We start from the raw sequence: 72089 nt of genomic DNA, 5'->3' as shown, positions 1-72089 counted from the left end.
TTTAAGAAAGTGAACAGATGCGACGGAGGTGAAGGAGCTGAGAGAATGGGATGGAATTCTTACAGGAAGAGGGGTGTGAGAAGCTGTAGTCGAGGTAGCTGTGGGAGTCGGTAGGCTTGTAATGGATATTGGTGGACCGTCTATCACCGGAAATTGAGACAGAGAGGTCAAGGAAGGGAAGGGAAGTGTCAGAGATGTACCATGTGAAAGTGATGGAGGGGTCGAAATTGGGAGCAAAATTAATACATTTTTCCAGGTCCAGACAAGAGCATGAAGCAACACCAAAACAGTCATCGAAGTACTGGAGAAAGTGTTGTGGAAGGGGGCCTGAGTAGGATTGGAAAAAGGAATGTTCCACATACCCCATAAAGAGACAGGCATAACTGGGGCCCATGCAGGTACCCATAGCCATTCCTTTTATTTGGAGGAAGTGAGACAAGTTTAAAGAGAAATTGTTCAGTGAGAGAATAAGTTCAGCTGGACAGAGGAGAGCGGTGGTGGTGGTGGATGGGGATTGTTCGGGCCTCTGTTCAAGGAAGAAGCGGAGAGCCCTCAGACCATCCCAGCGGGGGATGGAAGTGTAGAGGGATTGGATGTTCATAGTGAAGAGGAGGTGGTTAGCTCCAGGGAACTGGAAATTGTTGATATGATGTAGGGCATCAGAGGAGTTGCGGATGTAGGTGGGAAGAGACCGGACAAGGGGAGAGATAACGAGTCAAGATAAGAAGAAATGAGGTTCCGGGGGCAGGAACATGCTGACATGATTCGTTGACTGGGGCAGTCCTGTTTGTGGATTTTGGTTAGGAGGTAGAACCGGGCTGTCCAAGCTTGGGAGATTATGAGGTTGGAAGCTGTGGAGGGAAGTTCTCCAAAGGAGATTAGGTCAGTGACAGTCCTAGAAACAATGGCTTGATGTTTGGTGGTGGGGTCGTGGTCTACGTGTCTGCGAGTTGGCGCTCAGCCTCTGTGATGTAGAGGTCAGTACACCAGACAACAACAACACCACCCTTGTCAGCAGGTTTGATAACAAATTCTGGGTTGGACCTTAGAGAATGGAGTGTGGCAAGTTCAGAAGGAGACCGGTTATAGTGGGTGATTCCCATTCTAACCTGTCTCCTTCTGAAGTGGGAGAGTGGCAGAGTGGCATCATTCCTCTGATGCCCACTGACTCCCACAGTTACCTTGGCTACAACTCCTCACACCCTGCTTCCCATTCTCTCAGTTCCTTTCCCTCCGTTGCATCTGTTCCACTGATGCCACTTTCTTAAACAATGCTTCTGACATGTCTTCCTTCTCCCTTAATCGAGGTTTCCCACCCACGGTGGTTGACAGGGCCCTCAACCGTGTCCGACCCATCCCCTGTGCCTCTGCCCTTGTACCTTCCACTCCCTCCCAGAACCATGATAGGGCCCCCCTCGTCCTCACTTTTCACCCCACCAGCCTCCTTATTCAAAGGATCATCCTCCGCCATTACCGCCAACTCCAGCATTATGCCATCACCAAACACATATTCGCTTCACCTCTCCTGTTGGCATTCCATAGGGAGCATTCCCTCTGGGACACCCCGGTCCACTCCTCCATCACCCACTATACCTCAACCCCCTCTCACGGCACCTTCACATGCAACCACAGAAGGTGCAACACCTGCTCCTTTGCTTCCCCCCCCCTTCACTGTCCAAGGGCCCAAACACTCCTTTCAAGTGAAGCAGCATTTCACTTGCATTTCCTTCAATTTAGTCTACTGCATTCATTGCTCCCAATGTGGTTTCCTCTACATTGGAAAGACCAAACGCAGACTCGGTGACTACTTTGCGGAACACTTTCGATCTGTCCACAAGCATTACCCAGACCTCCCTGTTGCTTGCCATTTCAACACTCCATCCTGCTCTCATGCCCACATGTCCACTCTTAGCTTGCTGCAATATTCCAGTGAAGCTCAACGTAAACTGGAGGAACAGCACCTCATCTCCCGATTAGGCACTTTAAGCCTTCTGTACTTAACAATAAGTTCAACAACTTCAGATCATGAACTCTCTCCTCCATCCTCACCCCTTTTTGATTCACTTTTTTCAAATATTTATTTTTAAATTTTTATATATATATTTTTTTCCTCACCTATTTCTATTATTAACTTTAAAATTGATTTCCATTCATTATTTTACCCCCACCTTTTAGCCTATTTTGATCCTTGCTCCCACACTGTCCCCTCTCCCCACAAACCCCCACTGGCTCATCCTGCTTTCTACACTTAATGTCACTATTAGCACCTCCTTTAGCCAGAATTGCCACCATCAACACCCCTTTGACCTTTTGTTTATGACATCTTTTGCAATCTCTCCTTTGCTTCCACCTATCACTGGCCCTCTATCCAGCTTCACCTGTCCCAACCCTCCTTACACGGTATATATTTCACCACATTTCTACTTCTCTTTAGTTCTGAAGAAGAGTCATCTGAACTCGAAACATTAACTCTTTCTCTCCACAGATGGTGTCAGACCTGCTGAGCTTTTCCAGCAATTTTTCATCTTGTATGTCGACCTGAGGTTGGGTGGGGTGAGGGGGGTGATAGTAGGTGGTAAGTGTGGTGGAGTTTTGGATGTGGAGTCTGGGTTTCCGGTGTTTTTAAACTTCATAGCATGTACCTTTTGGCTCTGGGAGGTTTTCTTCTTGGTCATCGGCCTAATTGACAGGCTTGCCCTCCTTTTAGCCAGGGAGTACTCCTGGTCCACAAGCAGTGCTTTGAAGCTTACTTACATTCTCTCCGAAGTGCCCTCATCTAACTTCAGCTGGCCTGCCAAGGCCTGACAAACTCAGCCATCCACCTGTAAAACTTGCAAAGCAGTTTAAATCAGAGACTGTCAACCTCATTAAAATACTTAAATTGTCAACCCATCTCTTGAGAGTAGGCTGGCTGTCTGTCCTTTATCCTGCCTCTGTAAAACCCAAAAGTAGGGAACTTAGAGGTGAATTGAGGTGGGGCTACAGATCTTTAAAATTTTAACATCTGATTCAAATACAATCCCTCAGGTGTGCTAAATTCAGCACACATTGTCAAAAACCATTTTTAAAATAACATCAGGCATTTTATTTCCAAGATGTCACTGCTAGGGAAGGGATTACTTTTGCCATCCAATGTCAGCATCAAGCACTTCCAATTCAAGTATAGTGCAGCTTGATATGAAGTCAGGTTTCTGTAAACAATAAGTTATCATTCACAATCAAAGAACACTTCTTGTGACCCTTTCATAATCTCACAGCAGTGTCCCAGTTTGTCACTTATTGGCAGTTTTGTACTATGGGATCATCCTTGATAAGAAATGGCTGGAAACTTCCCAAATGCAGCCAATGCAGGACTTTTCCAAGTAACTCCAGAATCTGGGCTGGAATCGTGCACGGTGCATAATTTACTGTACCAACTGCTTTCTTTACAACCAGAAACATTTATCAGAAGTTCACTCTCTCAATGATTTGTAACTACAACTGCATGCAGCCTACATAATATGATTGTTATAAAATAAAATGTATTTAATAATGTAGCTGAGGTTAATAATTAGAAGTAAACTGTTCGATCTTAACAGTAATATATTGAATGTCTCAGCTTGCCCTCTGGGCTGTTTTACTAACATGAAATTGTTTAAAATTAAGAGAAAAAAACAAATGGCGTTCTCAGGGTGATACAGAAATCTCCATATGAGGCTCAGGCAATGTTTCAGTAAATGGGTTTTGTGAATGGTTAAACCAAACTGAACTGGTGGTTCAGGTCAGCTGACATCAGTAGCTGGGAAGGGATGCTACAGGGGTCACTGCCCCTTCCCTAGCCCAGTGGTACTATTATAGCAAAATAGGTACAGGAGTAGGCTGTTTAACCCTTTGAGATGTTCTGCTATTCAATGAGGTCATAGCTGATCTGCACCCTAACCTCATATGCCCACACCTTTGCCCCATATTCCTTAATCTATCTATCCCAGATTTAAAATCAACAACTGATATTGCATCAATTGGCTTTTGTGGAAGAGATTTCTAAATTTCTAACACCCTTTTGTATTGTTTTGACCACTGAACTTTGCAAGGTGGTTATGTTTTAAAATGTTTAATTTAATTCATGGTAAATTGGAATAGTTTAAAGAGAGGGTTGTGACCACCAACAAGCCCATGTGACCTTGATGCCATGGGGTCAGAAGCCCAGGTCAAAACTTCTTGAAAGTAAGGTGCAATTTTTAACAGGAAGCAGCTGGTCTTGCTGAGCACAGACTCAGGGGGACAGAATTTTTCCCTTGATGGGCGGGCAGGCCCCACCGGCTCGACAGCAGGCAGCCAATTGCCGCCGCTGAAACGAGCCCCACCGGCGAAACGGGCCCTGCCGCCCTTTTGAGTGGGTGGGACAAGCTGATGGGAAGCGCAATGTGCTTCCTGTGCGGGGGGAGAGGGGTGGGGTGGGAGGGATTCCCCAACTGTCAGAATGCGCTCTTTTGCGCAGGCGTGTGAAAGAGCACACTGCTCCCTGAGGCAAAGTCCTGTCTCAGGGAGAGCACTGAAAGTTTTAGAAACTTCAAAAACAGAAAAGTTAAAAAATTATTAACATGTCCCCCTCATCTGACAATGTCACATGAGATGGGACATGTTAATAAATATCACATAAACTTTATTAAAGTTTTTTAAAACAGACATGAAACCTCATCCCACCGGTGGATGAGGTTTCATGTTTTTTCAGAAGCCCACTTGGGCTCCTGGCCTGCTCGCCAGCCTTAAGGTTGGACAGGCAGAGCCTTAAATTGGCTTAATTATCCTGTCAGTGGCCTCAATTGGCCATTGACAGGTCGGCGGGCGGACAGCTGACCCTGCTGTCCGCCCGCCTTCCTGAATATTTAAATTGGGCAGGATGACATTGGTTCATCCCGCATCATTTTTGTGTCGGCGAGCAGGCCCTGCCCCCAGCTCACCAACGGAAAAATTCTGCCCAGAAGGTGGAATTTCACTGCCCCACCCGTTGGCTGGATTTTCTGGCTCTGCTGAAGTCAATGGACTTTTGCATAGCTCACTGCATTTTCCGTCCCTGTCCCCCCCCCCCAAAAATGGGGCTTTAAAATTCCGCTGAGAGATTCTTAGTCAGTCAGACAGAGAGATTTGGGGAAGAACACCAAAAACAGGTGCTACTATGCCAAGCAGAGGAAAATGACTGTTTTTGTGTTAACCACTAAGCAGTGTGTTCATGAGAATGGATATTCCCAGTTTGGAGAGATTTAAAGACACAGGTGTCACTAGGGGAAGTCCATTTGATTATGCTGAATGAAGGGATGTTGTTTAAAAGGACACTGAAAGATTCACTCTGGAGGGGCAGGGAGAAGAGATCCTGTTCAAGTCAGGAGGAGTTTGGAATTTTATATACAAGCCAACATCTCTGCTGAAAGTGTGGCGTAATGTATAGATGTATTAGCCTGGTTAGGAAATTGGCTGGGTGGCAGAAGACAGAGATTAGCAACAGTGGGCTGGTCCTGTCAATGACAATATGTGACTAGTGTTGTCCTGGTAGGATCTGTGTTGGGGCCTCAACTATTCATCATATTTAGAAATGATTTAGATGATAGAATAGAAAACCACATATCCAAATTTGCCAATACTGTAAAGATAGACAACATTGTAAGTAGTGTAGATACGGTTGTACCATTACAAAGAGGTATAGATAGATTAAATGAATGGACAAAATTGTGGCAATAGGTTTCAATGGAAACAAACATGAGATCATCCACTTTGGGCCTAAAAAGGATAGAACAGTGTTTTCTAAATAAGGTAAAGCTAGAAACAGTGGAAGTCCAAAGACACTTTTGGAGTCCAGGCACAAAGGTCATTAAAACTGCATCAACAGGTGCAGAAAATAATCATAAAGGCTAATGAAATGTTGGCCTTGATATCAACAGGCCTAAGAACTCATACTTCAGCTATGCAAAGTCCTGGCTAGACCACAGCTTAGGATTGATATACTGGCCTTGGAGGGGGTGCAAAGTTGATTTACCAGAATGATACCTGGACTCCAAGGGTTAAATTAAAAAGGGAGATTACACAAATTAAGGTTGTATTTCCTCGACTTTAGAAGGTTAAGTGGTGGTTTGATTAAAGTTTTCAAGATTTTAAGGGGAATGGAGAGGAGATGGAGAGAACACTTTCCATTGGTTGGGGAGTCTAAAAATAGAGGCAGAGCCTAAAAATTAGATCCAAACCTTTCAGGAGTGAAATTAGGAAACACTTTTAAACATCATTATGACCCCCATAGAGACTGATAACTTTTAAAGAGATATGAATGCCCCAGTGACTGCGCAAATAATCCTGTAAGATCTCTCATTTTAAGACTTTTACTGTAAAAAGCAAACTCAATTAGCCAGGTCAATTATTTACCTTCTATTCCAGGAACTTCAACTGTAGCTAATCTGAAGCTTTATCAAATGCCTTCTGGGAGTCCATATAAAGAACGACCATGGACATTTCCCTGTCTGCTACTTTATTTGACTCTTCAAAAAATTCCATCAGGTTTATCAGGCATGACCTACCCTCTACAAATCCATGCTGCTCTCTCTGATCAGCTGAAAATTTTCAAGGTGTTCAGTCACCCTACGCTTAAATATAGACTCTAACAATTTTCTGACAAATAATATTAAGCTAGCTGGCCTACAATTCCTTGACTTCCCTTTCTCACTTTTCTTAAATAGCAGAGTGACATGTACAATTTTCTAATCCAAATGAACAGTCCCTGAGTTGAGGGAATTTGGGAAGATTATAATTTGGACATCTGCAAAATTATCACATACTTCATTCAGATCCTGGGACATATCCACCTGGTCCTTGGGATTTGTCACACTTTAGTGCAATTAGTTTCTTCCTTACTGTTATATTAGTTATGTTAATTTTGGTGAGTCCCTGTCACTGATCCAATGATAGCTCCATGGGACATCCAACATGCTGATCTCCTCCTCTACTATAAATACTTACGCAAAGTAATTATTCAACATGCCCACCGTTTCCTTAATTTCATTGACAAATCAGCATGATCAATTTTCAAGGAGTCCACATTGTTCCCAACCACCCCTTTTCCCTTAATTTGATTGTAAAGAAAAATGTAGATTTTGAAATCTCTTGCAATTCCTTTTCATAATCCCGATTTATAAGTCTTTCAATCTGTTTTGTCACCTTTGGCTGTTCATAATATCTTTCCCGTTTGCTTGGAGCTATGCTTTATTTTTAGAACATATTTGTATATATTTTCTTTTAGTTTTAAGTTTCCCTTTTCCTCACCAATTGTCCATGGCTGTCTTTTTTTGGCTAGTAAAGCTCTTGCCTCATGGGGAATAAACTGGTTCTGTATCATATTATGTTTTTTAAAACACCCACCCCCACTGACTGATCTTCTGTCATTTTACCCATTGACAAATTTGTCAATTACTGAGCACAGTCTCTGTATCATTCCATTAAAGTCGGCCTTAACTAAATCTGGAATCTTAGTAGCTTAGGCATCCAGATGCCAATCCATAAAGTAATCAATTTAGTGAACAAGGAAGAGTTATCTTGCATTATTGTGCCTCTGGTCAATGACTACCAACACCACATTGTTCAAGTCAATGCCAGCTCTCAAGAAAGAAAACCTAATGTTTTCATTTTGTAACAATTAATTTTGCCAGATTCATTTAAAGTTAAATGAAAAGACCAAAAAAGGGGGTTACTGGGAAATCCATATTTACTCTCTTCAGCTTAACTTAATGACAGTGTTATAGCAACCATGGACAAAACCTGGATATAAATACAATAGAGCATGCAAGCACAGCATCGTTGTTGATCATGCCTTTGGCTTCTTGAATCATTATGGAACATGTCTGGACAGATTGGTCGGCACATGACCAAATAATTATAATCCTCCATAACCTTGCTGTTATGGAGGAGGAGAATGCTGATCTGGAAACAATGCCAGAATAGATGGAAGACTTTGATCATGACAATTTGTGAATCAAAATTGCAACCAATAGAGGAAACGGTGTCACTCTGTTTTGCACCAATTCTTCCAGTACAATGTGAATACAAACTTAACCTCTATTCTTGAGTTTCCCATGAATGAATCTTCCTCTCCAATGTAAAAAATGGTGTGTTTTACACTATACAATTACAAAGGCATCCTCAGCACAAAGTACAAGTCGAGTATAATTAATTAATTTCCTTCCCAATGTAGAGTTTTTATTTTGTTCATTCTCAGGTACTGGCAAGGCAGACATTATTAGCTATCATCAGAACATGGTGATGGGTTGCATTCTTGAACTACTGCAGCCTATGTGGTAAAAATACTCCCACAATGCTGGCCAAACCAGGTAGGATGGCAGGTTTCCTTCCTTAATCATCTGATAGTTTTTAGCTGATAAAATCTTTTTATTTCTCAATATATTTATTTTTATAATGAAACTTCAAAGTCTCAAACTGCCATGGTGTATTTGTATTTTGGCCTCTGGGTTACTAGTTACACAATCAAAAAGAAAAGAATGATGAAGTATAGGAGCAACTGAATCCAAATTAGCTGCCACTGAAACCCTACAACCATTCAGCACAATTACCCCTTTGAAAAGGGAATAAGTTAGAAAAAGTGCAGCCTAACCATGCTTTGCCACAATTCTGATGGTTTGTATGCAACAGCTAACCTGTATTCCATTGTTTTTTTCCCAAGTACTTAACTTGCAAACCTCCTGACTAATGCTCATTCTGAATAAATCTTTTCTTCCTCTCTCCCATTTTCTCTGCACAGCCCAACAACAAATGCCAACCAGCTGTTTGGCTCTGGAGGGTGTCAGAGCCAAGCCTGATCTCATCCACAACCACATCCATACATATACATTTTCCAGCAAAGCTCAAAGAATAATAATTAAGGGCAGACATTCTAATTTATCTTTTCTCCCCTCCTTCACTCAGAGCATCAAGGCCAAATTAACACCCAGCTGATACCCTGGCTTGAGACCATGCAAGACCAAGAGTAGCATGCAACTTCTGCCCTGACTTAGACTATCTAATTCAGCAAAGGATTGGTACAGAACCTGATACTTCCAGGTCTCTACAGTTTACCTTTAAAGCCACGGTAGAGGCTTTTTCAGCCTCTCTTTAAATCTCCGAACTATGTACCACTGGAGCTGGAGGTACAATAATGTAATTATCTTGCAACTGGAATAGTAAGCCTGGGGCATAACGTCAAATCTTAGTGCAACAATTTGTGAAGTTGAAGCAAATAAATTTGATCATCTGTGGGCCAGCAACAGTAAAGAAAATGACTGAAGAAAGGTGTCAGAGAAATCCAACTATTTTACAAGTAAACTCCTCCAAAAAAGGGATCCGCTACCCTGAGCCTTGCTGGTCTACATGTGACTCAATTTCCACATTACATGGTTGAATTTTAGACTTCTCTGAAATTGCCTAGCAAGCATTTAGTCTGTCAGGGTAAAAAGAAAGGGTAATAATTGTGACTTGCCAGTGTTGCCCACATCATGAGAGCAAATTAAAGAGAAATCAATCGAAGCTGTCAGAATCAATCATATCTGTTGCAGAGGAGGACTGGAACATGTCAGAACCAATCATTCAGACACTACTTTTTACCACTGTTGGCTGCACATGAGCTTGAGGAAGAAGTGTTTTCAAATAAACTGATGGTTGCCAGGAATCAGGATTACAGGTACAATCCCACAGAAATTATAAATAGTAAGTAAGCTGCTAAAATGTAGCTTTTAAAACTTCTAGCGTATGCCAAATTATTGCCTTATATCTTATTTCTTCAAAACTAGTTGCAGTCACTTGTGTGAGTTGATTTTTACTGGACTAATCTGAGATATTGGGTAGATTTTATTTTCACCACCTGGACAGTAACCTACTGGAGCAGATCAACCTTCTCTTTATAGAACGCACCTGAATTCATTTTATTGATTCAATAGAATGAGAGTCAGCTGGATTCTATTAATGCCATGCAATCTGCCCCACCAAATTATTACCCAGCAGTGAAGTCAACATTCTACCCCATGGACTTGTGAAATTAGCAGAGTTAGACGTAAAATGGAGAGTGCAATTGCAGTGTGATGAATTTCAGTTAATTAAAAAAAAATTGAGATGACCATATTTAGTATTTTGCTGCAGTATAGTATTGTAATCTGTGATATGGATCACTGGCCATTACAATGCCTAGTCATGTTCTATGACTTTGAAAGCATTTCCAGTTTGTTTAGCTCATGGTAGCAGTTCTTCTATTTGGCAAAGGCCACACTCTCCACAATATATCGGTCAAAATCCACAGGCAAATAGGAAGAGTGCGTTAAAATCCATACTGGTCTAGCCTGCCTGTGGGAAAACAAAATTCAGCTTCCTTTTGCCTTTTCCTGCAGAATATATTTTGTGTATTTCATTTTAACAATTACAGAGTAATGTTATGTGTTTCCATAACAAGAAAAAAATAGCTTCAGATGGTTAAAAGAGCTAAATATAATTCACTTATGGTTTAGTACATCTGTTTAAAGAACAGAAAGAGGAATATCACGTAAACATGCCAAGTGTGCATCTGCCATTAATTGCCAACAATCAATTCCAGCCTTGAGTTTAATGTTTTTAAAAAAAGAAAATGCACAACAGGTCAATCAGCATCTAAAGGACACAAAGCAGGTTTAAGTAAGACTCCACCAGAACTTGGTTCTAAATTCTGGCTTCAGTGGTACTGGCTCACCCTTATCTATCCTTTAATTAAAAATAAAACAATCGAATTAAAATAGTTAAATCAGCACTCTCTGAGACAGCTTGTAGTGTAGATTAATAAGGGTTGATTTTAACCTTGGGAATGGGGATGGCAAGTAGTTATAATGGTGATGGACACTTCCCATTTGTTTCCAAAACTTTTGCACACTGCCATTTTCAATATTGTCAAGACCATCACCCACAGGCAGGTGAGGGGCTCATTCAGAGTTGGTCTGATTATATTTTTAAGATCCCAACAAAATTTTAACTGCCTGTAGCAACAGTGTTGCAGAGTGCTGGATACAGCAGGATCTTACCCAGAAGAGACCCAGGTAATTTTAAAGTTTTCATAAAGAGATATAAGGTAAAGCCCCTGGTCTGGATGGATTGCTTCCATGTATTTTAGAATAATCGAGGGAAGAGATGACAGAACTATTACTATACATATTTAAAAATTCATTAGAAAATTGTAGTTACAGAGGACTGGTGATGGCGAATGTCATTCCTATATGTAAGAAGAGGGCCGAAAATGTCCAGGGAATTATAGAGCAGTGAACTTAACATTGGTGGTAGGAAAAATAATGGAATCCTTACTAAAGGAGAGAATAGAAGAACATCTAGGAATGAAAAATATAACAATGAATAGTCAGAATGGATTTCAAAAGGGAAAATGCTGCCAGACCAACCTTATTGAAGTAACAGAGGTAACAGAGAAAGTAGACAATGCTAATGCAGTAACTATAATTTATCTGGATTTTCAAAAGGCCTTTGATAAGGTGCCCCATAATAGATTAATGAATAAAGTGAGAGAATGTGGAGTCAGGGGAAAAGTGACAGAATTGATTACTAGCTGGCTTCAAAGCAGAACACGGAGGGCTGAATCGTCTGGTCCCGTTGGCATCGGGTGTTGGGGGGGTGGGTGGTAGGAAATTTGGCATGAGGGGCAGAAATTGGTTTCATACTGACATGAAAACACAGCGGTATCCGCCATGGCGGAATGCGAGTCTCACTGGAGGCTGACGTGAATCCGATCTGCATCCCAGCAATGGAATGCAAAGTAAGGCCCAACCAGAATCGTTCCACCACGCTTGATTTACCATTACGCTGATGGGAAAACACACTGGCCCAGAATGCATCTGGACAAATGTGATGTGCAGAAATCAGAACTTACCATTAACGCCTTGCTCAGATCGCAGATATCCAAGGAGTAGAAGATGCTGGAGCCCTACAGCTACTGGACCCTGGAGGAACATGTGCATTGCATGTTGGGAGGAGCTCTTGGAAGGTGGGAGGTCTCTGTTAATGTCTCAGGTCTGCTTCGGAACATCAAGGTCTTGGCCATGGGCTGCTATGGATGATCGATGAGGGAGGGGGAGAGAAGGCCTATCTGTGAGTGGGAGAGGAACGTGTACTGGGGAGGTGAGGTTGGAAGGGGGGTACACGATGGTGAGGTTCAGAAGGGTGGATGCAGGTGTTGGGGGGGTGAGGTTGTGGGCGAGGAGGGAGTATTGGGGGGAGGAGGGTGTAACAGAGGACAATGCAGCAAGTGGGAAGGTAGGTGTAAAGCGGAGGGAGGTCTTTGGGGGATGGAGTTCGGAGAGGGGAAGGAGTTCACAGTGGGTAAAGTATATGGGGGGAGGAGGGAGTAAGGCGGGCGTGGGGTAGGAAGTCCGGGTGAATGTGCAAGGGAGGCTTCTATGTAGTCAATGACTGCCTCCCAAGGAGCAAACTGATGGTGGGAATCGTAGGAGGAAATAGTGAGTATGAGAGGAGGCGGGGGAGCCGGTAAGGTGGGAGGGTGAGGGTGCGTTGGTAGTAGTAGAAGGGATGGTGAGGGTGGTTGATGGGGACTTGGAGGCAGACACGGACCCTGGGGTAGGAAGGAGGTGGTCAGAGAGATCAGTGTGGATGGGGGTGAGATTCTCAGGAAGGTAAGGAACCTATACTCTCACATGGACATCCTGGAAAGACAATGGTTCAAGTCTGCAGCCATGATATGCCAATGGTGATCGGAATGAATGTTTAAGCTGTTGCCAGTTAAGTGGGTGCTTTGTCCTTGATGGCATGGAGTTTCTTGAATGTTGTCAGAACTGCATTCATCCAAACAAGTGGGGAATGTTCCCTCACATACCTTAGTTAAGCTTTGTAGATGATAGACAGGCTTTGGGGAGATGGTAGGTAAGTTATTTGCAGTAGATTTCCCAGCCTCTGACCTGCTCTTGTAGCCACAGTATTTATTTGCCTGGTCCATTCAGTTTCAGTCAATGGTGACTCCCCAGGATGTTGATGGTGGGGGTTCAGTGATGGTAATGCCATTGAATTTCAGGGGAAGGTGGTTAGACCCTCTCTTGCTGGAGATGGTCATTGTTTGGTGTTGTTACTTGTGAGTTTTACTTGGAACCTATCAGCCCAAGCTTGAATATTGTTTAGGGCTTGCTGTATGTGGATATGGACAGCTGCATCATCTGAGGAGTTGCAAATGGGACTGAACGCTGTGTAATCAGAGAACATCCCCACTTTAGACCTCAGGATGGAGGCAAGCTAAAGATGGTTGGGCCTAGGACATCAACATGAAGAACTCCTGCAGAGATGTCCTGTGGTTGAGGTGATTGATCTCTAACAACCACAACAAACTTCCTTTATGCTAGGTAGGACTCCAACCAGTGGAGGGTTTTCCCATTGCTTCCCAATTACTTCAATTTTACTTGTGCTCCTTAATTCCAAAGTTAGTTGATGTCAAGGAATGTCATTTACAAGTCATATCTGGGGTTCAGCTGTTTTACCAATTTTTGGACTAAGGCTGTAATGAATCTGGAGCCAAGTGGTCCAAGTGAGAAGTTTACTGGCGAGTGTGTGGAGGTGTATAGAAATGTTAACCACACCTTACATCACTTTGCTGATGGAGAGGAGATTGATGGGATTGTAGTTGGCCAGTCTGAATTTGTCCTGTTTTTTTGTGGACAGGTCGGATAGATATCAGTATTATAGCTGTACTAGAACAGCTTGGCTAGGAGTGTGGCTAGTTCTGGAGCCCAAGTCTTCAGCATTACAGCTGGGATGTTGTCCGGATCCATAGCCTTTGCTGCTTCCTGTGCTTTCAGCTGTTTCTCGAGATCACATGGAGTGAATTGAATTGGCTGAAAACTGACACCTGTGAAGCTGCGGGCCTCAGGAAGAGGCTGAGATGGATCATCCACTAGGTATTGACCGAAGAAATTGTCCAAAGCCAGGGATCTAATGGAGGAGCTAACAGGATAGGGGGATTGAAGTTAGAGCTAGGCCATGTAAGAGTGAAATCAAGTGAATCAGGAGGAATTGGAATTTTCCCTTAAAAGACTATGGTTTGAGTTTCAATGCTGAAATGAATATATTTTTCTTGATAGGATATCAAAAGATAAATGAGGGTAAATCGAGTTGAGATGCAGGTCAACCATGACCTAATTGAATAGCAGAACAGGACCAAATGACTGAATGGCCTATCCCTGTTTACAATTTTCACCTTTCACTGTTTTTTTTATTAATTTATGGTTTGTGGGATTCGCTGGCTGGGCCAGCATTTATTGCCCATCTCTTGCTGCCCTTGAGAAGGTGGTGGTGAGCTGCCTTCTTGAACCGCTGTAGTCCATGTGGTGTAGGTACACTACAAGGCTGTTAGGGTGGGAGTTCCAGGATTTTGACAGTGAAGGAATGGAGATTTATTTCTAAGTCAGCATGGAGAATGGCTTGGAGGGGAACTTCCAGGTGGTGCTGTTCCCATGTATCTATTGCCCTTGACCTTCTAGATGGTAGTGGTCATGGATTTGGAAGATGCTGCCTAAGGAGCCATGGTGAGATTCTGCAGTGCATCTTGTAGATGGTACACACTTCTATCACTGTTCGACGGTGCTGTAGGGAGTGAATGTTTGTGGATGTGGTGCTAAATAAGCAGGTTGCATTTTCCTGGATGGTGTCAAGCTCCTTGAGTGTTGTTGGAGCTGTACGCATCCAGACAAGTGGAGAGTGCTCCATCACACTCCTGACTTGTGCCTTGTAGATGGTGGACAGGTTTTGGGAAATCAGGAGGCGAGTTAATCACTGCAGGATTCCTAGCCTCTCACCTGCTCTTGTAGCCACAATATTTATATGGCTAATCCAGTTCAGTTCTGGTCAATGGTAAACCCCAGGATGTTGATAGGGGATTCAGTTATGGTAATGCTATTGAATTTCAAGGGGCAATGATAAGATCCTCTCTTGTTGGAGATGGTCATTGCCTGACACTTGTGTGGCTTGAATATTATTTGCCACTTGTCAGCCCAAGCTTGGATATTGTCCAGTTCTTGCTGCATTTGGACATGGACTGCTTCAGTATCTGAGGAGTCATAAATGGTGCTGAACATTGTGCAATCATCAACAAACTGCCCCACTTCTGAACTTAAGATGGAAGGAAGGTCATTGATAAAGCAGCCGAACATGGTTGGGCCGAGGACACTACCCTAAGAAACTCCTGCAGTAATGTCTTGGAACTGAGATGATTGACCTCCGACACCCAAAATCATCTTCTTTTGTGCTAGGTATGACTCCAACCAGTGGAGAGTTTTACCCCTGATACCAATTGGTTCCATTTTGCTGTGGTGCCTATTATGGGAAATATATTTTATGACATATTCCTGTTGTTTGTACCTCCTTAGAGCACATCCATCATGGCTTGTTGATAGCACTCTGAATCAGATGGTTGTCACTTCAAGCCCAATTCCAAGGCTTCAGCACAAAATCTGGGCTGACATTCCAGCGAAGTAGAAACATAGAACCATTGAAAAGTTACAGCACAGAAGGAGGTCATTCAGCCCATCTCGTCCATGCCAGCCCAAGGATACCCAGGTGCCCTTTCTAATCTCACCTTCCTGCAACTGGCCCATAGCCCTGCAGCTTACAGCACCTTAGGTGCAGATCCAGGTACTTTTTAAAAGAGTTTAAAGTTTCTGCCTCTACCACCAACTTGGGCAGCAAATTCCAGACACCCACTACCCTCTGCGTAAAAAAGTTCTTCCTCATGTCCCCCCTACACCTTCTGCCACTTACCTTGAATCTATGTCCCCTGGTTCCAGAATTCTCCATCAAGGGAAACAATTTTATCCTGTCAACTCTATCTATTTCCCTCATAATTTTGTGCACCTCAATCAAGTCACCTCTCAGCCTTCTTTGTTCTAAGGAAAATAACCCCAACCTATCAAATCTCTCCTTGTAGCTACACTTTTCTAACCCTGGCAACATTCTTGTAAACCTCCTCTGCACTCTCTCCAGAGCTATTACGTCCTTCCTGTAATGTGGTGACCAGAACTACACACAATACTCCAGTTGTAGCCTCACCAGTGTTTTATACAATTCCAACATTATATCCTTACCTTTATATTCTATACCATTGCCAATGAAGGAGAGCATTCCATATGCCTTCTTTACAACCTTGTCTACTTGAACTGCTGCCTTCAGGGACCTGTGTATTTGTATGCCAAGATCTCTTACTTCATCTATCCATTTATTTTGTAATCCCTGTAATGGTTTGACCTCCCTAAATGTATGACCTCACACTTTTCTATGATAAAATCCACTGCCACTTTACCGCCTACTCCACCAAGCCATCTATATCGTTTTGGAGATTATGGCTATCCTCCACCCTATCCACTACTCAGCCAATTTTTGTGTCATCTGCAAATTTCCCAATTTTGTCCCCGACATTCACGTCCAAATTGTTAATATATAACACAAACAGCAAAGGTCCCAACACCGAGCCCTATGGAACACCACCTGGGACAACTTTCCACTTGCAAGGGCATCCATTGACCATTACCCTTTGTTTCCTGTTACAAAGCCAGCCTTTTATCCAGTTTGCCACATTGTCCTGAATCCCATGGGCTTTTACTTTCCTGACCAATCTGCCATGTGGGACCTTTTCAAATGCCTTGCTAAAATCCATGTACACAACAACCACTGCACTATCTTCATCAACGCTTCTTGTCACTTGCTCAAAGAATTCAATCAAATTTGTGAGGCAAGACCTTCCTTTAACAAATCCATGCTAACCATCCCTGACTAGTCCATGCCTTTTCACATGACAGTTAATTCTATCTCTCAGGATTGATTCTACTAATTTGCTCACCACCGATGTAAGACTAACTGGCCTATAATTGTTTGGCATTTCCTTTGATGCCTTTTTAAACAATGGAACTACATTTGCATTTCTCCAGTCCTCCAATACCTCCCCTGTATCTAGTGAAGATTGGAAAATTATCCTCAGAGCATCTGCTATCTCCTCCCTGACTTCCGTCAGCAGCCTCGGAAACAATCCATCTGGCCTTGGTGACTTATCAACTTTCAAGGATTTCAACCCTTTGAGTACTTCCTCTCTCTTTATGACTATCCCGTCCAATATCTCACAGTGTTCCTCTTGGACTACTATATCTACATCTTCCCTTTCCTTTGTAAACATGGAGACAAAATATTCATTCAAAACCCTTCCCAAGCCTCTGCATCTACACACAAGTTTCCATCTTCATCTCTAATAGGTCCCACTTTTTCCTTAACTAACCTTTGAGCATTAATGCATTGGTAAAACATCTTTGGGTTATCTTTAACTTCACTTGCTAATCTTTCTTCATGCCCTCTCTTTGATTTCCTTATTTCCTTTCGATTTCCTTATTTCCTTTTTTACTTCCTCCCTGCACTTCCTATATTCATCTAGGCTATCTGCAGTGCTTAATTCTTTGTGCCTATCGTACACTTTCTTTTTCTGTTTGATCTTCCCCTGTATTCCTCTAGACAACCGGGGAGGTCTAGATTTGTCAGTACCACTCTTATTTTTGAAGGGAACATGTCTACTTTGTACAATTAGGATCTTGCTTTTTAGTGCTTCCCACAGGTTTTCCATTCTTTTACCCTCCAAGTATTGAAACCTCATTTGCCCTCTCAGAGGCGGACATAAAAAAATCAAATTGCAATATTTTGAAAAAGAGCAAAGAGTGTGCTTCCCAGTGTTCTGGCCAATTTTTATCCCTCAAGCAACATAAATAAATTGGATGATCTGGTACTTTATCATGTTGCTGTTTGTGAAATCTTTCTGTGCACAAATTGGCCACTGCATTTCCTGCTTTATAACACTGCCAACATCTTAATCGTACTCCATTGACTGTAAAGTGCTTTGGGATGCCTTGAGGTTTGGTAAGATGCTAAATAAGTGCAAGTCTTTGTTTCCCTCTGTTTCTGGGCAGGCATATTGGATGGCGGCCATCACTTGCAGCAGGAATTCTGGTGCCAGTGGGTGTTGGGAGCAGACAACATGGTTCCTTACATAATTTTTTCCCCCCAATGCTTGAGTTGCACAAGAAAGCTGGCACCATTTCTGAGGAAAATCAATTTATTTAGTGTTCATTTTACAGCATCTCCAAACAGACAAAGGTTTGGAATCTAGTCTGCTTACACTGTGGTTAAGATTTTAGAGCATCAGCCAGCTTAGACAAAAAAAATGCATCTTTAATTTTTAAGTGCTGAATTTTTCTTGTGGTAAAATTATATCACTAATTTATACAGATTGATTGAGCACTCAGACTGTGATGGCCAGATAAAATGCAAGACAGTGCTAGAGGCGACAACTTTAATATTTGCAACCTGCATCATTGTTGTCTCAGAGCTGCTGAATCTTGGATGGAGCAGCAATACTTTAATTACCTTATGGCACTGCTGCTGAAATCAAAACTGTTATCGGTGCTAGTGTTGTGATGTCAGGGGTAAAACAGTAATCGTTTTAGCCAGTGAGTTTGACTTCTATTCACCAGACTCCCAGGAATCTATGTTCAGTTACATGTACATGTATGTATCCAAGAAAGTCTTCATGAATATCAACCAGATTGAGTTTAAAATTTCTGAACTGATCCACAGATTAAAAATTACTCTTGTGTCTACCCAATCAAGGGGTAACTTTTAACTTCTGTTGAAGTCATTGGAAAGACAAATGGAGTGCGGTGTATAACAAGTGGATGTCTATGGACAGTTATCCACATGACACTGAATGCTAAACTCTACACCCAAGAATCTGTACATTAATATTTAATCAATGTCAGAGAAGCAAGACATTAGGTGCAAAATCAATTTTAACAAAATGCCATTTTTGAAAATGCAAACTTTATATGAAAGGATTTACAGATCAGAACCCTCAAACTGTGAATAGGTTTGTGATTAAACTTTGCATTCTATTTATGAAACAATTACAGCACACAAAACAGGAACCAAAATCAAATTTGGATGCTTAAGGGAAGATTTTTGTGGAATTAAAGGATGTAACAAGGGACATTTTTTAAAGGAATTTATTTCTCTTCAAATATAAGCATTATATAGCACTATAGCTTTAACATAATCCACCTGTATCTTTGACATTTTTACCACAAATGCCTTAGAATAACTTCATCAAGATAAGTGTGCATTACATTTAACTACGTACTTAGCTACATGCAGTGATATTGGAGATATAGGAACAAGAGGGAGAGAAAGCAACTATTTTTAAAAGCAAAATGAAAAAAAAACTTAACTGACACAAGAAATGCTGTGGAATGCTTTAGTAGGTTTTCTGCTTAGAAGGAGATTTATATTTGTAGCCTTGCAATACCTCTGTGTTCCAGATGAATGACTGCTTGTAAAATGGTATAACCAGATGCTGACTTCATTAAAGAGCAGTCAAGAACAGTGATTCATTTTTAATCTCACACTATAATTCAGTGGGAAGAATCCATGAGCTTGGAAAGGCACATTAAAATTGCAGTATGTATTAAATGTTAAAAGAACGAGAAATGCATCCAGTTGCCTGCTCTCCCAATTAATGAAATGGTACAAATGGTGGGGTTCAGAGTTAAGGTGTTAACAAAGAGCACAGTGCCAAAATATTCTTCTGTTCTAGTTGACTGGCTAATGGCAAAAAGTGATTACTAATCCCACTTTCCCTCTAGGTTTTTGAGTGCCTAGTGAAGCTGTTTTATTTTCAATGCTCTGCTCTAAAGAGAACTGATCCGGATGAGCTGCTGCTTTGAACTATAAATCCATTAATAGGTAAGGAAAAAAGGTGAAAGAACAACTCGAAAATGCAGAAAGAATATTCTAGAAAATTAATCCTGTAGATTCCTTGAGACACATATCTTGCTTAAATTTGAAGCATAAACTCAAATTTATTAATGAGAAGGCAAGTATTATTGAAGACAAGTATATTAGCAGATATTTTTGAAATAGCTGCCAAAAAACTTATTTTCATGAAAAATGTAGGCATCATTTAATTGCTATTCAAGCTATTAATTATTTTTACATATATTAAAATTACTCCATCTTTGGCTTCCAAGGTTGACCTTCACTTTAGTAATGAGTTTGTGCTCAGCTGTGACTCAAAATTAGAGGAATTTACTATAAACATTCATTAATGCTGCTGCAGTGCGTACCTTTTACAAGATGTGCCACAACAAAATGCCAAGGCTTTTTCAACAGTGTTGTAATATACCTTCAAGGGATATCAGCATGACATCACTAGAAGGGAAGTATGTCATGTGATTATCTTAGTTTCACTTTTGCTTTGAGTGAAGCACAGACACAGCTCTGAAACCTTCAAGCTTTATATGTACGTATAACTATTCTCAAGCGTCTAGTCTAAATAAATGAAGCCAGAACATGATTACTCAATCCCCTATGAGGGATTGGTGACTTGTGTCTTGTACAATAAATAAGCACAGGGATTATGTCATTATAATAACACAACAGACAGCACCTCCCAAACCCGCAACCTCTATCGCCTAAAAGGACAGGGGAAGCAAGCACACGGGAACTTGCAAGTTCTTCTCCAATTCACACACCAACCTGATTTGGAAATATATTAGCCCAGATCTTCCGAGGAGCAGTAACCATCATCGAATTGCTGCGCTGCTCAAATTTTCCCTGCCTTGATGCTGCTCCACAATTCTTGACGGGTCTTCTGAGCTTGGCTTTATCAGAAATGCGGAGCACAGTTCCCTCTGAGAGCTCAATCGCTGGAGAGTCAGGGAAAAGGCAGGACACACCCCCTTTTTACAGTGGTAGGCCGTAAGTTTAAAGGTCCAATGCAAATGTTCGTGAATAGGTGAATGGATGAACCAGTGAATGGATAGGATGGGAGGGTGTGTGAGGCTGGTGAGGTAAGTGAGTAGGGTGGATGAGATGGTAGGTGGGAGGGGTGGTAAGTGGGTGAGATGGCAGGTGGAGATGGTAGGTGGGTAGGGTAGCAGGTGGGTGAGGTGGTAGGTGGGTAGATGAGTGAGTTGGTTAGGTGGGCGAGTGGGTAGGTAGTTCGGGAGTAATTGGGTCAGGAAGGGTAGTCAGGCTGAGGGCTAGTTAGGTCAGGTTGGAGGGTAGTCGGGTGATGGGCGCAGTCAGGTCTGGTTTGGGGGGGCATTAGTCGGGTGGTTGTGGGGGCTAGCATGGTCAGGAAGCGTGTTCCTGTTGGATAGTTGTAGTCTAGGGGTCAGGGGGTTAGTTGTTTGGGACCTAGTCAGGTCATGCCAGGGGGTGGTAGGGAAAGGTGGTTGGGGGTCAGTGGGGATAGTCAGGGGGCCAAGGGGGGAATCAGGTGGTGGTCAGGGAGCTCAGTGTGAGTGATGGGGGTGGGGTATTGGAGGTGGGTCATTTGTGTAGTTACCCAGGAGTCCGACTAGGTTTTTCCTGACTAACGTTTCCTGGGTAACTATCCAGGTCAGTAATGTGGAACTGTCTGAAGCCTCCAATACAAACTCAGAGTCGTAGACATTCACAGAGAGTCCCAGGAGCAGAGGAATTATCCTTTGGAAGTTAAAACTCCCAGGGCAATTCCCATGTAGGTCAGCACATCAGAACTTCCATGGGGTCCTGATACACATTTTGGGTTGTATGTCTGGTCTCCAACGATCTGGAGACTGGAAGATTTGGGCCATTGCTGTTCCTTCATCCTGACTGGGTCAAGATCCTAAAATGTCTTATATAAAAGTACTGTGGGTATATCCACACCACATGGACTGCAGTGGGTCAAGAAGGCAGCTTACCAACACCTCCTCAAGGGCAATTAGGGATTGGTAACAAATTTTGGCCTTGCTAGTGATGCCTACAGCTGTGAACAAATTAAGGGAAGTGTCCTATGGTCATTTCAAGACCTTCTCAATATCACAGTGTTTTTGAAAGCGGCTAACAAGACATAAATACCGTTAAAAGAATATATAGGGAAACTGGTATTCATACAATCATGTGCCAATAATTCTCAACATATTCTTTGCTTAAATAATATTTGTGGCTAAGAAATTTGATAACCATTGAGAACCAATACAAAATTGGCATCCTGCACAAAATGTGTGTCCATTGACATGTAATGATGTGTGCAAGATACGTGCAAAAGTAGAGTAATAGAATACATACCTTGTTTTAATAATCTTGGCAAGCTTCCAGTGTAAAGTTGGTTTCTGCTGGTGGCTACATATACTCCACTGGCTAATTGCATTGTCAACCGAATGTCAAAACACAGGGAGTATCCAAGATTTTTGGTTTTTAGGCTGCTTCAATGCATACAATAGTGCTAGAAGGCCATGATTAAAGTTTAACTTGATGTTCCTATTAATCTGTACATATGTCAAGTGTTGGATAGTAACAAGTTTGAAGTGAGTATTTGTCCAGTAAATGAGACAACAATGTTAAAGATGTCTACCCTCTCTAAATCCCCAGACCCATAAGCAGGCAAAACAAATCAACGAGTGAGAAATGTAAGCACAAATAGAACTCAGTTGGCTGGCTTCATTAGCCAGATTGCCAAGGTTTTTGACTGTTCACAATTGAGACAGTGTTGTAGTTGACAATACCCCGACAGCGTTGTGCATCATGGAAAAATACATTGCTCTTGAATTCTCCATTCTCTGCATAAATTTCGTAGCTCCTCAGCTAAGGTAATGGCTGATTTACTCATGTGTGAACTGAATATATTTCATTGAGCTTTTTTTGTTTTAGTAGAGAAAGGACAAGAAACTGCAATTCAGTTATCTGCATAGAAGCTGTATTTGTGTGAGCAAGGAGCTAGACAAGGCACCGGAGCTGTTGTCCTTCACTTTCAATAGCAATCTCATCATGCTTCAGCTTTACAAAAAGTTAGGTATAATAAGGGATTAAAAACAAGTAATCACGCCTGTCTGGAAGACAGACAATCATTAGAATATATCATAGCAATGGCCTGCCAATGACATCACGTGCAGGGAGAATGCACCAATAGAAACAAAAGTAATCTTGACCCTTAGGACTGTATTTTCGTCTTCAAGGCGGGTACCAATAGTTGGAAATTTTGCCAATCCTGTGATCTCGTCTCCATTATGGAGGTGCCTGCCTGCCTATTTTCCAGCTGGGGAGGCGGATTCATGGTGGAGACGGGCCCCTGACTCTGAAAGCCGCAGAGTTGGCAATGAGCCCAGATGCAGAGGTGGGCAAATTACATTGTGGCCCCAATATAATGGCTGGTCTCCGACAGCATTGCTGTGAGCTGACGAGGAGACAGCTGATCCAGTGCTGTGAAGTCGTCTCTGATTCTTGTTATGGCCAAACAGGTTTTTAACTGTGGTAAAGTTGGCCCAGCTTAAGCTTACCCTATGCAATTTGCAAATCCCTTGCTGCTGCCTCCATTTCTCATGAGACTGCCACACACACAACGTTGACCCCATGCTGGCGATTCTCCCTGTTGTCTTATCAAGTGCCTGCATTCTGCAGCAATTGTGATCAGAAGTGCAGTTTAGGGCTTGCTCTCTGCACACAGCTTTTAATGATAAGCTCTCTAATCCTAGCTACTCTCTGAAAACATAAAACAAATGTGCTAAGTCCTGGCACACCAAACTACCTGGCACCTCACACAGTTGTTACATTCCTGCGCACGTTATGATCCAATGGGCCCCTGGGTCATGGCTGCTCATTATTTGATCTTGCTATGTTGACATGCTGACAGCTGTGGTTATGCCACCCACTGGCACACATAGCCAGCACCATTTGTCAGCACCTCACTCGTTAGTGATGTCTCATTATCCAACTGGTCCATTGTGACTTTTCACATGAGGTGAGCATGCATAATAACCCATTATGACCCATAAGCTGTGTGGACATGAGACAATTGGAAGGGAGGCCACTCGTTGTAAAATGTGTTTGACCACTATCAGTTCAAGCCACATTGATGTGCAGCATATGTCCATGCTGGAGTACAATGTGTTTCACAATGAGGGTGCACAATGGCAGGTAGATGGGCCAAACTGGTGGTGGAACCTAGCAGCTGAGGCCATTGCAGGCCATGGAGAAGAGGGCCAAGTAGTTGGCATGTGTGCCCTGTCACCAGAGCATCAGAGCCGAAAATATTCCCATTCCATGTCATGGAATGCCCGCATTCTCCACTTTGATTTTTGGAGGGAAAGCATCTGAGAAGGAGCTGAACTCCTCAAATCTCATCGCCAAGGGCTAGCTGAAGCCAAGCATCGACAGCAAAAGGGGCGCATGGTGACCCGGGCACCTCACCCCCCAGTTCCCCTTGCCACCATCTGCCCCACCTGTGACAGAGACTGTAGGTCACACATGGGCTTCTTCAGTCACTTGAGAACTCATTTTTAGTGTGGAAGCAAGCTATCCTCGACCCCAAAGGACTGCCTAAGAAAAAGACAAAGAAGAAGAAGATGTCATGGACAAAGCATACAACAGCATGTTTACATTGATGGGGATGATGGTGTGAAGTGCTGGGGGAGAGGTGGGATATACTAAGGGATAATAGTGACAAGGGGAGGAATTGGATTAGGAGCAAGTGGAAGGGAGGGGTATGCAAGTATTGCTGTATCACTAAATGCCAAGATCTGGGTGGTGTGGATGGTGACTTGTTTGTATAGCCATTAGGATGTCAAAGGTGAGCTTGCACTACACCTCTTGAGTCTCACACGGGTCCCAGCAGTGTGCGGCCACCCCCAAGAGCTGGGTCATCCCTCAGGATCAGGAGGGGGAAGAGATGTCTAGGGTTGCAGCATCACATCAGGTGAGAACACCATTCGCCACCGCAGGTACTTGCACATCACTGGGTTCTCACATGAGGCTAGAGCCATGATCAGCAGGTGAAGCACACAGTACCAGTGCAGGAGGAGGTGTCAGAGGAATTCATAGGCAGCTTCCTTTGGAGAAGGGAGGGCAGTCACAAAGACATTCCAGCACACTGTGAGGAAGGGCTTGAGGAATCACTGTCTGGGGCTCAGTATTTGGAACAGCGACAGCAGATTTGCAGATATCCAGCAGAGTTCCTGGAGGCAATGCCAGATATGCTCTGTGAGTGGAGAGAGTCATGACACAGGTGTGCTCACTCATGCCTTGGGGGCTCAAGCGCATGAGCTTTTCCCAGGAGAGATTGGCCAATCTCATGGAGAGCTACAAGTACCTAGAGTGCATGCATGAGCTGAGTGAGATTCTGTACAGGGTGTGAGGCATACTCCATAGCCTGATCAGTCCATTCATAACATGAGCACTGATCTTCATGGAGTATGCGAGGAGCTGAAGGCCCAAAACAGGACACTTGTACTGGTGGCACAACAGTGGCTGAAGGTCTCGGCAGCTACGCCCCAGCAGCTGACTCCCTCCAGGCTGCTTGAAAGCCTACCCAGGGCTGAGGAGGTCGAGGAGGATGGGGCTCCCGAGCAGCTTTCTCTACTCTCATCTTCCATGGTTTCATTGGCACCTCTGTCAGAGCTAGTATCTCTGGTATGGGTCCCAGTAACCATGGCTGCCCCTGTAGAGATGCATGGAGTGTAGCTGCAGGTGGGACCCCGACAGGTCCCTGCACATTGAAGTCAGCCACCGTTTTCCTCACAGTCACACAGCCAGAGAGGTGGGTAGCCTGCCTCCATGTCCTCGGAGGCAACAAGGGGGGCACAGCAAAGGAATGTGCACATTCGCAAGGAGCCTCAACATCATGAGCAATAATTGGGTCACCATGGTGTTAGATAGATTTTCATTGTAATTACAATTGTAATTTCAGATAGACATTGTAAATACATGCACTAATGGTTTCCAACATTTGTTCATTTAGCAGGGTGGGTTAATGGTAAATCTTCAAAGAGTAAGTAACGTTCTTTCCAGTTCCAACTGAGATGATAGACTGTTGTCCATCTCTTGTAATGGTGGGAATGCGAAGGATGGTGGATGTCCTCCACTTGAAGGCTCAGGTTTGATTCCTTGCTATGCACTTGCTGTGCTGTGAGCTCCTCATTGTCACTCAGGTGAATTGCCACTATATTGGGAGGTCCCTGGTGACAATGGCATCTTGCATGGAACCCATCAACAGCTTCCAGGCATGCTGACCGTCAATCCTTCCCTTGACACCCTCTGCTTCTGATGGCTCACCCTCTGAATCCCCTAGCCATTCTTCTCTTTCTCTTTCTCCTCCTCTTCCTCCGATGACATGAGCCCTTACTCAGCATTTGCCACCTCAAGATGCACCCCTCCTAATCTGTGCCATATTCTGCAGGATGCAGCAGACAACCATTATCCTGGAGACCCTACCAGATGAATATTGCAGGGTGCTTTGGAGTGGCCAAGGCATCAAAAGTATATCTTCAACAGCCCAATTGCCTGTTTCATGATGGCTTACACCTGAATAAGTTTCACATTATAATGCTATCCGGCCTCAATCTATGGCATTCTCAGGGGATTGATTAACCTTCTTAAAGGGTAGCCCTTGTTGCCAAGTAGTCAGCCATGCACCTGGGGAATGGGGTGGAATAGTTGAGGCAGATATGACTCCCATGCAGAATGAAGGCATTGTGACAATTGTCTGGGAGTCGAGCACATGCATGAAGGAATATCCTCTTGAACTATGATAGAAAGGAACGCCTTCCAACTTCTGAATCTCTCAAGCCTGTTGGTGGCTGCCCTCATACTCACAATTACTCCTTGCACCTGGGGAGGTCAGCAATCCAAAGCCCATTCCCCTTCGAATCTGGGAGCCCACATCTATGGGAAAGGTGATGAAATCTGTCACCCACTCAAACAAGACATCCTTAACTATGGTTTTGCTGCAATGGGCTGCAGCTTGTGAAATGCCACACAGGCCTGCAGCAGAGTCCTGGAATGAGTGGACACAAAAAAGGTTAGGGCCACCATAACTTTGACTGCTATGAGCAACGCTTGTCAGCTGTTGGTTTGAGGAACCAGTTCGTCCTTCACGATGGCACAGATGTCAGTGAACACCTGTTTGGACATTCTCAGCCTTCTCCTACATGGGCACTCCAACATATCCAAATAGCTATGCCTAATATGATGCACACTGTGCTCAGGGTAATGGCATGTCCTTCCTCTTGGTTCTTGGTTCTTCTTCTTGAGGCTCTGCCTCCTGGTGCCACTGTCCTGCCTCAATGGCCTGGATGTGTGAGGGAGCTGCACCCATTTTGTAATTGAAACTTTCTTCAGAGAGATACAATTTCTGTGATAGTCTGGCTGGGCTTGTTGCCCACTTTGCTGCCAGGTTTTGTTGAAGCACCTGTGGTAACCGAGCTCTATTCTCTCCCTCTTTCCCCCTCCTGGATGTAAGGCTGGATCTTTGAACAGTGATGTCCAGGTGATCTTAACAAATTAATAATAGTTTTGGATACCCTTGAATAAAGTTTCCCCACCTTCAAACTGCCCTCCAACAGCATTCAGGACTCCTTGCTGAGGACATGTTTCTGAAGTCCTTCACTGTAGCGTGGGGAAAAAGAAAACGGTGTTTGAAAACTTTTCCCACTACAGGTACTGGCTCCTCCGAATTCTCGCCCACCTCTAAGGTAAAACACGCTCCACCCTTTTCCTCACTCAGAAGAAAATACACAAGGCCAGAGGTGGGGGCAGGACTTGCGCATCCGGGTTCTGTCTGCCATTTGTTTTTCTCAGCCTATCTCAACACAGACAGAGGCGTGAAAATCCAGGCCTTAGTGAATATGTCATAATGACCTTTTTTGACTAATGCTCATTAAGCTCTTGTGTAGGCTTAGTATCATGGTATTACGTAGTACAAAAGGCAACTATTCAGCCCATTAGGCCCAACTTAAACTCTGTGCAAATTAATGAGTTTTGAGTGAGCTAAAATCCTTCCCGATAGCCCTGTAAATATTTTAATTTCAAATATTTATCCAATTCCCTTTTGAAAGCTATATTGAATACGCTTTCACCAAACCATCAGGCAGTACATTCCAGATCATAACAACTGACTGTATAAAAAGATGTTTCTGCACATCAGCTCTGCTTCATTTGCCAATCACCTTAAAGCTGTGTCCACTGGTTACCAACCCTTCTACTACTGGAAACAATTTCCCCTTATTGATCCTATCAAAACTGTTCATGATTTTGCAAACCTCTATTAAATTTCCTGTTAATCTTCTCTGCTGTAAGGAGCACAATTACATCTTCTCCCTACATAACTGAAGCCCCTCATCCCTCATACCATTCTAGTAAATCTCTCTAAGGACTTGACAGCATTCCTAAAATGTGATGCCCAGAATTGAAAACAAAACTCCAGCTGAGGCCTGGCCAATGTTTGATAAAGGTTTAGCATAACTTCCTTGCTTTTGTACCCTATGCCTCTGTTAACAAAGCCGAGGATCCTATGTGCTTTATTAACTATCTTCTCAACTTGTCCAGCCACCTTTCGAAGATTTATGGGTCATACAACCCCAGTTCTCTCTGTTCCTGCACCCACTTTAAAATTCTACCTGATAGTTTTTAATTGCCTCTCCTTATTCTTCCTACATCCCTGCAAAATTTTATCTCCTATTTCATTAGCCTGTTTACCCTCCTGACGTCTATTATAGGTACTATCGTCCACATTGTTTACTACTTCTTGAGTTTTGTACTTTCTGAAAACTTTGAAATTATATGCATATATTTCCACCTCGGGCACAATCACTGATCCAAACACAAACTGTGGCCAGAAGTGCTCAGGTTTTGAGAAATTCTTTTTAAGTATTCTTTCAACCTAATATTGTGAAATGATACCACTGCCATGAACTAGCACAAACATTTAGAACATAACTTAGAAAAAAATTTTGCTTTAAGACTTTTGCCTTGATATTTTTAAGGGTTAACCTAATGTAGTTTTATTAAAATAGCTGAACATGGATTTATCATGAAAAATAAACACTTTAATTAGTCTGTCATCCACCATCTGTGAGTAACCCGATCCTCAATAACTGAAAATGACTTAAGAAAATTATATAGAATCATTTGCTAATTATATTGGTGTACAGTGATCAGTTTTGTAGTAAATTGAAAAAAAAGTAGGTACAATAGCTTTGAAAACCTATTAGTGTCTTTACACCTAAAAAAGAAGCTTAATTTTTAGAGCCTTCTAGAATACATGACAATGAGCACAATTAGCAGAAATCTGAAATGGTAATTTGATCTGGGGCATATGGCCCATTTTTTGGGCATGACCTGCTTCTAGCACAAGTGTGTTTTAAACTAGCACTAAAGATCACAGAAACTCGAATTGCACTGGCTCTAATTGGCACTTAAAATTTCCACAACCTTTTCTGCTGTTTTGACCAATTTCAGGCAAATTGCACCAAAAAAAAAAGTGACCCTCGCTGGAAACTAAAAGCTGTAATGTCCAAGCATTAGGGACGGAATGTGGAATTTTCTGTGGGTAAAAGTACAATACGGTGATTGTAACAGCCAAAGATATGTATAAATCAATATTTATAAAGACAAACATGACAACTGGCTCACCTCTTTTAACAGTCTCTGCGATGGTTTCCATCTACAGCAGACAACATAGCCGTCCTCAAGAAAGAATGAAAGTCAACAGCTGTAGACTGGTGTCCCTTATGTCAAAACTTGCAGATACTATAATGAATGAGAAATCCTTTCACCTTCTTAATCACAATTTTGGCTTCAAAGATAAGTAGTACAACTTGCTATACTCTCAGTCACACGGTCTAAGATAAAGTGGCTCTTTTGATTCTCAGCATGATGTCAAGGAATAACCAGACATGAATTGATTAGCTGGATTCATACCAATTGGAAAATGCCCAAACACAACAGCAGCAGTGAAGCTTCTCACACCACTTCTCCTGTCTGTGGAATTCTTTCTCAGAGAAGGTCATCATATGGAACTCTTTTCTTGGAGAAAGAAAAGTTAGCTTACTGAGCCAAAGTGAGTAGGATCATAAATTGAACAATGGGGAAATGACTGCATGTGTCCTTTTCTTCCCAGCTCAACTTCAATTAAGTTCTCATTGAAAAGTAATTTCATGAGATAACTGTCCCTGTTGCAATTGTATCCAGCTCCATCGTGTGGCTATTGCCACCGAAGACAAAACAACAACAACTTGTATTTATATTGCACAAACATCCCAAGGTATTTCTCAGAAGTGTTATGAAACAAAATATTACACTGCAAAGTCACCTAAGGTGACATTAGGGCAGATGGCCAAAAGCTTGATCAAAGAGGTAGGTTTTAAGGAGTGTCTTAAAGGAAGAATGTAAGATAGAGAAGCAGAGAGGTTTAAGGAGGGAATTCCATAGATTAGGGCCTAGGCAGCTAAAACCCTGGTCACCATTGGTGGAACAATTAAATTTAGGGATGTTCAAAAGTTCAGAATTAGAGAAGTATCGATATGTTGGAGGTTAGTGGGACGGGGAGTTTACAGAGATGGGGCCAGTATTTTCAGAGGCTGATGTGGGTAGGAGCTGAGACCTGGGTGTGCTGGATTTTCTGCACCATCCCGCAGTAAGTCATTTTCAGGAAGGTCAAGCCGGGTGAAGAACAGCTCCCTGCTAACAAGAGGCGAGCAGCTTGTTCAGTTAATTAAGAGGCTAAATAAGGCCAATGCTCAGAGTCCACCTAGAATTTTCTAGTCAGCCTGTGCCCGCGTTCCCCACACCCTCCACGGCACTGTTGGGAACACGGCAGATGCTGGAGGTGGCCTCCCAGTGTTGGACTCGTGGGTCGTAACATTCTGGGATCAATCTGAAGCCTCCTTACTCACTTATTTGGCTATTGCTGCAGCTGCAAGCCACCCTCTGAAGGATTTCCCTTCCACAATGGGGGTTCAGCAGCTGTGACCATTTTTATTCCAAATGTTTGAAAAGTGCTGAGAGGGTGGCTCCCTCTCTCTCCCTTACCTGCAATGGTGGGGTGCTAACTTTGAGAACACGCCTGCCATCCCTCATTGGACAATCGTGTACTCTGGCCAATAAATGGCTGGTGCAGCCAAAATCGAAGTCAGGTGGCTGCTCCTAGATATGGTGCAGGGTCAGGATTTGACCCAGAGATGGGGTCTTGATCCGAAATGAAAAATCTTGCCCAGGAGGGGTGAAGTCACAGAGGGATTTGAAATCAAAGTTGAGAATTTTAAGATCGAGGCTTTGCTTAATGGAGAGCCAATATCGGTCAGTGCGCACATGAGTAATTGTTGAATGGTATTTGGAGCAAATTGGGATACAGGCAGCAGAATTTAGGGTGACTTCAAATTTAAGGAGGGTAGAATGTCTTAAGAGAAGGTTCACTAAACTGATACCTGGGATGGGGAGGGGTATCTTATGAGGGAATGTTGGACCGGCTGGGCCTTTATCGGTTGGGGTTTACAAGAGTGAGAGGTGATCTTAGTGAATCAAGATCCTGAGGGGACATGGCATGGTGGGTGCGGAAAGGATGTTTCCACTTGTGGAAGAGACTAGAACTAGCGGACACAGATTAAAAATAAGGGGTCTCCCATTTAAGTTTGAAGTGAAGAGAATTTCTTTCTCTCAGAGTCTCATGAGCCTTTGGAACTCTTTTTCCCACAGAATGGTGGAGGCAGGGTCATTGAATATTTTTAAGGTAGAGGTAAATAGGTTCATGACTAACAAGGGTGTCAAAAGTTATCAGGGTCAGGCAGGATTGTGGTGTTGAGGCTATAATCAGATCAGCCATGCTCTTATTGAATGGCGGAGCAGGTTTGAGGTGCTGAATGACCTATACCTGCTCCTAATTCATATGTTTGTATGTGGGGCGTGACCAGGAATGCATTAGAATAGTCAAGTCAATGTAAAAAAGTTGTGGTATTAGCAGCAGAATAGCTGAGGCAGGAGCGCTGTCAGGTGTTTTTGCGGAGGTGAAAGTAGGCAGTCTTGGGGTATGTAGTTAACAGTTCATCTTGCAGTCAAATATGACACCAAGTTTGCCAAATTTCTGCTCCAGCCTCAGACAGTTGACAGAGAGACGAATGGATTTGGTGGCAAGGGCGCGGAGTTTATGGTGGGGACAGAAGATAATGGCTTCAGTATTCCTAATATTTAATTGGAGGAAATTTCTGCCCACCCAGTACTTGGGAGAGAAGTTTCTCCCGGTCAGACGGGCCAGTCAGGAGTGGGTGCGGGCAGGCGCGGAGACGATCACCACTCGCGATCGGCTACGTGCTGCTATTTTATGTGGGTGGGCCAATTAAGGTCTGCCCAGCATGATACATACCTGGTAGCGTTCAGCGCTACCTGTGTGGTCAGGGGGGAGAGGGAGAGTCAGAGCCTGGGCTCTTTTGCACATGTGAGCGAAAGAGCACAGAAATTCCCTGAGGCTCCGCGGAGTTGCCTCAGGGAGATCAAGTTGAATTTGAAACTTCACAATAAAAAAAGTTGAAAATCAGCGTCACCCGAACTGGGACATGTTTATCAAATGTTTAATAAATATTTATTAATTTAATAAACCCTTTATGAAACCTCATCCTACCCGTGGATGAGGGTTCATGAAAAATGCAAAGGCCGCCTGGGTTCTTTGCCTGCCCACCAACCTTAAGGTTGGACAGGCAGTCCTGTCAAATTGCTTAATTAGTTTATTATTGGCCTGAACAGGCCTTTGGCAGCTCGGCGGGTGCGCAGCCGACTCCGGTGCACGCCTCCCGAGCAAAAGATCGGAATGACGTGGGGTGAAGTCGGGACACATGCCCGACATCACTGCGTGTCAATTTACGCGTCGGTGTGCGGGTCCGCCCCCATACTCTGAACAGAAAATCCTGATCTTGATGTCAGACAAGTAGTCTGGTAATTTAGACACAGTGGAGGGGTTGAGACAGACAGGAGTATGTGAAGCTGGGTGTCGTTTGCATATGTGTAGAATGATGTTGCTGAGAGTTAGCACATAGATGAGAAATAGGAGGGGGCCAAGGCTAGATCCTTTGGGGGGCACCACAGGTAACTGTGCAGGAATGGGAAAGTAATCATTGACAGCGATTCTCTGCCTTTGATTAGATAGATAAGAATTAAACCAGGCATGTGCAGTCCCACTCTGATGAGGTGATGAGAGAGAACCAATCATAATGTCAACGGTTTAGTAGGAATAGGGTTGAAGAGGGCGTGGGGGGCGATGGGAGGGAAATTAGAGAAAGATAAAAGTTCAGTATTAGAACAGACGGGAACCTTGGAGCAAGTTCAGCCCATCGGGCTAGGGGAAGGGAGGGAAGTGGTGGAGGTAGCTGATCGGATGTCCTCAATCGTGGTGACAAAGAGATCAATGGGCTCCTCACACTTACCGATGATGCCAAACGTGGAGGAGTAGCAAACCATGAGGATGACATTAATCACCTGCAACCGGGTTATAGATAAGTTAGCAAAATGGGCAGACAAGTGGCCAATGGAATTTTATACAGTGAAGTGTGAGATAATGAATTTTGGCTAAAGGATAGGAAGAGACAATGTAGACTTAATGACAATTCTAAAGTTCGTATGGGAACAAATGGACTTTGAAGTGCATGTGCATGAATCTTTGAAGCTGGCAGTACATATTGAGAGAGAGGTTAGCAAAGCCTGGGTTGGGTTGGGCTTCATAAATAGAGGTATTGAGTACAAAAGCAGGGAAATTATGCTGAACTTTTATAAAGCTTTGGTTATGTCAGAACGAGAGTATTGCATCTAATTCTGGTCACCACACTTTAAGAAAGATGTGAAGGTCGTTGAGAGGGTGCAGAGGAGATTTAGCAGAATGGTTCCAGGGATTGGGGTGTTTTAGTTACAAGGTTAGGTTGGAAAGGTTGGGTTGTGTTTCCTTGGAGCAAAGGAGACTGAGGGGAGATTTGATAGAGGTAGACAAGATATGACAGGGTTAGATAAGGTAGATAAGAAAAAATCCTTCCCATTAGCTGGTGGGTAGAAGGATGAGGGGATACAGATTTAAGGTTTTGAGCAAAAGGTTTAGGGCGAATGTGAGGAAAAACTTTTTTACGCAGTGAGTGGTAACAATCTGGAACTCACTGCTCGAGAGGATGGTGGAAGTGGAAACAATCAATGATTTCAAAAGGAAATTGGATGAGCACTTGAAGGAAATAAATTTGCAGGGCTATGGGGATCGAGTGGGGGAGCTGGACTCACTGGGTTGCCTTGTGGGGAGCTAACATGGACTTTATGGATTGGATGGCCTCATTCTCTGCCCTAAATGACTCCATGTCTTCACTTTTCCCTCTCTATCCACTAATATAATGCAAAATACCATTCTCAATTAACAGTTCATCATAATCAACCTATAATTGTCCACTCCATATTTAGAGTCCCACTTCAGTTAAAACTCCACTATCTAATGGCCTTAGGCTGTGAACAATGCTATTGCACATTAACGCAATAGTATTTAAAATAATAACTAATTACTGTAGTCGAGGAGCTATATTGTTGAAATAATTCTCTAGTTTTATTACTCATACAACTGTAAAAAATTCAATCTTGTAGCTTGACCTACAAATATAATAAGGAGTCTTGTCACACAGCACTGGGAATAGGATAAGACCAACTTTCAAAACCTAACAAGTTCTGCAGATGTTTAAGCTGTGATGACCTGTCATAGCTAGATAAAAATATGTTTGTGAATATTTATTTTCTGAACATTGCAGTCAAAATAGTCAAAGTGGTGCAAAAAAAATGAAGTGTAAAGAGAATTTTAAATTTGAACATAGCCATAGGATGAGAAATTGCCTTGCATAGCATGACAGGGGGTGCTTGCATATCTCTCCCACTCTACCAGCCACTGCATGGCCTTCTGCGAGGATAAGTATACACACACTACACTGGAAACTTTTGATTCAATGCTATGCCGAATTCACACAATCCATCGAGCTTATGTGACACCAAGACCTCAAACTGGAAAATGCATATCCAGGAAGTGTCTTTGTTCTTTCCTCAAGATAAAACAAGCATGAAGCTGCACAATACACAGTGCATCATGTTACTTAAAGGGCCAGGCATCATTATTGCAGCTAAGGTCATATTTTAGAATTTTTTCTATTGATATGAGTCTGGAAGTACTCCAGAGTGTTTCTGGAGGTGTTTTGGTGAGTTCCTGCATTTGCCAGAGAGTGTTGCTGCATCTTCACTGAGCAGGGTAGGTGGGGGAGGCAGTACAGAGGAGTATGTGACCTGTCTACACTAAGTCTGTAACAGGTTTTGGGGTAGCAGCAGTGTCTTTGGGTCTACGTATGACATGGAAATGGAGCAAAGACTGTAGAAAGGACAACCACTGCTCAATGCCCTCTGCCAAGCTGGAATCCGACTCCTCCTTACTCCCTGACAGTGACAGGAGGCTGTCTGACAGGCTGGCCAATGCACCCAGCATCTTGGGCCACATGCAAATCATCTCTCTACTATCTGGTATCCTATCAAGGTTCTCGTCTGAGTTTCACAGCAGAACTCGTCTGTAACCTCGCTCTTCAACAAGCTGGCAAACAAACCATCCTCTTCCCTGGTCTGGCTGCGGCCCAATCATGCCTGGATGACTCACCATATGCAGAGTTTAATTCTATACTAGCCTTTAAGGTAAGTGTTGGGCCAGTATCCGAGCTGGTGGCTATGTCAGATCAAATGATGGGACCTCTGCATCAGTGCTGTGCTTGTTGCTCTCTGTCTTCTCCCTGGGGCTCCTGTGATTGGGCAGGTGCCAATATTTGAGTGTCTGAAGGCTGAAAATAAGAAAGGGAAGGTTGGGATGAGGGAAGGGGTATGGGATCCATGGTCACACCACGTGCAACTTCCTCAGCTCATCAGATAGCAAGATAAGAGTGAGCTGGGAGTTGAGAAGAGGCATAAGGCAGGACCATACCATTATTCTCAAAATTTGAAGCATCATCAATTGCCATTGGTCCTGTCGCAGCTGGCCCTGTAATGTTGAGAACCAACTCTTCTGTAGAACTCAGGAGATGTAGGCATCCTTGTCTCCTGCCAGTGCACTCTGCTCACTTCTCTTATGTACCACCTTATTTTGTAAGATAGAGGGCAGCATGTCAGTGACTGTGCAGCACTGTTTTTGGGTGATGTGCCTGCCATAGTTGAATAGCTGAAGGTATGTGGAGGCAGCAAGATATGGGTGTGAGGTTGGCAGCATTGGTAGGTGAGTGAGTTGGAGTGTCTGGATGTTAGGCGTGAGTCCTCGGTGCCAGGGATTGTCACTGGCTGAGTGGTGAGTGTGTCATGGTGCGTTGAGCAGCATGAGATGCTGGTGGTGGGGCGAATAAGAAATGCATGAGAGGATGCATTCACTGACCTTTTGACCACTTGTGTGTGGTAGACCTCTTACGGCACTACTGCCAGGTCAGCTCCAGGGTCCAGGAATTGACCTCTCTGGCCACTTGCTCCCACTCCCTTCTGAGGGTGTTCTCGGGCCTCCTGAATGCACTGCAAGATCATAGCATCTCTCCTCCTGCCCACCTGCGCTACTAATTCCTCCAGTGGCACATCCATCACTATGGATTCTTCTGTATGCCCTGGTGTTCACATTGCAATTGCAGCAAAAGTGTTGAGTGCAATTTCCCTTCAAGGTACAGCCTGCCTTTACAAGGAACAGGCAGACTGCATCACGTGGTCTGAAAACAATGATGGTGGGCTGTGCACAGAGGCCACAGGCAATATGAAGGAGCAAATAGGAATGCAGGAGGCTATTGGGTCAACAGCACAGTCAATCATTCAGATAAAGTGGGCTCACGAAGTTTGAGTATTACCCACCTCGATCTGAACAGATTTGGGATGGTCACAAATCACGACACCTGCATCCAAAATACAGGGCAACATAGTTTCTAGCCCCCAGAGCCAGACAAATGCTAAAGAGAATGCATGGCAGCTGGGCTGAGGCAGGGAGGTGGTGGCAAGCATTTTGTGAGGACCAGTTACAGCTCAGGGGCAGACTAAGTAAAGAAAGACTTTGATAGCGAGCGCTTCTTTCATAACCAGCAATTATTTGAAGTTATATAGCAAGTCTGCTGCTAGTAATGATGTCATCATACTTCCATACAAATGATTTGCTTTATACTTTGCTTGCGTTCTTCATTTGATAACTAGCACAATTGATAACAGACTTCTGTTCACCCTGTGAACAATGAATCCTGTCTGTATTGGAAACAAATATCCCCAGTCTTCGATATACATGATTTTTTTTATTCTCTGTGCTGAATTTTCTTTCATCTGCTCCTCGTCTTGTGACACTTTGCAGCCACATGACTCCGTAGGCAGTATCTACAACCTGATACCCATCCAAGTAACCATCATTCATGTTTAAACTCAGGATCAAATGTGACACCAAGGTTGCAAACTGACTGGGTTAATCTCAGACTGTTCCCAGGGAGCAGGGTTTGGAGCAGATATTGAAAACAATGGCTTCAGTCTTCCGAATATTTAATTGGAGGAAATTCCTGCTCACCCAGTATTGGCTGTTAGATAAGTAGGCTGGTAATTTAGCAACTGTGGAGGAGTCGAGAGAGGCGGTGAGGTAGAGCTGGTTGTCGTAAGGGCACATGTGGAAACTAATGCTGTGCCTTCGAATGATGTTGCCAAAGACCAGCACATAGATCAGAAATAGGAATGGGGCAAGGAGAGATCCTTGGAGAACATCAGAGGTACTGGTGTGGAAACAGGAAAAAAAAAACTGCTGCAAGTGTTCTCTGGCTACTATTAGATAGATAAGAATGGAACCACTTGAGAGCAGTCTCCAAAGCTGGATGACAGTGGAGAGGCATTGGAGGAGGATGATGTTGTCAATCATATCAAAGGCTGCAGGCAGGTTGAGAAGGAGGAGCGGGGAAAGTTTACCTTTGTCACAGTCATAATTGTAACATTGATAAGAAATGTTTTGGCAGGGGTGGAAATCTGATTGGAGGGATCCAAACATAGAGTTCCAGGAAAGATGGGAACAGATTTGGGAAGCAACAACATGTTCAAGAACTTTGGACAAGAAAGGGAGGTTGGAGACGGGATGGTAGTTTGCAAGGATGGAGGAGGTCAAGTGTTGGTTTTCTTTGAGGAGGGGGTGGTTGACAGCAGATTTAAAGGAGAGAGGAATAACACCAGAAGAGAGATAACAGTTTATAATAGTGGCTAACATGGGCCCCAGGGAATAGTTGGATAATCAGTGGTTTAGTAGGAATAGGATCAAGGGCATGGCAGATGGCTCTCATGGGCAAGATGAGTTCTGACAGTGCATGAGGGGAGATAGGAGAGAAACTAAAGATGTGAGTTCAAGGCTCAGGCAAGGAAGACAATTAAAGGAAATTTGGCTGGGCGGGCTCGTGGAAGGGAAGGAGTTGGCAAAGGGAGCTGACCGAACTATCTCAACATTCATGACAAATAAGTCCATGAGCTCCTCGCACTTGTTGTTGGAGCCGAGGGTGAGGAGACAGACAAGAGAGGTTTAAGAAGATGGTCTACATTTGAGAAAAGCTGGGGGTTATCTTTGCATTCCAGGATGATCCTGGAAGAGTGAGCAGTTTTAACAGATGAGAGTTGGATCTGGCAGTGTTCTAGGTGGTCTAGCCAGATCTGACGGTGGATGGCTAAGCCAGTTATGCACCATATCCTTTCAAGCTTGCAGCTCTTGGACTTAAGTGAACAGAGATGAAGACTGGCTATACCAGGGGAATGGCCAGGTTGAGAGAGACTAATGGTTTTATCAAAAGTCGAGTAAACCAGTAGCTGCAGAAATGTTGTGGTGAACAGAGAGCCAAAGACTAGAGAATTGGGATTGTGGAAGTGTAGATATAAGTGAATCGGGACAGATATGGAGGGAGGTAGGGTTGGAGTGTGGAAGGCAGATGTAGGTGATGAGCAACACAAGCAAGTGACCAGAGATGACATTTTCTGTGATTGGACCTATGGGAGTAGCAAGACCACATGAGATGGCAAGTTTAAAGGGATGATGTAACTATGGGTCGGGAGTTCACAAGGAGGGAGAGGTTTCAAGAGGATCAGAAACTGGGATTGTTCTCCTTAAAGCAGAGGAGGGTTAAGGGAAGATTTAATAGAAGTGTTCAAAATTATGAGGGTTTATGAAAGAGTCAGTAAGGAGAAATTGCTTCTGCTGGTGGGAGGCCAAATAATGTTATTTTAAGGTCCTACTGGAGACACTTCAAAACCACAGATGGTAATCTATCTACTCACCTTTGATTGTGTTTTTCTCCTAAATGTTTGAGGCCTTAAGAAGGTCTCAATTAGAATAAGTTCCACTCAGGTGTTTCCAGGGGTACAGGGATGCGTTCCCAGCCATGCATGTAAACCTCACCCGCAAAGCACTCCCAATGGCTGGAGGAATGGTGGTAGAACATCTGCCCACAGTGAAACAAACAAATTTAAAGATCCACCCTAAATGGGGTGGAATCCCAACAGGGCAAGGTTCTGGCTTTTATTCTCAGAATTACCTTGCCTAAAAAGGATACTTGCATATCTCAATAACAACAGCACCTTGCATTTATATTGCACCTTTTATGTGGTAAAACAAACAGAACTTTGATACCGAGCCACATAAGGAGAAATTAGGACAGATAACCAAAATCTTGGTCAAAGAGGTAGGTTTTAAGGAGAACCTAAAGCACGAGAGAGAAGTGGAGGTCAGGAAGTTAGGGAGGAAATTCCAAAGTTTAGGAGATGAGCAGATGGAGCTATAGCCACCAATGTTGGAGCAGTTAAAATTGAGGATGTGGAAGATGCCAGAATTGGTTGAGCGCTGAAATCACTGAGGTTACAGGGTTGGAGAAGTTCACAGATATAGGGAGGAAAAAAGCCATGGAGGCAATTTCAAAACAAGGGTGAGAATTTTAAAATTAAGTTATTGTCAGCTCCAGGCCTCTCACAATCCAAGGGCTTTGGGAGCCTCTTGTTTTATTTTCTCCTCCAACATCTATCCAAATTATGTAATAAATGTCTAAAAATGTTAAAGTTTTCGAAATCAAATCATTTAAACTGCCATTAAAGTTCACAGAGTATGCACAACTTCTTTATAAACTCGATTCTGTGTCTATTAGATTTAGCAGATAATCACAGTCCTGAGCTGCATTTATCTTGGTTACACTTCATCTTGGTCCAAGTACAGAATGTAACCTGGGAGTAAGAGTCTGCTATGTGTTTACAGATCTTAATTCAGGGAAGACTGAGCTATATGCTTCAGGAATAGAGGGAAGAAAGCCCACACCCTGAAAAACAGGCAGACTTTCACAATAAGAATTTTCTTGGAAGCATTTTTCTCAACCTTAAGTCTGGTGATTTTTTCCAAAACTATTTACAGTGGCTAAACAAGATAAGTTCATTGTTTTTACATTGTATTCAAACATTTCTGCTACTGTAATAGAGTGGAATTCTGCAATACCATTTTTCTGTGAACTTTGTAAATCGGTGGCCTTGTTAATTATTTTTATACTTTTCTGTTATATATCTTGAAGTGAATGGAAAGTAAAATCAGAAGGACTTAAAAGTGGGTGGTGCATCCAGTCCCATTAGTTTCCCATCAAGCAGATTAGGTAAAAGCTCCCCCCATGGTCTACATTGCTCTTTATTTTCTATAGGGGAAAAAAAGCCTCTTATTTCACCCTAAATTACTTCTTTGCATGTTGCAGGGAAACAAAATGTTTGCAGGCAAAATCTGATATTAATGCAGCATGAATTATATTGTAGATGAGAGTTTCATTTAAATTACACAATATAATCACACTTCAATTTTACTCAATTCAATTCATATGTTTCATTGGCAGGAGTTTGCTATTTATTGCTCCTTGCTATGCCACTTGCCACTAACCAAGAGAAAAGTATTGGGTGAAGCACCTCCATAAATAAAAAAAGGAATAAAACAAGCTTGAGTGCATTTCAGGGATGTGATTAATCTCAAGGTTCAGGTAACAGTTGTAAACTACAAATTTCACTCTTCAGTTCAAAGCTTTTGATGTGCTCTTGTTTCGTACCACATTATAACAATGAGCTGTACGTTTCATTTTGAGTAAAATATGACATATTGGCATGATTAACTCCTAGTGCTTCAAACAGCACGTTTATAAGTATTGTCACGACGACGGGAATTTATTACTGAATAAGATATACCTATAACTTAAATAGCTGACAAATAAACATTTTTAACTGTTTAAAGAGGACCAGTTGTTTAAAAAATACAAGAAAAGACATTGATTAAAAATGGCTGCCACAGGTCACCTGATGTCTGGGATTGTAAATTGACCTTTTCTGGAAAGTTTGCAGTGGATTGCAGTGCAGACTGACTGACATGTTGCTCATTGAATTCCACGCCTAGGGGTGTCATGATCCGCTTCAAAAAGGAACACTTGAACAGAATGCATTAGAAATGCAAAGTGCTGGACTTTAATCAACTGTAATTCTGTCAAGACAGTGGGGACTGTTAACCATCCAGGTACCCAACAGACATTCAAAATCCCCTGTGGATGATGAAATAACCCCATCTCCTGTTGGTTTCTACTTTCTTGAAATGCGTCAGAAGTTTCTGAGATGAAAAATAAAAAATGTGATTAATTATTCGACAATAATGACTACAAGGTATGTTAATTGATTTCCTTCTTGGAATATACAGACAGGAGGTTTAAGAACTGGTTTTGCCAAGCCAGAAACAGAAAGAAATGGCTGGATTTTCCACACCTGCTTGCCGCTGCAATCTTCCAGTCCCTCTGCAAGTGAATAGATTTCTGGCTGGGGCACTGCCTCGCCAGCGGTGGGTTCCACCAGCGACGGGGCCAGAATATCCTGGCCAAAAGATCAAATTCATTAGGAAACACTGCTGATAGGAGTGGTAAGGAATCTGTCTCTTTCACTCTCTCTCACTCTCTCTCTGAAGCTAAGGCTGATTCCAGCAAGGTGCAGTTATCTGAACTTCAATTCAACTCCAGGATTTTAAAGGAAACCAGCTAACTGCAAATGGTCGCAACATTCAACAATCTATGCCTCACTGACAAGCAAAGGACTTAATTGTATATTGTTTTAACTTACTTGGACTCTAACTTTTCTTACTTCTGATACCCGCTTGTGTCGTCACGTCTTTTTTCCTCAAGTTTAGTAACTAATAAACTTACTCTTTCCTTGGAGTAACCAAGAAAACCTGAGCCAGAAACTTACCTGTGTTGGGTGGGCTGGGCGGGAGTGGGCAGGGGTGGCGCAGAGCTGATCGACACCCGCAATCGGCTTTGCACCACCATTTTACGTCGACAGGCCAATTAAGGCTCGCCCAGCATGACGCATGGCTGGTGGTGCTCAGCACTACCTGTGCAGGTGGGGAGAGGAGGGAGAGTCAGGGACTGTGCTCTTTTGCACATGCATGCGAAAGAGCACAGAAATCTCCCTGAGGCATGGAGCTGCCTCAAGGAGATTAGGTACATAATAAAAGTTTATAAATAATAAAGCTAAAAATTATTTAGACATTTCTCCTCATGTGACAGTGTCACATGAGCTGAGACATGTTTATGAATTGTGCAAAAATTAATCTCGCCCGTGGATGAGGTTTCCTGAAAAACGCAAAGGGCTCTTCGCCTGCCCACCAACTTTAACGTTGGAGGGGCAGAACTGTTAATTACCCAAATTACTTTCCTAATGGCCTTTGATGGTTCGGTGAAACAAAAGATCTAAATGACGCGCGCCCGACGTCATCTTGCATAATTTTGTGCGTTGGCATGTCGGGCCTGCCCCCACATGCCATCGTCAATATTCAGGCCCTGGTTTGATTGGCTGCTTATTACAAAGTAAGTACATTTGGATTGGAAAAGGCACTTATGTGGAAAATAATCCTTTTAAAAAAACCTTTGTTGCGACCATCCAAGGGGGCTGAATAAAAGGGAGCCAGCACAGTCATCCTGACCTAGTTAGAACAGTTTGTGATGGCACTGATATGAAATAATATGACTACCATGCAGTAATTAATTTAATTTATATATATTTGAACAGGGGGTCTTGTGGCACAGTGATAGAGTCCCTACCTCTGGGCCGTAAGCTTGGGGTTCAAGTCACACTTCAGAACTTGATGGCCATGGAAGATGCATTCATAACATAGGCGAGCAGATGAAAATAGTACGGTTGGCGGGCAGACGAAAAGGCCAAGCAGCCTTTGCACTTTTTAGGAAACCTCATCCACGGGTTTCCTAAAGCTAATAAAAATAAAATTAAAATTTTTACATTTAATTAATAACATTTCCCTATTCATACAACAGAGTCATTTTTAATTTCTTTATTATTTTTTTAAAAACTTTTAATCTCCCTGAGGCACAGAACTGCCTCAGGGAAATTCTCAAGCATGCACTTGCGCACTCGCGCGAAGTTCCCACTCAACTTCTTGCCCTCTTCCCCCTGCCTGCACAGGCAGCGCTGAGCGCAGTCGCTCGTGTTTCACACTGGGCAGGCCTTAATTGGCTTGCCAGTGTCAAATCGCCTTCCAGCCTCGATCGCAGGCAACGGTCAGCTTCCTGAGTCCGCCTGACAAGGGTTAATTTCTGCCCATAGACAAACAGGTTGATTATCAGCCTGTAAAACTTCCAATACACCTGATGGCAGATGGTAAGACCAGGAGAGTTTACTGGGAGAGTTTTATAGTCAGCCATGCTGCAAAAGGCAATGGATAACCACTATAGTACTTTGCCAAGCATAATCATGGACCAATCCAATGGAAGCCTATGGTCACCAAGTAAACATTAATCTTAGCACATGGTACCTGAAGGAGGAGGAGGACATTTGAACAAGGTGTAAGACAATTACTGAAATAAAAGCAAAATGACTCAGTAAGATGTTACTGACCATTACACAGATGGGATGCCTTAGCTTTGAACATATCTTCTATATTTCTAGTATTATGATCTCTGAAATTATCGTGCAACACATTCAAACTATAACACTAAACAAAACAGAAAAAAATGCTTAATTTGAAACTATATAGGAGAGATATTGGCCCAGATATCACCGAGCTGGGTTAACTTGGGAACCCTTTAATTATGGCATGTGGGCCCCAATTCCGCCATTCCCGACCCCATTCTCGGCTGTGTGATTTTTGATAGTGCCTTAAAAGGCCAGGTGGCCAGATCCAGCAATCCCGATCAGGCTGGCTCCATTGCAGGTAGGTATCGCCCACTCCTCCACAATTTTCATGAAGTCGGGCCAGGTTTTTAAAGAGTCATGGTTCACTGCCCCTTAAGAGGATTTGTGAACACCAGAGTGCATGAGGGGAACTTTTAAAAGGCAAGTTCAAAAGGCCCCCCTCATGCCCATATGCCAGGCTCTGCCCTGCCACCCATCACCTCAGTAAAATAAAGTTTAAAAACAATTGTACATTTTAAAAATCTCCAACAATAATTAAAACCTCAAGGAATCAGATTACAATTGTAATAGTTAATTTTCAGTAGCTGGAAAAGTTGACTGACATTAATTAACACTTACCACATCAATAGACTGAAATGCACAAGACTTAACTTCCTGTGATGAGTTTAATTAGTATATATCATGCAAATAGAACTTTATGCCACTTAATTCATTTCAATGATGAGGGAGACAGCAAGCTGCCTTTTTCATGAAGCTAGCTGCGCAGCACGTATCTCAAATAGCTTCTTTTGGATTTCTCCTTTTAGTTTAAACTGCACCTACCCTTGTTTGAAATTACTGTGCGATTTGTGCATTAAAAATGGTGAGTGCCATTAGCCTCACTGCTATTTTGACAGAACTTTATTACGATTGCAACAGCCCGAGCCAATTTTGGCAGAAAAAATGGAATGAGAATTCAGAGCACTATCATATTTTTCCCATCCAGTTGAAGAGCAGAACATTGCTCTTGGTGTCTTTAATAATTAAAACAATGGCTACTTTCTAGATAAATTTGAACATAGTGGGTTGGTGGAAGGACAGAGCCTGTTATAGGGGGCATGAGAGACCTAAGGGGACGGGTGGGGGCATGAGATGGCATGGATAGGGGTTGGGGAGTGCTTAGAGGATGAAGGGGATGTGAGGGGTGAGGCATGAGGGATGGAGGCCTTTGTGCTTTTTTGTCACTAGGACAAAGTCCCATGAGACCAAGGCGGACCTTTTAAACAGTTGACTTGGCACCTGGCAGCCCCTGTCAATGTCTCTTCCTGGTTCAGCTGGCCCAACTCCAGCTCGCACTCAGCCCCCAACCATGAAAATCCTGCCTAGATGGGCACTTTCTCCCAAGGCGGGTGCACTGAGCCAGGAATTTCCCCGACTCCCCCTACCCATCTCAAGGGTGAAAATCCAGGCCATTCTGAAGTGTGCAAACCAGAATATTGGTTAAGGGAATGAAGAGTAGAAATCTATTAGAATATTTAGAGAACTGTAAGTGGGTTTATATAAAATCCTTTGCACTTCCATATATTTTCTGTATAGAACAGTAAGTCTGACATACTTAAATGTTAATTTTAACAAGCTGTACATTAAAAATAACAACACTGAAACTAACACAGAAAAAGAATAAGTCATAACATGAAATATATATAAGTGAGCCATATGTAGAGAGTTAGTTGATAATGATTTGTGGTGCAAATTGAACACGTACAAATGTAGCTTTGCGCTTATGAAAGTGTTAAAGATGTCTCAGATGTTTATATATATTACAAGGCAATTATCATTGCTCAAACAGTGTAATCACAATGTCCTGATATTAATGTAAATGCAGCTTCAGGGTGGGATCGAGGCTGGAGTTGTATGGTTATAACCCGGAAGTCAACACATCTGATTCTCTGATTTCAGCTTGATTGAGGTAATAGATCTTGATTTGAGGGTTTCACATCTCCAGCTGTGGCATGGGCACGTTGCACACCCACAGAACATGATCTCAACTCTATATTCAAATAGACAATGAAGAAATAGATTTGGAAGAGCACAGAGGCAATTTAAATGAATGCACAGAGAGGAAAGGCAGCATCCAGGTTAAATGATGCATTGCTGGAATTATTGCTGATATTTTCAGGAGCAGTAGGGACATACATTGCCTCAGAAATAGGCAGAAGAAACCTATTGCTCTCACCAAGATGGTAAGGTTGGAGGCAGTTAAGGAGGTGAGCAACAGGAGTGATGTGCCCTGGTCTTGGATGCAGTGTAGGAAGAAATGTAATTTCCCAATCAGGTCAGGGAAAGTGTGGACAAATGTCATTCAACTACATCCTGTTGTTTAAGCATCTCTCAGTCCTCACCCTTTCACTCTGTTTTCCCAAGTATGCTCCATCACATCACTCACACCCACTCAAATTTTAGCAGTATCCTTCATTTTTCTATGCACTTCATCATTTTTCAATTTATCCATCCACCAATGGCACTTGATCGCCCCAATCTTAATGCAATGTGTTACATCTACTTCAACATCATCCCCCTCCCCTCAAGTGTATTGTATCCATTGGGTAGGTTTGACCCTCACTAACTCACAGGTCTACATTTTGGCTTCTTGTAGAAGACAGCACAGAACACAAGGGAGAGAGACAGGACTCTTTTGATGTACAGTCAAAAACTTCCAATCCCCCTGGTGGCTGATTGAAAGCCTCCTAAATTCTCACCTATATGGTACAAACACTCTGCTAAACATTTCCCAGAGAGAACTGACAAAGCAGCTGTAGATTTGGGTAATCTGAAATTGATAGATTCCCCATGAAGTACATTTACAACTTGCCTCCTTTTCACTGGTCAGTTTCCTGTGCTCCAGGGCAATTGTGCTGGAAGCATTAAATCTCAGGGAAAGTTAAATTCTTGAGCAAAGAGCCTCATTTGCCTTAGAGCTGGACTGTTGTGATTTTTTGCTGAATTCAACTACCCGCATGCTTCCAATGCTCCTGTGCTAGCCTGTTAAAATTCCATCTCAGTAGCTCTGCTTAAAATGTGCATCATGTGTAAAATTATGTTGCTGGAGGCTTTCTGTTCTCCTCTTATGAGTACTTCACCCTTCTTCCATTGTAACTTTCTTACAATCTCTGCATAGAGTATTAACATCAGTTATATTAATTTAACCAGCTCAATCGACCAGTTTGGAAAGGTTAAATCATTTAAAGTATTTTTTTAAAGAGTATGCCCAGGATTTCTACCTCATGGGTCAGGCTCGGTGGTGGTGGGTGGTAGTGGTCGGGAAGCCACCAATTAAGGCCCACTCAGCATGAAAATGCATGTGGCATAGAGCTGCTTCAGGGAGCTGAAGATATAAAAAATAAAAAATAAAGAATTATAAAATGGTAAAAAAAAATGTCCCCTCATGTGACTCTGTCGCATGAGCAGGAACATGTTATCAATTAAATTTTAAATTTTAAATTTTATTTGTATTTGCTTTAGTAAACCTCATTCCGCCCGTGGATGAGGTTTCCTAAAAATTGCAAAGGCCGTTTGGCCTTTTCGCCTGCCCGCCACACATAAGGTTGGAGGGGCAGTGAAAAATGTCCAATAAACGAGACTTTAATGGCATTAACAAGCCTTTTAATGGTCGGCGGGCACGCCGCCAATTCCCGCGTGCGCTTGCCGGTCAAAATATCACGTGACTGCGCATTGATGCCGGGGCACTCGCCCAACGTTAATGTGTGTCATTTTACGCTCAAGCGGGTCAGGCGTGCGCCTGCCCACCGAAGTAAAAATTTTGCCCCAGGTGTTTGACACCATTTGCACCTCCCCCTCTGTGCAGTTAGCTTCATGAAAATGGCAGCTTGCTGTCTCCCTCATCATTGAAATGCATTGAGTGGCATGAAGTTGCCATTCTATCTATTTGCATGATTGATACAAACTAAACTCATCACAGGGAGTTAAGTCCTGCACATTTCAGTCTAAGGATGTGATGAGTGTTAATTATTGCCAGTCAACTTTTCCAGCTACTGAAAATTAACTACTTCAATGGTAATCTGATTCATTCAGGTTTTAATTGTTGTTGGAGATTTTAAAAATGTACAGTTTTTTCTTACTATTCCTTTCTACCTCTTCTCAATCTGGTTTTTTTTTTCATCTCCTCATTTTATTTCTCTTTCTGTACCTGAGTTAACTTTGAATTTGTCTGTTTAATTTACACTTCCTTCTCAGTCTTACACTGTTCACTTCAGAGTCCTTCAACCTGATTGGTTAAGGAAATACACAATTGCCTGCCTTGTTCACTCAGGTCCCAGATGCCTAGTTTTCCTCACTGAAACATTATCAGTTCACATCTTCAGCAACTTGCCATGTGAAAAAATTTTAAAAGCTAAACGTGTAAGGGCAAGTCTAACAGAAAGCGGATGTTGTTAAAATCACTCCTGCAGCAAATTATGGTCCTTGGTGTTCATCAAGATCCTATTTGCTGTTTGTAGAATCATAGTGCAACTTTCAGGGACAAATATGAAGAGAGTAAACTATATATGCTTCCCCCACGGTGGCCTAAACACAGATCCTTACAGGGACAACAGTAGGCTGCTCAGAAAATGCAGCAACCTGTTATTTCTCTCTTCTACATCTTTGCAGTTGGCTTTTCATATTTAACCTGTTACTTCTGGCTCAGCTCCATGGATGAGCCAGTAGATTCCCCATGTACCCAGATTGGCAAGCTGCATGTGAGGGCTGACTGCCGCTCAAATAGGAATGAGGCCTGACTCAGGCCTGTTATCAAGGGCATTGAACAGCACAATGTAATGCCTGCCACCTAACCAACAGAGCAACAATCACCTCCATCTCCTGAAGAGAAATAATATGGCTGTAATTAACTCTCCTCTGTGTATTTCAATATTGATTAAATGATCTTCATCCTGTATATTGCCATTGTATCATGCTAAAAATATTCTGATGTCATCACCAATCTATTGGGATGGCACATCTTCAACACTGATTTATTCAACTCTTCAACAAGCTAAACATTGGTAATCTCCCTAATGCACATAGACTATTGCTTAACAATATTTTATCATGCTTGAAGGAATGTATGTGTAAATGATATATTAATGTGGGTCTCCAAATGTAGTTTCTATGAAGGCAAAACACAGGGACTAATTAGTTCCAACTGTCTGATAAGGAAGGATGCACCCTTACTGCTCTAGTGCAGGAGGGGGGATTGCTTAGTACTTAACTATCCTGTTCATGATAGATGTATTCATGGATTTACAAAAATTTACTAGACAGAACATAACTAGTTCCATTTATTTGTGCAGATTAGTCTGTTATTGCCTAAGATTAGCAGAGACTGGCAAAACATTTGTGCTCAAATTAGAATCTTCTTGCAACAGTGGCTGGGATTTTCTGGCCCCCGTCATGGTGGGACCCGCCGTGGGAGATTTGGCGGCCCAGCAAAAAATCCTTTGATTTTCGGCGGGAAGATCCTAGCAATGAGCAGGTCCGGAAAATCCGGCCTTCACATGCGTGAAGTTCATGCTTGGCCCGCTCACCCTCCTCCCTCCCTCTCCCACCCCCAGCACAGGTGGCACTCAGTGCTGCCACTCGCGTTTCACGCTGGGCGGGCCTTAATTGGCCCGCCACTGTAAAATTGCAGTCCAGTGCCAATCGCCGGCAGTGGTCGGCTTCCTGACCATCCCCGCCCGCCTCCACCAAGGGCAAAATCCTGCCCTCTATTTCTTTGAAATGTCGTTATAATTTCAGCATCTGTCGTTGGAAAAAAAGTATGCTAAATACCAACCTCGTTCCATGACAAAGTCCTTACTTAGGGTTAAAAACAGAAATTGTCAGAAATATTCAGCAGGTCAGGCGGCATCTGTGAAGGGAAAAACAGAACTGGTGGGCAGGGTTTTCCAGCCCCGACACCAGCGGGCATTGTCGCAGACAGGGCTGGAAAATTTGGAGAGCCGTTGCCTTTTAATAGCTCTCCAAATTTTCCCGTCCAACCTGTGATGATGCCCGGCCAGTGTTGGGGTTGGGAAGTCCCACCCAACACTTCAGGTAAGCTGGGAATGTTGATAGCTGCATGTGCATCTCGAGCTCCAGCATTCTGTGTGTCCCATGTGCCACCACGTGCGCCAGGCACCACGCACCAAATAAACCATCAACAGATGTGCACCTTAAACTGACCAATCACAACAGTCCAGCCAGACAGAAACTGAAATTATAGATCTATTGGTAAAGAGATAGACATACCATTCATACAACAGGGACCTGATCTAAATTTATTGGTGTTCAAATTGAAAAGTAAAACATCATTTTGGAATGGGTCTGGTAGCAGCCCTGCACTGTTCGTGTTTGAGCTAAAATCCTAGCTTCAACAACCATACTCTAGGAATACAGCCTCTACTTTGACTTTGATAGAGTTTCATCTTTCATCTCCTTATCTCCTGTCTCATTCAGACTACTTGCCATGCTTAACTAAACACATTCAATATAAATCAGTCTAAATCAGGCTAGTCTAAACAACCTAATTCAAATCTGAGTTCATCTCCTGCCCAGGAAGCATCATTATGGTCTTAGACTAATGTTATGGGAATACTAATATAATATTAATAAATGCTGCATTTGTACTAGGTGCAATTGCCTTTCATCCCATTTATACCTACTTTAAGGAATAAATAGTCCGAACGAATAAATATGACTCCATTCATCTTAAAATCTATATAAAAAAAAACATTAAGTAGAGAATTATTATTTATTCGGTACAAGAATTTGTTAACGTTTTTAAAGGGTAGATTATTCTATCCCTCTATCTGAACAGAAGCAGTGCCTCCAGGATCACTGTGATTTCCTGTTGCTGACTGTTAACCCCAGACGTAGTCTCACCCCTTGACAGGGCCGAGCACTGACAGATGAAACAGGGAGTTAAAGTACAGCTGAATGTCCCTCAGAACTGCAGCTTTGTGTCATACCTTGGAGAGCAGAACCTTTTGACTGCTGTTGGCGAAGATCCTAATTAAACCTGTCTGAGAATGAAGGGGAAGGATCAATGTTTTAAAAAAAACCTTATCTTTGACTTTTTAGCGGCCACCAATCCTTCCAAGGAACTTTAGTTGGGGATTGGAGGGAAGCGAGGACAGGTATAGCTTGCTTCTGTCTACTGCAGCTGTACGCCAAATTCAACTCAGTCCATCAACCCAGCCCAACCCAGCAATTCTGCAGAAAACTGGAAGCCTATATATAAAAGAAACAACGGCTAAGAAAATGGCCATCCCTCAGGATAAGGGACACAAAAAGTCCACTTTGATAAGGGATATGATCTTCAGCTCCACAAGCCAAAATACTCGCATCATAGATGATTTATGTTATAGCACAGCCGATGGTAAACACTGAACTGCTCAATCCTAAAGGGAAAGTTAAACAGCTGCCACAACTGTTTTGCAATTTGTATATTTATTTTGAGATGCGTGCCGTGAATTCAGTAGTAATAAGGAGACTTATTGATTTTGAGATGCATGCCTTGAATTCAGTAGTAATAAGGAGACTTACTGATTTTTTACAAAACTAACCTAAATATTTATTAATAGAAGAAATGATTTTAAGCACATATATAGGTCTACAAATGACTATTATGATAACTCCTAGCATTCCTAATTAATCTGGTTCCCAGTTACACCTCTGTTAAGGCAACAGTAAAACACACGGGGCTGAATTTTCCCCCTGTCAGGCAGAGGTTTGTGTGGGGTCGGACAGGGGCAGGGGCGGACCCGATCGGTGCCACACCACCATTTTATGTGGGTTGACCAATTAAGGCCCACCCAGCATGACATGTGCCCAGAAGCACTGAGCACTCCCTGTGCAGGTGGGGGGTTCCCTGAGTCGGGGCATGCGCTCTTTCGCACATGCTTGCAAAAGAGCACAGAAGTCTCCTTGAGGCACGGAGCTGCCTCAGGGAGATTAAGTTCGGAATGTAAGTTTTTCTTAAAGTTAGAAAAAAAATATTTAGACATGTCCCCTCATGTGACAGTGTCACATGAGTTGGGACATGTTTATCAAATGTTTGAAAATCCTTTATTTAAGTAATAAAGCCTTCATGAAACCTCATCCCACCCGTTGATAAGGTTTCATGAAAAATGTGAAGGCCGCCTGGGCTCTTTGTCTGCCTGCCAACTTTAAGTTTGAACGAGCAGCTCAGGTTATTGTCTTAATTGATATTTAGATGGCTTTAATAAGCCTTTGACAGTGCAGTGGGCGAACAGCCAACACCGAACTGAAAATCTAAATGATATCTGGTGATATCGGGATGCCTGCGCGACATCACTGCGTGTCATTTCACATGTCGACGAGTGGGTCCCGCCCCTGCTCGCCAACCCAAAAATTCTGCCCTGAATTTCTTCTGGCTGGTTGTAACATTTCACCCCCTCCTTTGAATTCAAGCTGTTCTGGAGGTTTATTTAAAAATTATTATGACACAGACAATGGTAAAGGCTGAGTTGTTCAAATCCCAGAGGGAAACTTGAAACAACTGTCATAACCCATTTTTGCAATTTGTATGTTTCGAGATGCAGGCTTTGAATTCAGTGGTAATAAGACCACCAAGTCTCAACAGGTTTTAAATTAAATATTTATTATTCAAGAAAAATTCTAAGCACATACATATGTCTACAAAATTACTACTATAATAACTACAAAAATCCCCTAATTAATCTGACTCTCAGCTATACCCTCATTAAGGCAACAGTAAAACTCATAGATTTAAAGTGACACCTGGCAGAGCACACCCTGGATAGTTGCATTCAAAATGAGCTTCTTTCAGCCCTGGGTCCTTGCAGACATACTTGAGGTTTACAGGCTGGAGGCTCTTCACCCTTGATGGATCTTAAAATGCCTCCTTCTTACACAATCTCTTTTCTCCTTTCTTTATACATTTCTTTCTCTTTGAATGTAAATTTCCCATTATATCACTGGGCTTTTAATTTTACCTCTTCTAACAATAACATTCTTTGATTCCACCAACTTTATCAGTAAGTTGACAAAAAACCACATTGCTTGCAAGATTTCACCCATTCTTTTGAAAGCTTTATTTAAAAGTGCAAATTGCCCCCTTGACACCTATGTTTCTAAATGTCCCCATGTTTATCTAATTACCATTTCAAACTTACTTCTTTCTATACATCAAAGTCTTTAATCCAATTAAGACACACACACATAGACATACATAGACAGAGACGCCACTAAACTCTATTTTAAAAATAATTTCCAATAATGTTTTGGCATTAATTACTTCATGACAAAATGCAAATGTTCCCTTTGCAGCTCACATCCTAAAACTTCACCCATGTTTACCTATTCAACATTTCAAACATAGCTTATCTTCCAATACATCAAAGCATTTAGACCAGCTAGCTTTCATTCAATTAAGTCCCACACACAAACATACACACAAACACACAAAGACCCATAGACACAGACCCCACTATTACTGTACAACAGATTCCAATAACATTATGAAAATTATTATATCTTCCTGACATTGAGCAGTAACACATGCTATTATTGATTGTTGAATGGCAAAGCTCTTCAAATTTTATCTTTCAAGTCCAGGCCTAGTTTTGGCAAGAATTTCCAAGTGCTTAAGTGATGTTGTCCTTTATATCTTCAGACAGGAACTGGAAAGAAATAACAGTTTATATTTGGGAGCCCAAATGCTTGTTTCACTTTCTGACACTCAGCCTGCCTTTCCTTATTGGCTGAGTATGGCCTTAACTCTGCCCCTGGTGAGATTTTGCGTCTTTCTTCTCCTCACCTCCAGGCTCATTAAACCTTCTTGTCACACTTGATTAAAACATAACCAATATAAATGGACCAAAATCAGAATTATGTAAACATCTTAATTCAAATCTGCTCAGGACATGTGGGCACTTCCTCTGCAATGCATAGTTGAAATTCGAGCTAGCAAATGTGAAATGCCAGAAATGCATACCACAATTCAGATTAATTTGCTTGCATGAACTTGTGATCAGCATTGTTGAATCAAATTACATTTAGCTGGTGTCATCTGTTTCATTCTTGTAGAGTTCATGGCTGTTTTTACACCAGTTTTAACTCTGGGCTAGTTTTAGGCAGATTACTGGCAGTGTAAATTAGAAATTCATTTATTGCTTCAGAAATGAGCGCTGGGCTATTAACTCCTAGCCATCATTGAAATCCCACCAACCATTTTCCCATTGAATGGCCAAGGAATGGCAGAAAATGGTGCGGCCCAGAGCTGCCCACCAACACCAAACTGATGGAAAGTTAAACTCTGGGGTGGCGTTTCGTGTTCAAGAACTGGTGGGAGGTTGCACAGCAGGAGAGGCCCAAATTGTTTTTCAGCCTGGAAGTTCTTGCCTTTCTGGGCTCCACAAGAAGAGAAAACTTTAACAAAAAACTTATTTGGGCCTCTACCAACCCACGCTCCTCTTCCTGCACCTAACATGTGTCTGGAAAAAAAAGGAACCTGTCGGCTTTAGTTATGTGCCCTTTGCCATTTGCTCAGTGGAGTAGAACAGTTTAAATTTTGGTTGTATGGTTATTTTATTTACTTGGTTGATTTTTAACTATCCATCTGCCTTGTTTTAACCAGGCGGGTAGGGTGAAATGGCTTGTCCTGTTCATGTATAGTCCTTGGCTTCTGACTTGGCAATATTTTCGTTCATTTAATATTGAGTGAGATTTTTACATGAACCTGCTATAATGAAATCCCTTCAAAATGACAGCGACTACAAAAATTATCCGGTCTATTCTTTAATGTAAATACATCTCCATGGTCACAGTATTTGTTGTCATCTGGTTCCTTCTAGAAGCAGGAAAATAGCCAATGTGTTCATTTAAACTGAACTGTCTTCCTCACTTCGAAGGGACAAGAAGCAGAAAAGCTAGATGTCATTTCCAATCGACACAATTACATTCTTACAACACAGTGATATATTTCAAGGTTACTCATCAGATTGCAAGTTGACAATCAGATGCAAAAATATCAGTATCGGCATTTATAAAATCTTCATTGTATTTTTATTGGATCCTCTAATATGTTCTTAAATATGCTTAAAATCAAGCATTTTAAAAGAAGTAAAGTTCTCTTCAATATTTTGACTTCTCCCTGATTTTTCTCTGTGTTTGTTTGATTTTATCCTTCAGTTTTCTTTCTGATTCACTCCCCTTATTCCTGTATATTGATTCAGGATGGAATGCAGTTTCGCAGGCAGCAGGAGCTCTTCAATACTTGCCCAGTTAGTCACTTCCTGTTTATGAACTTCAACAATAAATGCCACTGTGCTCTTCTAACATCCCCAAACTGCAGCCAAAATCCTCGCCTTCCTAGCTCAGGGATACTCAGACCAATTGTAATGCTTCCATAAAAACAAAAAACTGCGGATGCTGGAAATCCAAAACAAAAACAGAATTACCTGGAAAAACTCAGCAGGTCTGGCAGCATCGGTGGAGAAGAAAAGAGTTGACGTTTCGAGTCCTCATGACCCTGCAGCTGAACTGAGTGAATCTTAGGAAAGGGGTGAAATATAAGCTGGTTTAAGGTGGCGGGAGGGGTGGGAGGGAAGTGGTGGGGAGGTGGGGGTGGGAATTGGGGGGGGGTGGGGAAGAGAAGTTGGGGGCGCTGGGGTGGTTGTAGGGGCAAGCAAGCAGTGATAGGAGCAGATAATCAAAAGATGTCACAGACAAAAGAACACAGAGGTGTTGATTTTGGTGATATTATCTTAACGAATGTGCTAATTAAGAATGGATGGCACGGCACTCAAGGTACAGCTCTAGTGGGGTTGGGGTGGAAAGGCTAGCATGGCATAAAAGATTTAAAAATAATGGAAATAGGTGGGAAAAGAAAAATCTATATAAATTATTGGAGAAAACAAAAGGAAGGGGGAAGAAACAGAAAGGGGCTGGGGATGGAGGAGGGAGCTTAAGATCTAAAGATGTTGAATTCAATATTCAGTCCGGAAGGTTGTAAAGTGCCTAGTCGGAAGATGAGGTGCTGTTGCTCCAGTTTGTGTTAGGCTTCACTGGAGCAATGCAGCAAGCCAAGGACAGACATGTGGGCAAGAGAACAGGGTGGAGTGTTAAAATTGCAAGCGACAGGGAGGTTTGGGTCATTCTTGTGGACAGACCGCAGGTGTTCTGCAAAGCGGTCGCTCAGTTTACGTTTGGTCTCTCCAATGTAGGGGAGACCGCATTGGGAGCAACGAATGCAGTAGACTAAGTTGGGGGAAATGCAAATGAAATGCTGATTCACTTGAAAGGAGTGTTTGGGCCCTTGGACGGTGAGGAGAGAGGAAGTGAAGGGGCAGGTGTTGCATCTTTTGCGTGGGCATGGGGAGGTGCCATAGGTGGGGATTCGGGAGTAGGGGGTGATGGAGGAGTGGACCAGGGTGTCCTGGAGGGAATGATCCCTACGGAATGCTGCTGGGGGTGTGAAGGAAAGATGTGTTTGGTGGTGGCATCATGCTGGAGTTGGCGGAAATGGCGGAGAATGATCCTTTGAATGCGGAGGCTGGTGGGGTGATAAGTGAGGACAAGGGGGACCCTATCATGTTTCTGGGAGGGAGGAAAAGGCGTGAGGGTGGATGCGCGGGAGATAAAAGGTGCGGCTATGGGTACGCGCATGGGCCTCAGCCAAGCCTGTCTCTTTATGGGGTATGTGGAATATTCCTTGTTCCAGTCATACTCCGGCCCCCTTCCACAACTCTTGCTCTGGTACATCGATGATTACTTCGGTGCTGCTTCATGCTCTCGTCGGGACTTGGAAAAATTTATTAATTTTGCTTCCAGTCTCCACCCCTCCATCATTTTCACAAGGTCCTTCTCTGACACTTCCCTTCCCTTCCTTGACTTCTCTGTCTGAATCTCTGGTGATAGACTGTCCACCAATATCCATTGCAAGCCTACCGACTCCCACAGCTACCTCGACTACAGCTTCTCATACCCCGCTTCCTGTAAGGACTCCATTCCATTCTCTCACTTCCTTTGCCTCCGTCGCATCTGTTCTGATGATGCTCCCTTCAAAAACAGTTCCTCTGACATGTCCTCCTTCTTCCTTAACTGAGGTTTTCCACCCACAGTAGTTGACAGGGCCCTCAACCATGTCCGGCCCATCTCCTGCGCATCTGCCCTCACACCTTTTCCTCCCTCCCAGAAACATGATAGGATCCCCCTTGTCCTCACTTATCACCCCACCAGCCTCCGCATTCAAAGGATCATTCTCCGCCATTTCCGCCAACTCCAGCATGATACCACCACCAAACACATCTTCCCTTCACGCCCCCTGACAGCATTCCGTAGGGATCATTCCCTCCGGGACATCCTGGTCCACTCCTCCATCACCCCCTACTCCTCAACCCCCACCTATGGCACCTCCCCATGCCCAAGCAAAAGATGCAACACCTGCCCCTTCACTTCCTCTCTCCTCACCGTCCAAAGGCCCAAACACTCCTTTCAAGTGAAGCAGTATTTCATTTGCATTTCCCCCAACTTAGTCTACTGCATTCGTTGCTCCCAATGCGGTCTCCCCTACATTGGAGAGACCAAACGTAAACTGGGCGACCGCTTTGCAGAACACCTGCAGTCTGTCCGCAAGAATGACCCAAACCTCCCTGTCGCTTGCAATTTTAACACTCCACCCTGTTCTCTTGCCCACATGTCTGTCCTTGGCTTGCTGCATTGTTCCAATGAAGCCCAACGCAAACTTGAGGAACAACACCTCATCTTCCAACGAGACACTTTACAGCCTTCTGGACTGAATATTGAGTTCAACAGTTTTAGATCTTGAGCTCCCTCCTCCATCCCCACCCCCTTTCTGTTTCTTCCCCCTTCCTTTTGCTTTTCCAATAATTTATATAGATTTTTCTTTTCCCACCTATTTCCATTATTTTTAAATCTTTCATGCCCTGCTAGCCTTTCCACCCCACCCCCACTAGAGCTGTACCTTGAGTGCCCTACCATCCATTCTTAATTAGCACATTTGTTTAGATAATATCACCAAAATCAACACCTCTGTGTTCTTTTGTTCTTTTGTCTGTGACATCTTTTGATTATCTGCTCCTATCACTGCTTGCTTGTCCCTACAACCACCCCAGCGCCCCCCCAACTTCTCTCCCCGCCCCCCCAACCGCCACCTTAAACCAGCTTATATTTCACCCCTTTCCTAAGATTCACTCAGTTCTGCTGAAGGGTCATGAGGACTCGAAACGTCAACTCTTTTCTTCTCCACCGATACTGCCAGACCCGCTGAGTTTTTCCAGGTAATTCTGTTTTTGTTTTGTAATGCTTCCATGCTGCTCAGCTTCAGATTGACAAAGTCAACATACAAAATGATTGACCCTGACGTGAGTGGTTGAGTACATTATGTGGTATTCTTTTACCCATCAGGCAAACTACTGTTAATCTTTCTAAATTATTATTGTTTAAATGTTGAATGCCAATGACATACAGGATTTTTGTCTCGGGTAAGTTGAAGGAGTTGAATCCTATAGACATGATAACCCTTGGGTTTAATTCCCTGCACCTGGCAAAAAACTGAGTGCCGGTGAGGGGGGGGGGGGGGGCGGCGCCACAGTTAAAGTAAGGTCAGTAACTTACCCATCTGATCCCACTGCCTTTCCACAATGTTCCAGGATTAACCTAGTGTTTTGAACAGGAAATCCACAGGAAGGATGCAGATCCTAATTCAAATAAGCTCCTGCCATTAATTGGTCAGGAGAAGGTCCACATCTCCACGCTTCCTGGGTTCATCACCCGCTACAGGGCTCGTCCACACCCATCACACCCTGCTATAAAAATCATGGCCAATTAAAATGGAACAATTACTGAACCATTTGGAGCAATAGTAAATCTGCAGGGAAGAGCTCCTTGGTGTCATCAGGAAAACTAATTTACCCCAACTTGATTTTTCGGATGATGTTAACAGTGTTCAATGTTTAAACAAAAACATGGGAAAATCAACAGGTGCAAGGAAAAGTTTTCATTATTATATTTGTAAGGTTTTGGACTTGCAGATAAAACTCACCTTTATTGGTATCTTATTGTTTTTTGGTCCTTTTTTTGGAGAGCAACACATATTTTTGGTGACAACAATACCAATTGGGCTAGAAACCTTTCCTGAATACTGATCTGAAGGCAGCAGTTGAAATATGTAAGAACCAGTATGTGCCCTCACACCTGCCTAACCCATGCAACTACCCCAACCCCCGCCCACCCCCCCCGATATCACACACACACACACACACACACAAACACACACACACACACACACACACAGGTAAAACTGTCAGGCATTTAACCCAACTCTCCTCCAGAAGGGGCCTCTAAAGTTGGGTGAACTTTTTTCCTCCATTTACATTTTCCATCCCCCACAAAAATGAATCCCTTGCCACACTGATTCCCTGAGAGACCGGGCTGGAGAACTGCTCCAAGGCTCCCTTAAGACTCTGAGTGAAGATTGTAAGGCTCTCGAATTTTGCCTCTCTTAGATTCCATTTGCTATACCACTGCAACTAAATGGCTGAGATTGATGACTCATGGCAGCTGGTACAATTTAAATTCCATTAGTTAATTAAACCTGGAATTGAAAGCTAGGGCAGAATTTTGCTGTTTGGTGGGTAGGCTCAGCAGGTGCGGGAGAGGGCTGTCTGGAAGCCGGCCACTGCTCGCAATCGGCACCACACAGCAATTTCATACTGCCGGGCCAATTAAGGCCTGCCCAGCTTGAAATGTGAGTGGCAGCACTGAGTGCTGCCTGTGCGGTGGGGGGGAGGGGAGAGGAGACAATGCGAGCTGGCCGAGAGCGAACTTCACACATGCTGGTGAGTAAGCGCTGCATAATCTCCCTGATGCATAAAGCTGCCTCAGGGAGATGAAGAAATAAGAAAAAAAATGTTTTAAATAAAACTGTCATTAAACATGTCCCCTCATGTGCCTCTGTCACGTGAGCAGAGACATGTTATTAATGGAAAATTAAAGTTTTATTTTTATTTTTATTCGCCGTTGGAAACCTCATCCTGCTGGTGGATGAGGTTTCCAAAAAAATGCAAAGGCCGCTTCGCATTTTTGGCATTTGGCCCTGCCTGCCAAACATTAGGTGGGACAGGCAGCAAAAAATTTATGTTGATTGATAACTTAGTGGCCTTACAGGCCTTTTAATTGTCAGTGGGCGCGCACCTGCCAACCGAACTATCGCGCGACTGCGCATTGACGTCGGCACGCTTGGCCGACTTCAATGAGCATCATTTCACGCTCGAGCGGGTTGGGCGCGTGCCCACCCGCCGAGCGAAAATTTCTGTCCTTAGTCTCAGTAATATACAGCCATGAAACTATCATCAATTTAGGGAAGGAAATCTGCCATCCTTACCTGGTCTGGCCAACATGTGGCTCCAGATCCAATGCAATGTGATTGATTCTTAACTGTTCCCAAGGGCAATTAGGTTGGGCAACAAATGCTGAACTTGCCAGCGACAGCCACATCCCATGAAAGAATATTTAAAAAGCATGCATTATGAGAAGATGGTGATGTAATGGTAATGTCATTGGGCTAGTAATCCACGGGCATAGACAAATGCTTTAGGTTCAAATCCCACCATGGCAGCTGGTTGAATTTAAATTCAATTAATAAATCTGGAATATAAAGCTAGTCTTAGTAATGGTGATCAGGACACTATCACTGATTGTTGTTTTTTCTTAAACACAGATTGGTTCACTAATGTCCTTTAGAGAAGGAAATCTGCTGCCCTTACCTGTTTGGTGTACATGTAACTCCAGATCCACAGTAATGTGGTTGACTCTTAACTGCCCTCCGAAATGGCCCACCAAATCAATCAGTAGGGATGGGCAACAGAGATTGGCCATACCAGCAATGCCCACATTGCATAAAAGAATATATTGAAAAAAAAACACTGTTTGGGAAATCATTACACAAATCTGCAGTTGGCATGTTGCAGGCATCATATTCAAATTACATGCATACATACAAATTAGGAGCAGGATAGGTAATTTGGTCCTTCAAGACTCCTCCATCATTTAGTAAGATCATAGCTAATCTTATTGTAGCCTCAGCACCACTTTGTGCCTACATCCTATGCCCCTTGATAAGAATCTATTTACCTCTGCCTTAAAAATATTCAATGACCCTGCCTCCACGACCATCTGCTGAAGAAAACTTCACGGGCTCACAACCCTCTGAGAGAAAACATTTCTCCTCATCTCCATCTTAAATGAGAGACGTCTTATTTTTTAACTTGTGTTCCCTATTCTTAGTCTTTCCCACAAGGAATCCACCCTGTCAAGTCCCCTCAGGATCTTATATGATTCAATAAGGTCACCTCTCATTCTTCCAAACTCCAACGGATAAAGGCCAAACCTGTCCAACCTTTCCTCATAAGATAACCCTTTCAGACCAGGAATTCTTCCATATTGTACTGCCATAACACTCAAAGGAATGTCTTATGCTTATATATTTAGTTTCCTGAATATATTTTGTTGTGCTTGATTGATCTGTCTGGGCTATTATATTTAAAGTGGCTGCTCAAAGTTTTATTGCTGATCTTTCTCATATCGTTTGATTTATTTTCTGGACATGGATCTTCACAAAAAAGCACACAATATAATAATTAACTGTTGGCAAAAACAATTTCACAGGAAAGGACAATAGTATTTTGAAGCCACGAACTTGGTCACCATGGATGTGATTTGCTCAAAGAAATTATTGAAGAGATTGTCTTAATCTAATTGATGCATTGCACAAAGATTAAGTGCGAAGATATTGCACTAATAGAGAAACCGAATGGACTGGAACAGTTTGGATCCTCTGGGCCTGATGCAGTTAATCATCCAATTTGATCAAGGGATTGCAAACTTTCTGTACCACACATACTTTTAGATAGACTCCAAAACATCAGGTTATTAAATATAGATCAATTCTGACCAGCAAAGATAACAAATTAATTACTGGATTTTATATTTAAAGCAATATTCTGGAGAGAATTATTTCCTGATATGCTATTAAATCTTGATTTTCATTTCGAGTTGACTAGAATTTAGATTTAATTGAAGTGCATAATTGATTTGGTATCATGTTAATTTACTTTATTACATGTAACAGAGGCAATAGCAACAACTTGCATTATTATTGCATGCTTAATACAATAAAAGGTTCCAAGGTAATTCACAGAAGTATTGTCAAACCAGAAAAGTTATATGGAGGAAAAAACAGTAATAAAAGCAAAACAAGCATGAAGATGATAACATTTTGCTTATTTTTTAATTCTCTCATGGGATGTGTGTCTCGCTGGCAAGATCAGCATTTGTTGCCTATCCCTAATTGCCCTTGAACTTAGTGGCTTGCTAGATCATTTCAGAGGGCAGTAAAGAGCCAACCACATTGCTGTGAGTGTGCAGTCACATATAGGCCAGACCAGGTAAGGATAACAGATTTCCTTCCCTAAAGGATATTAGTGAACCAGATAGGTTTTTACAATAATTGATGAGAGTTTTGTGGTCACCATTACTGAAACAAGCTCTTTAATTCCAGATTTATCAATTGAATTTAAATTCCACCAGCTGCCAAAATGGGATTTGAACCCAAGTCTCCAGACTATTAACCTTGGCCTCAGAATTACTAGCCCATTACACCACATCGCCCCACATGAGTATGCGATTGTATTTATTTTAAGTTTTGCCCCACTGAAGCAGACTTGCCACTCTGTTAGCAGGAATCAAGCTTCTAAGTTGGAAGGTACGAGATTGAATGCGGCCACTGCCAGCCAATTGAGAAGGCATTCTCTCCTCAAGGCAGAATGAAAACTACAGCAGCAGGAGGCATTATGAGGAAGATTGAGAAAGTGTGATAACATTTTTGAATCAATCCTCATTATTCGTTTACATCAGATTCAAAGCTATGATCGCAATGTAACAAAGTAACGGACATTCATTTTACGCATTACTTTGGCGCAGGAATTACACAGTGGGATACTGGTGTTCCCGTCTCTTCTATTCTAGTAGCAATGTTAACCTGCTTGTCATAAAATGGTTAACAGCTCCTCTGAAAACACAGAGAAAGGAATTTCAGGCAAATGTATTAAGCATTCACATGCTAGTATCCCACTGTGCATTTCAGGGTCAAAGATGATTTTCTATGCTATGTTATAGAGTAATTTATAAAACTTGAAAATAATTTATGCTATTTTTGAGCGTTATGTATATAATATGGCATGATCAGGAAGTCAACTTGTTAAAATAAAACCTGCACATTTTCATCATCAATGTGATGGTGCGCCGCAACAAAAAATGGAATCGGATCCCTGAATAAAAAGATAAGCAGTATTCATTCCAACTGGGGCATGTTTTGTTGCCTAGTAACTCTGGCTGTATCTCAGTGTCACCAGAATCAAAATTGAAAACCATATTTTTTTGAACTCCTCAGCAGGCTAGCTGACCAGCTGCCTGGGCTGAGCAGTATTAATATTTAATGCAGCAGGGAGGAGGAGAATGATTGTGTTCTGAGAGTTGTCATAGATTTATGAAAAGTTTATAACCTCAGCTGAAGGAGCTCTTTTGGGTTTGAACACATGTTCCCTGCTTTCACTCACATGCTGCAGTGACAAGAGTCTTGGGAGTAGACTTCCATTCAGGACTACGAGTACACTGCGGTGAATGGTATAGTTCAAAATCTTGAGCGACATTTCAAAGGCTGCAAAAAAACCCTAAGAGATGCAGGAAAAAGAATAGTGCATTGACAATCTTAACATTAGATTTAGTTTACCTGGACAAAGAAAAGGCAGACAGGAAATGAGTCAGGAATTTGGATTAATGCAGAATATGTATACAATTATTATAAAGTGGTCATGAGTGGAATAATGCAGTTTGCCTTTCATATGCAGCTGAGTTGTTGAGTTCAGTCATCTTACTGCTCAAATAATGTGGAACTAGGCTGTGGAATTGCAAGGAAAGCTTTTCCCGCTGTTCCCTCTCATCTGCCCATTCTGGACAGGACCAGTGTACTCAAAAGTCTCAGGAGGGCCAATATTGCTTGTCCCAGAACATTTATATAGCCTTCTCATCTCCTTGAAGAAGCTTGCTACAGCTTAAGGGCCTGCGGCTGCATGGATTCCAACTGGTGGAAATTAGCAGCCAGTAGGTTTCAATTAAAAGTTTGATTCCTTGGTGCTAGGGGGCTTCAACTTTAAAAGTCACTTCCCTTGGAGGCTTTGCACTGCTTTACAACATCCATGGGCCTTCTAGTCCTGAATGGAGGGTGCATTGATATCAGACTACAATGCAATGTTTCCTGAGTGCTTATTTAGTTTTCAGACTTGGAACTGGGATAGAAGTCTGGTACACCCCTCCTGCCTCATTGCCATGCCTCTGATGGGCCCATGCTACTCTACTTGAAGATCAAGTTCTATCCCCTCCACCAAAGAAAACACAAAAGTCCCAGAACAGTCCTGTGCCTCTGTTACCTCTTCCTGACTTTGAAACCTGGAGAAATGGGCTTTCAGGAATATTGACCCTCCATTTTTCTCCATCAAAAAATATAGTTTGGCTACTGGCCTCTGGAGTTCAATCAAATACCCCAATCATTTGAAGATTTAAATAGGAAGATTAGTGAGCTAATGAGCAAGCATTGCCAATAACTGAATAGGGAATCAGAAATCTAGCTATGCCAATAGAATGATCAATAATGTAGGGAGTTTTGAAGTTCACAAGATAATTAGACATTAGAATCCTTTTCAGTTCAGCATTATTCATCTATGCAGAGGATAGTGTGCCTTCTTTACAACATTTAATAGCTTCTTTAGAGATTCCAGGGGTTGTTTTCACTAATCTTCCCAGATATTGACATGTGGACCCTGCATAGTCCTCCACACTAATATCTGGATACTAATGCCAAAATTGGGAGAATTGTCCAATTAGTTATGCAACAGCCTGACAAAATCAAACTCACCAAATCATACCTTATAGCAATGTCCCAAACTCCTCCATCACCATCCCTCAGTATGTCCTACCCAGCTGGCAGAACAGATGCAGAGGTGGCAGCACAGTGGTATATATTTGAGAGAGAGTGGTACCAGAAGTCTTCAACATTGACTTTAAACTCCATGAAGTCTCATGGCATCTTGTCAAACATGGCCAAGGAAACCACCTGCTGATTACCACCTACTGCCCTCCCTCAGCTGACTCCTCCATGTTGAATACCACTAAGAAGAAATGATAAAGGCTGAAAGGACACAGAATGTACTCTTGGATGGGGAATTTTAATGTTCATCAACAAAAGTGGCTCAGTGGCACCATTACTCACCGAGCTGGCCAAATCCTAAAGGACATATCTACCAGACAGGGCTTGCAAAAGGCGGTGAGGGAACTAAAACAAGGGGGAAATCTACTTGGCCTCATCCTCACCAATCTATCTGTTGCAGTTCATTTGTCACTGACAGCATTGGGAGGAGTGACCACTGATAGTCCTTGTGGATGCAAAGCCTCATCTTCACATTTAGGATACCTTCCATTGTGTTATGTGGCACTACCACCATACTAAATGGGATAGAGCCAGAACAGAACATCACCGTCACCCCTAAAGGCCATTTCCTTCCCTACAGCACCTTTGTCAGGAGATGCAAACCTGTGCTTTCACCTCCTCCCTTCTCACCATCCAAGGCACCAAACATTCCTTCCAAGGGAAACAGTGATTTACCCAGCAGCTGTGTCTCCTTAAGACAAAATATATTGCCTGGCAATGTCTTTAGGCAGTCTCAACACTGCGTCCTGAGGGGCCACCAAACCAGCCTGGAACCATCTAAGTCACAAATCTGCTAGACCCATATAACTTTAATTTTTATCAGACTCTAAAAATTCTTTCTAACCAATCCTCCCAATCTGGAACTTATTGACATGTATGTGTGAACTTCGATTGTGTGTGTGAATGGAAGTTGTAGCATTTTTATTTTTTTACTTAGACCAGGTTAAGTACAATAAATACAATTCCCTTTTCTTTTCAAAGAAACTCAAGAAAACCCATTTATTTGTGTCATTTACAGCCACAGTATGTAAACACACTGAATGCCAACTCACTAAATTGGCAAACATATAATTTTTTTTCAAATTTGCAGTCAAACAGATATGGGAAAAGAGGGGAGCCATCCTACCCTCCTCACCTGATCATAACATCATCCAGGACAAAGCAACCAATTTGATGGGTGTCACCATCCACCACCTTAAATGTTTACTCCCTCCTACACTGGCACACAGTGGCAGCAGTGTGTACCATCTCCAAGATGCACTGAAGCAACTTGCCAAGGCTTCTTCAACAGTTCCTTCCAAACTAGGACTAGAAGGACAAAGACAGCAGATGGGAATAACGCAAAATTTAAGTTCCCCTAAAAAGTAGGTAACATACTGGTTTGGAAATGTTGATTTTTCAATTATTGTTGGGTCAAAATTCTGGAATTTCTTCCCTATGGGAGTAGTCATTTGATAGTACAGAACTTGAGTAATGCTGAAAAAAAGAGACGTTGTCAAAGCTTTTTCTCTTGCACTTATCAGAATAGATTTGCGAGAATACCAATTGTAAAGGGAACAACAATTTATGCTGCACCAGAAGAGAGTGCTGATTGGTTGGCAAGTGGACTCTGATTGGTAGAGGCATTGCCATAGAGAATGCACCATGGAACAGTTAACTGCCAAGCTTTTGTTTAAATTCAAACCATTGAGAGTGGCTGTCCCCCAAGCTTTTGTTTATTTGAAAAATGCCCAATGCATGGACATGCTCTTTATTTTTGGAAAGGACAGGGCCCAGTGTGAATTTATGTAGCTCCTAGCATTCTTAAGTGAGCCACGCTGCAAGCCCGACTGATAATCTCAAATTGATTGTCTGCGTGATTCTTAGAACAGTCAGGATGATTGTTTAGCAAGTGCTGTCCAATGGCAGAATCAAATCTAATGTTGGACATTATGTTTTGAGTTTTGCAAGCATGGCTGCGTACGATCAATACTTTGTCAGTACTTTGGTGAACAGCTGAGGGGACATGCTGTTTGATATGATCTGCCAGTCATTGAGACCTATGGCCTACATACCTGGCATCACACCAGCACTGAAATCCATATACCACATTACTCATTTGTGTAATAGGCAGACCGTCTTTTTGGCTTGATGGCAGCATCCTGTTACTGGAGAATACTTCAACAAGGTTTGACAGCATATCTTTTTTTCAGTAATGCTATGGGAGTATTTTCACCACACAGACTGCAGCAATCCAAGGCAATGGGGTCACCACCACCTTCCCATGGGAAATTAAGAATGGGCAATAAATGTTGGCCTTGCCAGTGACACCTGCATCCTGTGAATGAAACAAAAGTCCTTTCCAGAAGTCGATCACTTTTCTAGTGTGAAGGAGTGCTGGACATTAATCCTGAATGTACCTTTGGTTATTTTGAATCCAGGTCCTTTTGTCATATTTTCACAATTTAATGTTATATTTTAGATTTAATTTTTCTATTAATCTTTACGATCATCTGAACTTTCCTTCTCATTTGGCTGAAAAGCCAGAGAATCTTAAGATTAGTCTCAGGCCTCTTGTCTAAACCGCTTCTCAGCAACTAGAACTGGACTCTAATGCACTGTTTTCAAGAGGCCTTTCCTTTATGATCATTGATAAACATACATGCTCAGAAATTCTTCTTTTTTACAGGATGTAACTTGGGAATTCTGGCATCAAAGTGTTTGGAAATTAGGGTAGAATCCATCTCTGCCGGGTGTTTTCTCCATGACAAATCAAATATTAAATCTTGATGGGAGGGGGAGTATCTTTTTAGCTCGATCCGCTCCAAATTAGAGGTCATAAATATAAGATAGTCACTAAATTTCATATCATTTCTGATGAAAGGTCATACGGACTTGAAACATCAACTGTATCCCTCTCCGCAGATACTGTCAGACCTGCTGAGTTTTTCCAGATATTTTTGTTTTTGTTCTAAATTTCCAGCATCCACAGTATTTTGCTTTTATCAGAAGAATCTTCTTCTTGTCCGGCCCACAGCGCCATAATTTCCACCACGGGTAGGACAAGGAGGTAGGCCCTGAATCGAACTCCATGCTGTTGCTACCAATCTGATCCACACAAGCTGCCCAGCCAACAGAACCAACTGCTACCTCCCCCCACAACCCCACCCCACCCCACCCAAGTAAGGAGCCCAAGTTGCTATGACAACATGCGCTTTTATTTGCACGTTTTAGTCCGGAGCTATGAATAATGATGGCAGAGGCTTCAATTTTCTTTACGTCACACACTTAGCCAGGAATCTCTTTTACCGCTTGGCATTGGCATATGTTAGAAGGTTTTGAAGATTGATACACAACCAGTTTTACTGTGTTATGAACATACCTTCCTTGCCCATCAAGTCCTGGAATTGAATCATGAGCTTCTGGCTCGAGGTAGGGATGCTGCCCACTGCACCACCAGACTTCCTAACAAAAGGGTATGCTAGTAGAATTTGATGAAGTAGGGTGGAAGGAGATTAATGTAGAGCATAAAGGCTGGTACAGATGACCTGTAACTGTACTGTAATTTATATGTAATTTGAGGTACAATACTGGGGCACATGTGACTCTCAGTGCATGATTCAAATAGTAATTCATCCCACAGAGATCAATTGCCATTGGGAGCTTTGCAGAACAGAGATTATATTTAACCTGCTAGAATCACAAGCTCGAGCAACCTATATCTTCCCCTTCACTCCTTCTAACCTCACCAGAAGAAGCTGCAGAAGAAGCTGCTTATCTCTCAGTAGCTCCATGGAGTAGAAAACAGACCCAGACTAATTGCTGCCCCATATTTAACAAATCACACATCATGGTATATTTGAACTGAAGGGCTTGTCTTCTCTTCGAAATAATTTGCCTAGTGACAAACTGACAAACAAACTAATTGTCACAGCACTATATTAAGTTAAACTAGAATAACTCCTTGTGTGATATGATGTTATTGAAGAACTCAAATCCAATTTCAAACAAAATTTTGGACAAAATTGTTTTAATTTTGTCAGTTGCTTTTCATATTTCCTTCCACATTTTATTTACTTCCATTTTTCTTAAACCAGCTATTTAATCCTAAACCATTAGTTCTTCAGAATCATAATGCTGCAAATTTGAATTTGAATTGAACAGAGCTGCACTGATTATTTTGTTTTCTACCTGCTCTTCTGCCTCAAACAATATCCCACTCAGTAGTCCACCTCAGGTTTGAAGAATGTTTTTACAAGCATGACTGACAGGTTGGAATGTCAAATATTCTACAAATTTTAGTTTATGGCCACAAGATTGTGGTGAGTATCTCAATCCCTACATTAATTTGAGTATTTATGACTCCATTTTTTAAAACTTAATATTTTTCTGTAACGTTATTTACCTCAATACAACCATACAAAGTTGTGGTTCTCCATAAATGATTGTAGAAGGTTGTGGAAACTCTGATACTTGCATTGGATTAATTAGAAATAGCATGCAGGGACATGTGTATGTAATCTTGAACAGAACTGCAACAGGTAGTATATGTGACCGCCTTTCTTTCTCACTATGTCGCAAAGTGTAGGCAACTGGTCCTTGAGCTCAGCATTCCTCTGCTAAAGTGATAGAACTAACAATGACCTTGTACATGTGCATTCCACTTGGATACTTCTCAGATCCAAGATCTCTCACAACAGGACTGATATGCTTATCAGCAATCTAGCACCTGATTTTGCCATCACTGAATCAGTGACTTCTATCTTAATCTAGCCTGATTCTTATTTATTTGTCTGGTCTCCATGTCAATGCTGAACTCCTGTTCATTTTCTTACTTTCTTTTAACAAAAGCTCATTCTGTTCATTCACAGCTGAAGAAGCAACTCCGTTGCACAAATCTATTTTATGCGAACAAGAGCCATTCCTGATGAGTCACTCAGGAAGTTATACTCAGTTCTTTATCATTCTCTTATTTCAATTGCACAATCAGCAGAATCCTGTTAATCTAATTAACTTTGGCAGTTTATTGATTAATTAGATCAACTGGAATTAACATGACAGTCTTCACACCAGCAGGTTTATAACACAGCCACTATTAACTCCTGCAGACCAAACTCTTCTCTTCGCTTCATCTCAGTAAAAACTTATTGGCCTAAAAAAAATCTTCCAATATGCCAATTAAACCAAATCAGCATTATGATTGGAAACTTAATTCAGCTTTCAGCTTTTAATTTATTCAGCCGAAAGGTAGGACATGGATTGTCCATCAGCACCTGAAATGGTTTTATTTTTGAACTGAACCGGGAAATCTCTTTTCCATTTTAATCTTTACACTTCTATTATTATAACAGGATGCTGTTTCCTATGATGTGATGTCTATATCTTGTACTCTTTGTTACATTTTTAGAAAGTGATACATGTGCCTGCAGCTTGTAAATTATTAAAGTAGCCCTCATATTGCTCTTGGTTAGCAGCTTATTTGTTTGCCCTTGCAGACTTTGTAGAAGGGAAAGCAGTAATTAACTATTTGTATCTTAGACCATATAGCAGAAAGGCATGTAGTGCTTGAAGAGTTGGGTCAATGGACAAGTTGGAGGTTTGTGTGCCCCCTCTGACACCTCAACTTTGCCTCTGTATTTTGATATGTTCAATGCCTTCCTGAATGGACTTTCTCCATATTTGTCGGTCACAAGCTAAGGTCCGCCTTGAGTCGGTGTGATGTTTGACCTCTTCACGAATGCTTTGAGGATATCTCTAAAGCATTTCAGCTGTCCTCCTGGGAATCTCCTGCTGTGATTGTGCTCTGAGTAGAGCAATTGCTTCAAGGGTTTGGTCTTAATCATATGAACGACATGTCCTGCCCAGCAGAGCTGTTTTTGAGTGATTAGCACCTCAATGCTGGACAAGTTGGCATGGGAGAGGATGCTGCTGTTGGATGCCCTTCTTGCTACCAGATGTGGAGAACCTTGCAAAGGCTCAATTTCTCTGCTCCTCTCACCTATTCTAACCTGTCTCTCTCTGAACTTACTGCACCCCATTCTCTCAAGGCCAACCCTAACACTGTCATCAAACTCGCTGACAAGGGTGGTGCTGTTGTTGCCTGGCGCACTGACCTCTACCTCACGGAGGCTGAGCGTCAACTCGCAGACACGTCGTCCTGCCTCTCCCTGAACCATGACCCCCACCACTGAACATCAAGCCATTGTTTCCAGGACTGTTACTGACCTCATCTCCTCTGGAGATCTTCCTTCCACAGCTTCCAACCTGATAGTCACCCACCCTCAGACGTCCCGCTTCTACCTCCTAACCAAAATCCACAAACGGGACTGTCCCGGCAGACTGATCGTGTCAGCCTGTTCCTACCCCATGGAACTCATTTCTCGTTATCTTGACTCCCTTCTCTCCCCCCCTGTCCAGTTCCTTCCCACCTACATCCGTGATTCCTCTGACACCTTATGTCACCTCCTCTTCACCATGGACGTCCAGTCCCTCTACACCTCCATCCCCCACTGGGATGGTCTGAGGGCTCTCAGCTTCTTCCTCGAACAGAGGCCCATCCACCACTACTCTCCTCCGTCTGGCTGAACTTGTTATCACACTGAACAATTTTTCCTTTAACTCCTCTCACTTCCTCCAAATAAAAGGTGTGGCTATGGGTACCCGCATGGGCCTCAGCTATGCCTGTCTCTTTATGGGTATGTTGAACATTCCTTGTTCCAGTCCTACTCCGGCCCCCTCCCACAACTCTTTCTCTGGTACATCGATGATTACTTCGGTGCTGCTTCATGCTCTCGTCGGAACCTGGAAAAATGTATTAATTTTGCTTCCAATCTCCACCCTTCCATCATTTTCACATGGTCCATCTCTGATACTTCCTTTCCCTTTCTTGACCTCTCTGTCTCAATTTCTGGTGATAGACTGTCCACCAATATCCATTACAAGCCTTCAGACTCCCACAGTTACCTCAATTACAGTTGCTCACACCCCGCTTCCTGTAAGGACTCCATCCCATTCTCTCAGTTCCTTTGCCTCCGTCGCATCTGTTCTGATGATGCTACCTCCAAAAACAGTTTCTCTGACTTGTCCTCCTACTTCCTTAACCGAGGTTTTCCACCCACGGTAGTTGACAGGGCCCTCAACCGTGTCCGGCCCATCTCCTCACACCTACTCCTCCCTCTCAGAAACATGATAGGGTCCCCCTTGTCCTCACTTATCACCCCACCAGCCTCCATATTCAAAGGATCGTCCTCCGCCATTTCTG

The sequence above is a fragment of the Carcharodon carcharias genome, chromosome 2, assembly GCF_017639515.1.
Source record: "Carcharodon carcharias isolate sCarCar2 chromosome 2, sCarCar2.pri, whole genome shotgun sequence".
NCBI lineage: Eukaryota > Metazoa > Chordata > Chondrichthyes > Lamniformes > Lamnidae > Carcharodon > Carcharodon carcharias.
This window is presented reverse-complemented; position numbering follows the sequence as displayed.